The sequence below is a fragment of the Pecten maximus genome, chromosome 18 (genome assembly GCF_902652985.1).
Source record: "Pecten maximus chromosome 18, xPecMax1.1, whole genome shotgun sequence".
Taxonomy (NCBI): domain Eukaryota; kingdom Metazoa; phylum Mollusca; class Bivalvia; order Pectinida; family Pectinidae; genus Pecten; species Pecten maximus.
In genome coordinates, this window is record NC_047032.1 from 2,407,847 (window position 1) to 2,479,935 (window position 72,089).

A 72,089-nucleotide genomic window follows, 5' to 3' on the forward strand; every position below is an offset into this window, starting at 1 on the left:
CTAAGGCTCGGGGACAAGCCAGTTTTAGTTTAACAACAATTACACCAAGGCTCGGGGACAAGCCAGTTTTAGTTTAACAACAGTTACACCAAGGCTCGGGGACAGGTCAGTTTTAGTTTAACAACAGTTACACCAAGGCTCGGGGACAGGTCAGTTTTAGTTTAACAACAGTTACACCACGGCTCAGGGACAGGTCAGTTTTAGTTTAACAACAGTTACACCAAGGCTCGGGGACAGGTCAGTTTTAGTCTAACAACAGTTACACTAAGGCTCAGGGACAGGTCAGATTTAGTTTAACAACAGTTACACCAAGGCTCGGGGACAGGTCAGTTTTAGTTTAACAACAGTTACACTAAGGCTCGGGGACAGGTCAATTTTAGTTTAACAACAATTACACCAAGGCTCGGGGACAGGTCAGATTTAGTTTAACAACAGTTACACCAAGGCTCGGGGACAGGTCAGATTTAGTTTAACAACAGTTACACCAAGGCTCGGGGACAGGTCAGTTTTAGTTTAACAACAGTTACACCAAGGCTCGGGGACAGGTCAGATTTAGTTTAACAACAGTTACACCAAGGCTCGGGGACAGGTCAGATTTAGTTTAACAACAGTTACACCAAGGCTCGGAGACAGGCCGGTTTTAGTTTAACAACAGTTACACCAAGGCTCGGGGACAAGTCAGTTTTAGTTTAACAACAGTTACACCAAGTCTCGGAGACAAGTCAGTTTTAGACAGTTACACCAAGGCTCGGGGACAGGCCAGTTTTAGTTTAACAATAGTTACACCAAGGCTCGGGGACAGGTCAGTTTTAGTTTAACAACAGTTACACCAAGGCTCGGGGACAGGTCAGATTTAGTTTAACAACAGTTACACCAAGGCTCGGGGACAGGTCAGTTTTAGTTTAACAACAATTACACCAAGGCTCGGAGACAGATCAGTTTTAGTTTAACAACAGTTACACCAAGGCTCGGGGACAGGTCAGTTTAAGTTTAACAACAGTTACACCAAGGCTCGGGGACAGGCCAGTTTTAGTTTAACAACAGTTACACCAAGGCTCAGGGACAGGCCGGTTTTATTTTAATAAAAGTTACACCAAGGCTCGGGGACAAGTCAGTTTTAGTTTAACAACAGTTACACCAAGGCTCGGGGACAGGCCGGTTTTAGTTTAACAACAGTTACACCAAGGCTCGGGGACAGGTCAGTTTTAGTTTAACAACAGTTACACCAAGGCTCGGGGACAGGCCAGTTTTAGTTTAACAACAGTTACACCAAGGCTCGGGGACAGGCCAGTTTTAGTTTAACAACAGTTACACCAAGGCTCGGGGACAGGTCAGTTTTAGTTTAACAACAGTTACACCAAGGCTCGGAGACAGGCCAGTTTTAGTTTAACAACAGTTACACCAAGGCTCGGAGACAGGCCAGTTTTAGTTTAACAAAAGTTACACCAAGGCTCGGGGACAGGCCAGTTTTAGTTTAACAACAGTTACACCAAGGCTCGGGGACAGGTCAGTTTTAGTTTAACAACAATTACACCAAGGCTCGGGGACAAGCCAGTTTTAGTTTAACAACAGTTACACCAAGGCTCGGGGACAGGTCAGTTTTAGTTTAACAACAGTTACACCAAGGCTCGGGGACAGGTCAGTTTTAGTTTAACAACAGTTACACCAAGGCTCGGGGACAAGCCAGTTTTAGTTTAACAACAATTACACCAAGGCTCGGGGACAGGTCAGTTTTAGTTTAACAACCATTACACCAAGGCTCGGGGACAAGCCAGTTTTAGTTTAACAACAGTTACACCAAGGCTCGGGGACAAGTCAGTTTTAGTTTAACAACAGTTACACCAAGGCTCGGAGACAAGTCAGCTTTATTGTAACAAATCCTGCTAATCATTTGAATTCTAATTCTAGATTATCTCCACTAGTTTGAAACTTCTAAAACCAGACATAGGTTAAGTGGGACCTTCATTTCTCTTCAGGTAATCCCATATTTCAAAGACTGAGGGAGCATTTATAATATATTTGGTCTTTTTAATGACCTACATATTTTCCCTAAGTAAGTTATAATCTTTTCACTAAAGCTTCGAAACAATTCTTGGAACCGTCTAATTCCAACCACAGGAAATAACACAAAATTATTTACGAGCTCTTATCATCTAAAACATGATATCGGTAACCACGGAGATAGTGACGTTCACCACAAATAACTCGATACCTTTGATATCGGTAACCACGGAGATAGTGACGACACAACAAATAACTTGATACCTTTATCAGGGACGATCCCTATCTTCGTAATTGCTTGTATTTTTTCATGGTTGTACTTCTTCATACTTTGTCCGCGTTTTATTTCTGATTTTGAGATTGAATTACAGATTTGCTTGTTTGTTGATGGTTCTTGTTATTTCTACCAATCTTGATGGGAAATCATTTCAGTCCCAAATAAAGGCATCAGCATGATCTATAATTTACTGTTCGTCGGAAGACGAACACCATCATATTCAAATGGCCAATGTCAAGGTTACAAACAGACGAATCGTCCCTGATCAAGGTAAAGAGTTATTTGTTGTGACGTCAATATCGCCATGGTTATATCGATAACATATTTTAGTTGATAAGGGCTCGTTTTAGGGGAAAATATAATCTCCAAAAATAATTAATTAACCTTAATCAAAAAGATTAATAGTGAATACTAGTGTACAACATTGAGAATTTTACAAGTGACAAAGGATGGCCTTACTATTCACAGACAGTATTGGGAATCTCTCTAGTGACAAAGGATGACCTTCCTATCACAGACAGTATCGGGAATCTCTCTAGTGACAAAGGATGACCTTACTATCACAGACAGTATCGGGAATCTCTCTAGTGACAAAGGGTGACCTTACTATCACAGACAGTATTGGGTATATCTCTAGTGACAAAGGATGGCCTTACTATCACAGACAGTATTGGGAATCTCTCTAGAGACAAAGGATGACCTTACTATCACAGACAGTATCGGGAATCTCTCTAGTGACAAAGGGTGACCTTACTATCACAGACAGTATTGGGAATCTCTCTAGTGACAAAGGGTGACCTTACTATCACAGACAGTATTGGGAATCTCTCTAGTGACAAAGGGTGACCTTACTATCACAGACAGTATCGGGAATCTCTCTAGTGACAAAGGGTGGCTGTACTATCACAGACAGTATCGGGAATCTCTCTAGTGACAAAGGGTGACCTTCCTATCACAGACAGTATCGGGAATCTCTCTAGTGACAAAGGGTGACCTTACTATCACAGACAGTTCGGGAATTCCACTAGTGACAAATGATGACCTTATTGCGAACATGAATCCCTCCAACCGTGACCTCGTCATCAATCATTGACCACCATAGCCGTAACGCGACTCGTGCCTGGACGTCCTTCAGATATTTGTCGATCAGACCTTACCATACTGGTCGAGGGCGTGGGTTCCCTGACTGTGGATACCCTATAACCGTGAATATAAGTTTAGATTGTCCAGGTGTGATGGTCTTCAGGCCGGAATAATATCTAAATACAGACAAAGTCCAAGAAGAACACCTTCGCAATAGTATGGTCTGGAAAATAATCCATGAAATTCTTCAAAAAGAATAACTGGTTTGCACGACGAGTCAATAGGTTTTCCAATATAATTGATATATTAAACACCCAAGGTTCAAATCCATATAAAATTATTGGCATTCTTGGAGAGACTCCAAAACGAAAAGAGGCACAGGGACCGATCCACTAGGTAAACTTGACAACCGTAGCCATGCCAATGAATCTTCTCCCGTTACGCCTGACAACAGGGAAAGGCAGGATTCCATACCATAACGTTTTCCCCAACTCCCGTCAAACTGTCTTGTATCGACATTCCTGTACACCATTACCATACCAGATGATGATCTGCAGCAGTTGTTACTATTTTCAGGGCAACGACACGTACAAAGCAGTTAATTAATGGCTTGTGTCCTCAATTATTGACTTGTTTCCTCAATTATTGACTTGTTTCCTCAATTATTGACTTGTGTCCTCAATTATTGACTTTTGTCCTCAATTATTGACTTTTGTCCTCAATAATTGGCTTGTTTTCTCAATAACCGACGTATTTCCTCAATTTTTGACTTGTGTCCTCAATTATTTACGTGTCCTCAATTTTTGACTTGTGTCCTCAATTATTGACTTGTTTCCTCAATTGCTGACCTGTTTCCTCAATTACCGGAGTACTAGGGGGCCAATCTAAGTGGTCTAATATATCGTGTTTCTCTTATCTACATTTTTTTCTGGGTTAGCGTGCGAATATACTCTCCCGAGTCCTAAGAATTGTGCCTACTGCTCTAATTGCGTGATCGTAAGAGGCGACCAAATTTGGTGCTTTATCGTTTCTCGAGTCTCACCCGACACTGTTTTTTTGGCATTGAGCTGATCATTGGAGGAAGGTGTCTGGATCTATCCCCTGGCCGAGACAGACAAAAATGTAGTTTCTACGCCTGATTATCACCCAGCACTTTAGGTAGTGGGACGGCTTGTTCGCCCGTCACTGGTATGATGTGACCGGGTGGGATGTCCTGTAGGATATCTTTGGCAGTATGCTGCAGTGAGGTAGCACTATAAAATCGACATCAGTTTCGCCCTATAAAAAACCCCAAATAAACCCCCCAAAAACAGCAACATTTCGCAGCATCTTAAGGAGCATAACTACACCCATGTATCTCTTATACGGGGAGCCGTCTTTAAATGAACACAGCTGTTGATAGGACGTCAAACAATACTAAATCTGATTCAGAAACGACTCCCAGTGGTGTTTTAAACCATTCCGTATCACATGATTTGCTGTTTCGGTGACGTTTTGTTTCAACGTCTGCACAGTTCCATTTATTTCCTTGTTTTTGTACATGTGTCGAGTTTACCTGTTACGTTTAGGTCTCTGGTATTTTTTTTTTTTTTTTCTATTTTGTCTGATAGCCACGAGGTACACAGGCAATATTCCTTCACGTGAAATTCATGTGGATTTTTTCATATGAAATTCAAATGAATTTCACGGGAAAAGGGCAAAAAAGTGAAATTCCCATGAATTTTTTCATGCGTGAATTTCACATGAAAAATTTCATGTGAATTTCATTTTTTTGCCCTTTTCACGTGAATTTCATCTGAATTTCACGTAAAGGAATATTGCCTGCGTGGAAATCTCGAGGAGAGAAGAGTTCCTTCTGTAGCCTTGCTATGTAGTTCATTATTATGACGAATATGTGTATAGCGATCGTCATAGTAATAAATTTACTGTAAACGTAGGTATTTTAGCGGATGTCTTATTTCCGCGGTTATCTCATTTTTGCGCTTTCGGCTATTAAAACATTGCGCTAAATTATGATTGCACCGATAACATTTTCTGTTTTTTCCTACAGAGAATATGGCCATGCGCTAATCCTTTATTGTGCTTATTTGCTATAATTTCGAAAAAAGTTTTGAGTGTGCCAACATTTATACGTTTACAGCAAATAGTGTTGAAATGAAATCTATCCAGATTACAGATGTTTACCGTTTAGAAAACAAGATGTTGCGACCGACGAATCTCTCCATTTGATAAAGGCTTCAGCGACTGGTTAGCCATATTTTTGAATAACATCATAAAATGATTTTCAAAATCAAACAAAATATGGGTCCTTCATATTTGGAATCCATCTGTCCACTTCTTTGTCATCGCACACAAAATTACAACTTCAGAAACTCAAACACACTTCTACCTATTCCTTCCAGAAAGTCGTTCTATCACCAATTTTTCTTTCCCAGAACTATAAGAGACTGGAACAACCTACCTGAACATATTCGGAACAAACCAACGCTTGAATCTTTTTCACAAGCCCTATCACAACTCTCTACTCCAGTTTCAAATGATTTTTATATTTATGGCCATGGGAAAGGAAAAATCAATCATTGTAGACTAAGAATGGGTCTTAGCGCCCTGAACAAACAAAGATTCTTATACCGATTAACACCCAATAAATATTGTGACGACTGTACAGATTCCCCCGAAGACGAAAAACGTTTCTTTTTGACCTGTCCAAAATTTAACAACTTGCGTATGAAATTGTTAAGAAAAACTTGCAACGAATTGGCTCCAAATGTAAATCCAGATCTCATTGTAAATCTTATGCCTGATCTCCTTTTAAACATTATATTGCATGGCTCCGACAACAATACCGATTCCTCAAACAAAAACATTTTTGACTTTGTATTTGATTATATTGTTGATTCAAAAAGGTTCTAATTTCATCTTATGACCCCCCCCCCCCCCCCCCTTCACTTTCTTTGCTTTACCACTTTCCCTCTATCCTCATCCTTCCTCTCCACCTCATCTTCTTTATGTTATGGAATGTATGTGTGAGTGAGAGAGCGTGTGTTATGATTAAGTCTTGTACATACTGTATTGTTTTATGTGTTGAGGAGAGCATCTCTTAGCCCTAGGGCTGTTTGTGATCCTCATTAAATAAAGAATTAGAATAGTACATACTATGCAATAAGTAACACGTAAGTCGGCTGATTTATTGATATTAAATTTAATGACAATTTCAAGTGGTGGGATTATGTCATGTGATTGAATAATTTACTTATTTTCATATTGAACTATGTACAAAATAATTGTTTACCGTAAACAAAATGGAACACACAAGTAGACAAGTTATCAAGCAGTATGCAACCGTATCAAAAATACAATATATACAAAACACACACTCCCAGGGTTCTCACAAAACTTTGGTTGGCTTAGTGCAATTTTTTAAGGAAATATAAAAGGAGACATTTTCACTTTTGTTTCAGCAGGTTTTCTGCTGTTAATAGGCATCGCGATATTTATATTTCGATTAAACACATCCATCAAATAGGAAAACGTATGTATTATCATTTGTGACAATTTCATTTATAGTAAGTACTATGTTTCTCCTTTGTTCAAGACGTTCACTGTCTGTAAAATTATACTAATATTTCACGGTGAGGGAGTATATTAATTACCCTTCCCTACGTAAAGTTGAAACACGAGTTTAGTCACATGAAACAAATAAAAACACACTCCGTATATACAGTATACAGTGGATGTGATTCGAGAATTTACAGTGTAAATTTCTACCTCTAAAACAATATTTCATACTAATGTTTATAATTGCATTTTTTCATCATAATAGGTTTTGATGAAGAGCATCCTCATCTTATTACGTAATCTTTAAAACAAAAAAGAAAAAAAAAGTAAAAAAGAGCACCTGCAAAGTTATTTTCTTTATATATATATATATATAAATACTACCTGTAGATAAGATATACCATGCGGTTTTATTAGCTTCCTTACTCTTGGAGTGTTAATGGCACCGTTCCTCTACAAATTAACCGCCCAAAACTTACTCGAGGCTGAACAGAACGGCCCAAACGTTACCAGGTTACTAGTATTGAAGGCCAGAGAAGCTACACGAGTTAGACATATAATAACGCGCTCAAGAGTCAATAATTCGGATACATTTTCTATCTCTTGTTTATAGGAGTGTCCAGATCATAAACCAAATCACAACTCCTTCCCAACTAGCCAGAAAAAGTATAGATCCAATGAGTTTATAAAAAGCTGAGGCGACCAAACGTCATGGCCACAGAAGTGCAGGCGACCAAGCGTCAGGGCCACAGAAATGCAGGCGACCAAACGTCATGGCCACAGAAGTGTAGGCGACCAAACGTCACGGCCACAGAAGTGCAGACGACCAAACGTCATGGCCATAGAAGTGCAGGCGACCAAACGTCATGGCGACAGAAGTGCAGGCGACCAAACGTCACGGCCACAGACGTGCAGGCGACCAAACGTCATGGCCACATAAGTGCAGGCGACCAAACGTCACGGCCACAGAAGTGCAGGCGACCCAACGTCACGGCCACAAAAGTGCAGGCGACCAAACGGCATGGCCATAGAAGTGCAGGCGACCAAACGGCATGGCCATGGCCATAGAAGTGCAGGCGACCAAACGTCATGGCCATAGAAGTGCTGGCGACCAAACGTCATGGCCATAGAAGTGCAGTGTGATGACGAGGGGTCGGAGACCATAAAGATGTTCAAGGTACCTCGCTAATTCCAATTAAACAATCTATAAATTACTGTACGAAAACGTTCCTTTTCGCAACAAGTGCACATGTACATGTGTTTGTATAGACGACACGTGCAGATAACAGCAGCCAAATTATTGTGTTACTCACGTGAATAATGTCACACGTGAGCTCGTCAAGTGAAAACAATTTTGTTTAATTCGTACCGATAAATCATAGGAGCACTCAGTAATGTCTTCAAGGGAAACATCGATGCATCACCTTAAAACCACGAATCGGACAAGGAAGTAGAAATTTTAAATAATTTACGTAACATATTCATCGAATGTAATCCATCACCCGAGATATCTGCCTCGAATCCTCCTAATCTGTCACAACCTGAAGGATATGAATAAAATTAGACATAAAAATACACGTAAACATCGCAAAGAAAATATTTTACGTGTTCCTGGACAATCAATTGTCTGGCATTCGAAAAATGGCTGGATGAATCACACATTTCATGGATAACATTACTAAGTAAATATTGTGTGTGTTCAACTGTCTGTCATTACAAAGATGCCCGGATATTGAATTAAATATTTCATGGACAACGTCAACAACATGAAATAACATGTGAAATTAATTAATGAGCTTACATTTGTTTCGTCGTGACGTCAGTTCCGGTTATTCGTCGTGACGTCAGTTCCGGTTAAAGTAATTAATAACTTATTCGTTTGCTAGGTGATCGCTTGTTCCCTGCCAGAAAGGTGAATATCGTTTCAAACATAACCTAGATATTATGGGTTATCGACAGAAGTTCCGTAGGGGAGGTACATTTTAATTAGCTGTACATAGTACTGAAGAATGGTGATTTGCACGTGTTAACACATGTGGATGTCAAGTATCGGAAACCTTCAAAATAACATGATCAATTAAAAGATAGGAAATTAAAAAGCCTGTTTTGATTGCTACGCAAAATGATTAAGTGTTTAAAATGAACCTATTTACAAAATGTACATGACATGTATATACATATGCTAATCCATCTTCGCTAGACAAGGCTTCTGAAAATGTTACACTCCCTGAACGTTAAATGTAACGTAATCAGAAACCTTGGCTAGTGAAGATGATGCTAATCATATACAATCAATCAATGTCTCACTGTCGAAACAATGTCCGGTTTGGAACATGTACATGGAAAACTGCTGTGCAATATCCGTTAGAGGCGTTCAGCTGAAGGATAACAAGCTAAAGGGAACATGTGTATTACATTGTATTTATATAATTACATGTGTATTACATTGTATTTATATAATTACATGTACATTACATTGTATTTATATAATTACATGTGCATTACATTGTATTTATATAATTACATGTGTATTACATTGTATTTATATAATTACATGTGTATTACATTGTATTATATAATTACATGTGTATTACATTGTATTTATATAATTACATGTGTATTACATGTACATTGTATTTATATAATTATAGTGTACTGATACAGATCGATAGTGTACTGGTACAGATCGATAGTGTACTGGTACAGATCGATAGTGTACTGGTACAGATCGATAGTGTAGTGGTACAGATCGATGTGTACTGGTACAGATCGATAGTGTACTGGTACAGATCGATAGTGTACTGATACAGATCGATAGTGTATTGGTACAGATCGATAGTGTACTGGTACAGATCGATAGTGTACTGGTTTAGATCGATAATGTTCTGGTACAGATCGATAGTGTACTGATACAGATCGATAGTGTACAGGTACAGATCGATAGTGTACTGATACAGATCGATAGTGTACTGATACAGATCGATAGTGTACTGATACAGATCGATAGTGTACTGGTACAGATCGATAGTGTACTGGTACAGATCGATAGTGTACTGATTGATGTGTACTGGTACAGATCGATAGTGTACTGGTACAGATCGATAGTGTACTGATACAGATCGATAGTGTATTGGTACAGATCGATAGTGTACTGAAACAGATCGATAGTGTACTGGTACAGATCGATAGTGTACTGGTACAGATCGATAGTGTACTGATTGATGTGTACTGGTACAGATCGATAGTGTACTGGTACAGATCGATAGTGTATTGGTACAGATCGATAGTGTACTGAAACAGATCGATAGTGTATACTGATACAGATCGATAGTGTACTGGTACAGATCGATAGTGTACTGGTACAGATCGATAGTGTACTGATACAGATCGATAGTGTACTGGTACAGATCGATAGTGTACAGGTACAGATCGATAGTGTACTGGTACAGATCGATAGTGTACTGGTTTAGATCGATAATGTTCTGGTACAGATCGATAGTGTACTGGTACAGATCGATAGTGTACTGATACAGATCGATAGTGTACTGATACAGATCGATAGTGTACAGGTACAGATCGATAGTGTACTGATACAGATCGATAGTGTACTGATACAGATCGATAGTGTGCTGGTACAGATCGATAGTGTGCTGGTACAGATCGATAGTGTACTGGTACAGATCGATAGTGTACTGGTACAGATCGATAGTGTACTGGTACAGATCGATAGTGTACTGGTTCAGATCGATAGTGTACTGGTTCAGATCGATAGTGTACTGATAGAGATCGATAGTGTACTGGTTTAAAATTAGATCGATAGTGTACTGGTATAGATCGATAGTGTACTGATATACAGATCGATAGTGTACTGGTATAGATTGATAGTGTACTGGTTCTATACAGATTTATATAAAAGACTCGGCTAACATATTGCATATCAGTGCCATATGTCTTAGGAAAACAAATAAATAATACACGTCCCTTAATCTACACATACAACTCCTATAATCATATATATCAATTTACCAATCACACATTTCATTAAGATAAAAAATGACACAATTTTACATTCATTAGGAAGAGAGACATACAGTTTATAATGTGTATAAGATTTTATATCGGTAATTAAAACACATGTTAAAATAAACAGATCGTCAAAATTAAAATCCCTCTGAAAAAACAAGATATTATCCTCAAAATTAGAATCCACTGTATAATTTGTTTCTACTTTCATCAATACATTTTTGATATTTAACTACATTGGCTAGAGAAATTTCAGAAGATACAAGCATCATCTAATACACAAAGCAATTAATAGATCACTTTTCAAAGCAAATGTCAAACGTAAAAACCGGCCGTGACAAAATCAGCAAATATATCGGTAATTAAGAATATTGCATTGCATAGATTTTGGGCTGTGTTTTTTTATTATATATATCTTCACAGAAAACTTCTGTCATCAATTAAACATGCAAACACACACGAACACACACACTCACACACACAAACAAATTTTAAACCTAGTTCTGATTGTACGCCGCAAATTAATGAAATGAAAATGTTGATTGCAATGAATGATTTTGACCTGATCAGCTTTTTTTTATTTTTCATTTTCATGTCTTTTGAAATTTCTTCAAATTAAAGCTAACCTCAAAATATTTCAATTATTTTTGACTTGGTTTACATATATATAGAAAACTGAAAAACAAATTGTTATGATTTAGCTTACAATAAATATGTTAACTTCTAATTAAAATGTGGAAACGATGGCAACCGTTTTAAAAGCATGCATATATATATATATTCTTGCTTCCCTTTGAGAAAGTGTACATTGATAGATGATATGCTGAAATAAACTGAAAGTGTACTTTGATAGATGATATGCTGATATAAACTGATGTAATTAAATGGTTTTGGTCCTTACTTGGTGTCTATACAGTGAAACCTGTCTAATCTGACACTGGACTTTTCTGACATCCCGTCAAATCTGACACTGTACCGTATTTCCGTGATGCCAAGTGTAGTCAACAACAAATACCTGACTTTTGTGACACCCTGTCTAATCCGACCAAAAGTGTCACTCCCAAATAGTGTCGGATTAGACAGGTTTCACTATATATAGCTTTCTATCTTTTCATTCATTCACAGTATGATAATCTTTTCATTTGAACAAACTTGGGTGAATAATATTTTATATACACAAATGTATATGTCGACTATTATTTTAGTCAACGCATAATGTCACAGATATATACATCAGACTTTTTAACATGGATCATCATAATTATGACAAGTTTCAAAGTCGAGAATGTAATTATTTACAGTACGATTGCTCAGTCAAACAGTTTAACTTAAATTTAAAACAACCAGGGCTCAAAGTAGCGCCTATTTCAGTGGCCATGGCACCTTAAATTCACCACTGACGACCAGTTATTGACCTATAAGGCGCCTGCATGGCCACTAAAAAATTGTGTAAATTTGTGATTTGGTCAATCTTTCAAAGTTGCAGTCAATGCTAAAATGATATGTTCACAATTGAAAAAGTTGCAGAGATATTATACTGATCTGAAGAATTAAAAGATCTTTTTTTTTCTAACTTAAAACAACAAGGCCAGGCGACTAACTTTTCCAATTGGCGCCTATATAGATTTTATGACCTGGTAGCCAAATATAGGTCACCTTGTAAAAATATCCACTTTGAGCCCTGACAAGGCAGTTATAGTCTATATAAACATGGCAGAGAGACTAGAAACGAAAAACAAGCTGTATAGTAAAACAGGAATTACGATCTTCTATATTATAAAATAAAAATTTGATTGCTTTCTTATCTAGGGATCTATATTACAAAATCAATGATAAAAAATCAAATCCAACATGAAATGGAACTCCATAGAGAAGTCATCGAATCACAAATTTGACCTTGTGAAGAGTTATGGATAATTAAATATAAGGATTGTTAGAAAATTTAAAGCACACGAAAATTTTTTTTTTTTATCATATTAAGGGTAGTATCCACATATCATATTTAAATCGTTTCCTTCTCATTTTAAAACATTCTCGATGAAGTGGATGAATTGGTGTAAATTGTATATAAGGCGATTTTTCATCCAAGACATTAATGTATATATATTCGTCTGATTTTCATCTGTAATGTAATGTGAATTCAGTGAATTAATGGTCTTTTCTCAGCATCGATACTTTGTCACACATTACACACAGTATCGATTATAATCCGATCCCATGTCTATCCTCATCAGAGGGTAATATATATATTAACAATGGATTGATTCCCAACAACCACTCAAAATTCCAAGAAATTTCCTTTCAACAACGATCCAACCAAATTGTCGAAAGTCCTTGTTAAAAAATATCACCCGGAATTCACAACATCCATGGAGATGTCTATACATAATGTCGCAGACCACGATTCACACTACCTTCACTTCTACATGCATAGTAGATCCGTTTTTTAAACTTGTTCCATCCTCACAATCCAGTAATACATTCACATTTCATGGAACTCGTTCCTTCCTCAGAATCCAGTAATAGATTCACATTTCATGGAACTCGTTCCTTCCTCAGAATCCAGTAATAGATTCACATTTCATGGAACTCGTTCCTTCCTCACAATCCAGTAATAGATTCACATTTCATGGAACTCGTTCCTTCCTCAGAATCCAGTAATACATTCACATTTCCAAGGAACTCGTTCCATCCTCACAATCCAGTAATAGATTCACATTTCCAAGGAACTTATTCCATCCTCACAATCCAGTAATAGATTCACATTTCCAAGGAACTCGTTCCATCCTCACTAATCCAGTAATAGATTCACATTTCCAAGGAACTCGTTCCATCCTCATAATCCAGTAATAGATTCACATTTCCAAGGAACTCGTTCCATCCTCATAATCCAGTAATAGATTCACATTTCCAAGGAACTCGTTCCATCCTCATAATCCAGTAGTAGATTCACATTTCCAAGGAACTCGTTCCATCCTCACAATCCAGTAGTAGATTCACATTTCCAAGGAACTCGTTCCATCCTCATAATCCAGTAATAGATTCACATTTCCAAGGAACTCCTTCCATCCTCTCAACAAAGTTATATAGATTCACATTTTTCAAGTTGTAAAATTAAAGCAGTATATAATTTATACATGACACACCTTCTTTTTGGTGCAGAAATGTGTTTAAACAGCATTTTCCATTGTACAAAAATATACCACTTCATAACTGAACAGTCCATGTCTGCAGCCTTTTGATTATATCTAAATGAATAATTATATACTTTCAGTCCAGTCCAGGCAGGCAAGCTCAAGACAAGTCTTTACGAAGGTCCCATCACTTGCCCAGTGGCGACACCTGGTGTCAATATTGTCAGTTAAACTGTCTTGTGATATGAGATATGGTGAAGACTGACCAGCCTTGACCAACACTACTCTACGTTTTTTCAGCCATACACCTAAATGTATACATTGCCCCGTGGCCAGATTGCATGTCCACCCATTCAAAGCCTTCTCGAACCTTCTTCAGGTATCCACGTTTTCCTTCATGGTATCCACATGTGGCATTCGTCACCTACAAAAACAAGATATTATTATTATATTACTGTAGACTTGAACATGAAAACGATCTGACAATACAGTATTTTAATATGCATACTTTTCTATACATATATTACAATTATACCAAATTACTCACGTTATAATTCTAGACATCACCTCATTAGCCTTGAGAGCTACCAACACCACCAAGTGTGACAAATACTTTCGGGAGATATAGTTGAAATCAAATTTCATAGAGACCAGTGGTATAACCAACAAATTGACCAAATTAAAGTGAATCGTTTGTTTTATTTAACGTCCTATTAACGGCCCGGGTCATTTAAGGATGTGCCAGGTTTTGGAGGTGGAGGAAAGCTGGAGTACCCAGGGAAAAACCACCGACCACTGACAGTCAGTACCAGGAATCTGCCCCACTTGGGTTTCGAACTCGCGGCCCAGTGGTGGAGGGCTAGTGATAAAGTGTCGGGACACCTTAACCACTCGGCCACCGCAGCACAAGTGAACCGTATCAATCTTAATATAGTAACAGATACTGTACATGTTGATAAATAAAGAACAGTTGATAAATAAACAATATTGTCTTCAAATATAAATATAAAGATGTAGATAAAGGGCCCAGAGTGTGGAGTCCCAATCAGGAGACAAAACTGCTGAAAGCATAAAGTGGAGCTTTGGGAATACCTTTATATAGTTCTCTTACTCTATAGTTATTACAACACAACAAAGAGTGTCCCCAATATTGTGACAATAAAGCTGTATATCTATAAACCAGTTTACATTATGTACCAGGCTACGACCCTATAAAACAGCTTGTTGAAAAGAAACTTATAGTTTCAATTTCTTTTATAATTTGAGAAACTGAGCTATAAACACAGCGCTATAAAACCCAGTCTCCCAGCATCCCTAATATACACTGGACCATAAATCCTGGAGGATATTCCATCATGGAACTCCATGGGCATGTTGAGATGTTCACCTCTATATGTTGAGATGTACGTCTGCTATGTAACCTAAAACTAACATTTTTTTGTTAATGGACTTGTACATTTTGAGCAACGATCTAATTAAACGAATCTAATTTAACGCAAAACTTCAAAGTGAAATGTTGGTGAAGATACCATCGCTGGAAAAGCAACACAAACTTTGAAGTGAAATTTCAACCAGTCAAAGCTAGTAATTCAAAGGTGATCACATGCACAACAAGAACTCTACTTCCAGCTAGTTTATATATAACAAGGATACATTTTTACAACAGGAAATCGGGCAAAACCCAACTTGCATTGCATTTATTTGCCTAGATTGGTGACAGATAACAGTCTCCATTTCCTGATCACGTCTCAGAACGAGTGGGTTTCAGGGACATTTGTTATGGTCTAAACTGTCTCTGTAGCTTTGAAGGGAATATTAGCCGAGACGCCATTATACTCAGATATCCCCCTGATATTTCAACCCTAATATAGATGAAGATTCAGCATGATTCCTTGTGGAAGGCAAGCCTCTGAAGCAGCTGTATGAAATGTCAATGAAATGCTGGTGTAAGTGGATGGTCAAATATCAATTCTAGTCACAGTGGACCGAACTGGTCAAACAGCATCAGCTATATAAGTCGGCTGAACATCCCCTTCAATCATTTGATCTGCATTTTAAAAGTTGATATGAAATCCCGTTTTATTTAATGCTTCTGTCACATCAAACTACTGTACTGTGAGTTACCCACATTGATAAAACATTAAAAAAAATTTAACAATAAATCAGATCATTCCTATAATCACTGATATGCAAAAGCGAGTCATATCTAATAATGGTTTGTTGGTTCAGTTTTTTTCAAAGTTGATGAAAATGGTAAAAAAATGAAAATATAAGTATTGAACAGCGGTTTTAATGTTGTTATAGTCAATATGGCAGGTCATTTTTATCTTGCTGCCATATCGACTATAACAACATTAAAACCGCTGTTCATTGCTTAAATGTGTTGCAGCAGAACTTGGTCTGAAGAAGGCTTGAAATTGAAGCACATTTAACAACTATGGGATTTTGACCTGTCATGGTATGTAGTGGTATATCATTTTGCTATTATTAAGTGCATATAAGGCATTAGTTTACCTGGGTAATGAAGTCGAGAAATATTTCTGACAAAACCTAATTAGCAGTCCATAAAAACTTAAGTAAATATCAACATAAATAGAATACATGTATATTCCAAACCTATAATAAGATAACATCAGGCAAAGGTACATTGTATGCTGGAGGCTATACAGATGATATGATGTATGTTACCGCTATTTACAGCTCGTGGGTGATAAATATGTATATTGTATATTATATACAACACATCATTCAACAGGTGCTAGCTATATAGTAGTAACCAATATCATATCCATGAATGGACCTACGTATATGGTATCATGTCGATATACATGTCCCAGCTTGCTTCCTTAATGAGGCCAATGACTGGATCAACACTAATATTATTATCCTCAACTAAAACTTGTGTTCCATTTGATCTATTTAATCGGATCAACACTAATATTGCTATCCTCAACTAAAACTTGTGTTCCACTTGATCTATTTGATCAGAGTACCTGACAATTCATCCCTACTGGTTACAATTTGATCTATTTGATCAGAGTACCTGACAATTTATCCCTACTGGTTCCACTTGATCTATTTGATCAGAGTACCTGACAATTTATCCCTACTGGTTACAATTGATGACTATTTTTTATTGTAACAATTTTAGAGCTAACAATTTTGTTTCCGGCTGGTAAACCAGACTATTATCTGTTAAATGACAAGTTTGCTAAGAGTTTTAATTACCTACTTAAGATGAAATTATTTATTTGTATACACACTTTGTTTACATATAAACTTGACTACTTTGAAAAAGAAAAAGAAAATACACTCGAGTTAACACAGCACATAATTAAATAACAAGAGGCCCAGGGGCCTTAACGGTCATCTGACTCTAAATTAAAAACCTTATATTATTGTAGTATGTATTCTCTGTAGCAAGTATATAGTGGCACTGTTGGCCATGGTGGCCATCTTGGATTTCTGACCGACCCAATAAATAACAACACTCGGCCAGAACCATCTCAGGATCATTTCTGGTAAGTTACAGCTGAATCCCACTGGTGGAATTTGAGAAGGAGTTTGAAATAGGTGTTGTTCAGGAAAACCATGATTGCGCAATCATGTTACAAAATGGCCGCCGTGGCTACCATGTCGAAGTTTTTACGAAGCCAAAAAATAACAACACTTTGTTGGCTCTCCTTCCTTAACATCCTCACCAATATCCAGCTCAATCGCACCAGTGGAACTGGAGAAGAAGTTTAAAATGTGTTTTTCAAGATGGTTGCCATGGCGGCCATCTTGGATTTCTGACCGACTTGAAAAATAACAACACTTGGTCAGGACCATCACAGAATCATTTCTGGTAAGTAAGAGCTCAATCCCACTGGTGGAATTTGAGAAGAAGTTTGATATAGGTGTTGTTTAGAAGAACCATGATTGCGCAATCATTTTACAAAATGGCTGCCGTGGCTGCAATGTCAAAGTTTTTACGAGGCCGAAAAAATAACAACACTTTATTGGCTCTCCTTCCTTCAAACATCCTCACCAATTTCAAGCTCAATCGCACCAGTGGAACAGGAGAAGAAGTTTAAAATGTGTTTTTCAAGATGGTTGCCATGGCGGCCATCTTGGATTTCTCACCGACTTGAAAAATAACAACACTTGGTCAAGACCATCTCAGGATCATTTCTGGTTAGTTAGAGCTGAATCCCACTGGTGGAATTTGAGAAGAAGTTTGAAATAGGTGTGGTTCAGAAGAACAATGATTGCGCAATCATGTTACAAATGGCTGCCATGTCAAAGTTTTTACGAAGCCGAAAAATAACAACACTTTGTTGCCTCTCCTTCCTTAACATCCTCACCAATTTCCAGCTCAATCGCACCAGTGGAACTGGAGAAGAAGTTTAAAATGTGTTTTTCAAGATGGTTGCCATGGCGGCCATCTTGGATTTCTGACCGACTTGAAAAATAACAACACTTGGTCAAGACCATCTCAGGATCATTTCTGGTTAGTTAGAGCTGAATTCCACTGATGGAATTTGAGAAGAAGTTTGAAATAGGTGTTGTTCAGAAGAACCATGATTGCGCAATCATGTTACAAAATGGCTGCCGTGGCTGCCATGTCAAAGTTTTTACGAAGCCGAAAAATAACAACACTTTTTTGGCTCTACTTCCTTAACATCCTCACCAATTTCCAGCTCAATCGCACCAGTGGAACTGGAGAAGAAGTTTAAAATGTGTTTTTCAAGATGGTTGCCATGGCGGCCATCTTGGATTTCTGACCGACCTGAAAAATAACAACACTTCCTCAGGACCATCCCAGGATCATTTCAGGCAAGTTTCAGCTCAATCTCACCAGTGGAACTTGAGAAGAAGTTTCAAATGTGTTTTCAAAATGGCGGCAATTGCGGCCATCTTGGATTTCGGACTGACCCGAAAATTAACAACACTTGGTCAGGACCATCCCAGCATCATTTCAGGCAAGTTTCAGCTCAATCCCACTGGTGGAACTTGAGAAGCACGGCAGACGGCGCACGGCGCACGACGACGGACGAAGCATGATGACTATAGGTCATCCTGACCCTTCGGGTCAGATGACCTAAAAATTCTAGCTTTGAGGGATGATGGATATGTTGTAAGCCTCATATTGAAGGATCCCGGAGGTACTTATACAATGATGTTCTTTTTTAGTCCCACTATTCTCTGACTATATAGAACCGAGTACCCAAGGACTGGTCTCATTTGGTTAGTTTATATCGACGAGGTAGTACTCTAAAGTAAACAAGACAGGCGGCTTTTGCAAGATGGACAAAATCGGTTAAAGAGCAGTGATCCAATATTTGCATAAAAAAGGTTTAACACCTAAGGATATCCATAAAGATATGATAGCAACACTAGGGAAAGATGCCCCTTCATATGCTACAGTGAAAAAGTGGGTGGCAGAATTCAAGTTCGGCCGACAGAGCCTTAATTGAGGATGACCCGCGTCCTGGAAGTCCTTTCAATGTTGCAACCACAGCAATAGTCAATAAAGATCATTTTATGATATGATTTTTTTGTGACTGACAGACGAGTTAAAGAAAGATATATAGCCAGTAGAGTTGGCATTTCACCGGAAAGAGTAAACATGCCATTCTGACCAAGGATCTTGCAATCATCGAAAGCTTTTGGACCGATGGGTACCTGAAGACTTCTGACAGTAGATCAGATGCATTGTCACCAGGCACACATTATCGCTTGCTAATCTTAACCTTTTTGAGGAAGATCCTGCCAGCTTTCTTCAGAGATTTATCAATATGGATGGAATATGGGTCCATCATTTTACTCCAGAGGTCAAACAACAATCGAAACAATGGAAGCACCCTGGCTCTTCCTCAGAAGGCAAAGACTATTCCATCAGCTGGGAAGGTTATGGCCTCGGTTTCCTGGGACGCAGATGATATTATTCTGCTAATAGATTATCTCCAAAAGGGACAAACAATCAATGACACATATTGCTTAATGATGCTTCACTTCTGAGGCAGTTACGAGAAAATATTAAACTTAAGTGCTGTGGAAAGTTCACTAAAGGTGTGTTATTCCATCAGGACAATGCTCCTGTTCACAAGTCTGTCATTGCCATAGCTGCCATTCACGATTGTAGCTTTAAATTGATTGAGCATCCGCCTTATTCACCTGATCTTGCTCCATCAGACTTTCATCTATTTCCAAAACTGAAAACATGCAGCTATTTCAAGGACCCACTTCAATTCCGATGATGACGTCATACATGCAGTGGATGACTTTCTGAACATCCAAGAAAAGGAGGTCTATAAAAGTGGCATTGAGGCCCTGATACTGAAGGGGATTATGTTGAAAAATAATATGATATGCCTGGCAAAATTCAAATCCTTCAATATGTCAGGCTAGCTCACAACATATCAATCAGCCCTCGTATATAATTAATTTCATGATCCTGTAATGAGTTGGTTCACACCTGTCTGTATATAAAACTGCCACATGTAATATACATTGAGGACTTGTGTTATTTCACACCTGTTTGTATCAAACTATCAATTACAATTATTAATTAATAAAAATGATTCCTATCATTAGAAAACCTGTTTTTCTAATATTAATACTAAAAATCAATTTCCTATTCATAAGAAAATCTTGTACTGTACTACGTATACCAGACTCTTAATTAATGTTAATTTATTTCCTTTCCAGACATTATATAAAGAACCTAGAGTTTATTATAACTGTTTCATCCCTTCTACATCCATCATTGTCTTATTCTTTAGTAAAAATCTAAAAGATATATATAGCTGTCTTATAAAATCGTGCAAGTTTGTATCTTCACTATCTGTAGAGTGATGTGTCTGTATGTAATTTAGCTCCAATACAAAGCTCATACATGTATATCAGCTGTGTGTGTATTCGGAACACGAGCTGTGATAATTTAGAATAGTGATATATCAAACAGGCTATACTGATCGATCCTTATACTTAATTTAAATCAGATTCTTCTGGTATATTATGGTTTACTTTAATCCAAACCCAGATATTCAATTCTATATTAATCTAAACACAGGTGTTTATGTCTATATTAATCCAAACCCAGGTATTTAAATCTATATTAATCCAAACCCAGGTATTCAATTCTATATTAATCCAAGCCCAGATATTTAAATCTATATTAATCCAAACCCAGATATTTAAATCTATAATAACTTTAATCCAAGCCCAGATATTTAATTAAAAGTCTATATTAATTTTCACAGTGTTAAGAAATAATTTTTCATTTTCATTTATTATTTATAATTAGGAATTTAATCTAACTTGATTGCAAGACAGAGCATACCTACAGAAATGCTTTGATTTGATTAGATTTAATTCAATAAAAGTGAAATGGCAATGCCAGCGATCCCTTGATGATGATTAAAGTGCAGGAATCTAAACCAAGAATCGTTTCTTAATTATAAAGATTTTAGAACAAATGCTTCATTCGCTTCTGTCTTTGAGGTAATTTTATTGTTTAACAACACCAGATAGGACTTCAAATTTTTGGAATATGATCTTCACATTTCATTTTGAGGAGATTGATTCCCTGCAGATAGACTCGGATCTAGAGGAAAGGTGCTCTTACAATCTCCGCAAACATAGAAAAAAACTGTAGTGTTCTCGCTACATGATTTTGCTTGCATAAAATGCCATGTGCCAATTAATCAGCATGGCACCAATCCTAAAGTTAATTTCATTGCTCATTTCAAACATGGAAAACACATCATTTTTAACAACACATTATACTGTAGCTTTAATTTGCCAATCCTTTATTTTTAAAACAGTTTTGATCTTTTTGTGAATTACAGTTTCCTTGGAAGTATTTCACACAACTTTTTTATCGGAGCTACATTTCTTTTCCGTGAAGCCAGGTCACAGAGAGAGAAGACCTGTCCGTTTTAACTCTGCATCTGAATGAATCTGATTATTTCTGCAGATGTCATAGAAATCAGAACACTCTATTCCCAATTAATGATAGGACCACTTAACGTTATTTATACGAAAGCTCAAATTCACCAATATTTCATTTTACATTATCTCAACAATTAACTTCTCTTCAGACTTTGGAATTTTTTACAACTGACACTGTGACCTAATTAGAGGATAATCTGTCATCTAGTGACCTAATTAAGACAATTAAACAGAGGATCATAATCTTGTGACCAAATTAGAGAATAAACTTGTAATCTAATTAGAGGATCGTGACCTTATTAGAGGATAAGCTTGTGACCTAATTACAGAATCTTGTGATCTAATCAGAGGATAAGCATGTGACCTAATTAGAGGATAAGCATGTGACCTAATTAGAGGATAAGCATGTGACCTAATTACAGAAGCTTGTGACCTAATTAGAGGATAAGCATGTGACCTAATTACAGAAGCTTGTGACCTTATTAGAGGATAAGCATGTGACTTAATTACAGAAGCTTGTGACCTAATTAGAGGATAAGCATGTGACCTAATTAGAGAAGCTTGTGACCTAATTAGAGGATAAGCATGTGACCTAATTAGAGAAGCTTGTGACCTAATTAGAGGATAAGCATGTGACCTAATTAGAGAAGCTTGTGACCTAATTAGAGGATAAGCATGTGACCTACTTACAGAAGCTTGTGACCTAATTAGAGGATAAGCATGTGACCTAATTAGAGAACAATCTTGTGACCTTAATGTGTCAGCATACAGAATTAAGTCAACATGCAGACAAGCCAGCTTCAGGTGTCACACCCTCATCCTGTGAACCCTGTGCTTAAATATATATATACTGAAACGAAAAAGAAACGCAACATGGAAAATTGTGATTAATTTTGTATTAAATATACATATCTGTATAAAAATCGCGGAAATAAACATGCACCCTGCCTAACACCCATACCAATCTTCAAAATCACCCAAGTGTGACTAGAGACCTATGCACTTCCGGCGCGGTAAAAACATCAAAAACCGTGCCTGTACAAACATATGCGTTCTTTTTTCATTCAAACCAGTATCAATTCATCACTAACATTGAGCCACATCATCGCCAATACTTTTGCAAACAATAATTCCTTTTACAATTATGCCACGGTTATCAAAGGTTGATAGAGGACGTGCTATAGCGATGCTTCTGGCAGGGAACACGCAACTTCACGTCGCTCGACAATTCAGAGTTCACAAATCGACTATTAGTCGATTAGTTTCACGTCTTAACGCAACAGGAAGAGTCGATGACCAGCCGAGATCAGGACGTCCACGCGTAACGTCGCGACGTCAAGACCGGGTTCTTAGGTTGGCACACCTGCGTAACAGGAGATTAACGGCCGCTGAAACGGCAAGGAATACGATTGGTAATCATAACCGTCGAATTCATCCCCAAACAGTGATCAACAGACTGCGTGAGGCTAATTTGCGTGCAAGGCGACAGTACGTTGGTTTACTACTAACACCGCAACGTCGAGCACGTCGTATGCAATGGGCAACGGCACATATGCCCAGACGTTTTCCTATGAGACGGAGGTCTATGCTCTTCACCGATGAATCTCGATTCACGTTATTTCGAGCAGATGGCCGTCAACGTGTGTACCGGCGTCGAGGCGAACGTTTTGCTGACGCCTGTGTTTTGGAACACGACCGATTTGGGGGTGGATCAGTTATGGTTTGGGCGGGAATCTCCCATGGTTTGAAGAGGCCTTTGGTGATAGTCAATGGGAATTTAACGGCCGTACGCTATCGGGATGAGATCCTTAGGCCCCATGTTGTGCCGTTTGTTAGGCAGCATCATCTAACCTTTCTAACCAACTTGGATTCACGTAGGGTACTACCAATCATGACCTTCTAGCAAAGTGACCTGTTCTTAAAAATCTCTAAACATTTAAAGGATGTTACATCAATATTCAATATTAACTATTACATATGAAATTTAAACATAATGCTCACAAGTATTATTTTATTAAACCTACAATTTGAAGTTGCGTTTCTTTTTCGTTTCAGTATATATATATGAATTTCTGTAAAAACCGTGTCATTTACAACACTGCCCTCTGCAAATATCGTCATTTCTGCCAGGTTTAATTTCACAATTTTGATAGCTTTGAAATTTTAAGCTTGGTTTATCGATATTTTTTTTTTCTCTTTTTCCGTCTTTTCCATAAATCATAAAATAATACGGGTGATTTTCACAACCGGCTTTTGTAACATAAGCGTAAATTTCTACGTTTACAGCATTACTTCATGATAAATGAGTGGACTTCCTGTTCAGCGAATCTCAAACATCAACAACTAAAATCAATATTATCAAGCTGTAGGTGTTTCTCAGTCCTAAATATCAGCCATGCAGGTGCTGTAGGTCAATAGAGAGTTCTGTGGAATATCAAGTCATCTCAACACTGCCTTGCAAGGCATGCATGACTACTGGCATCTATTGTAAACCAAGTCTAAAATGAGTAATAGTTTACTGAATGTGTAAATCACATTTAACATTAATGTTGAGTATTTTTAACGAAGAATTCCCAAATTCTTAAAATCAAAATTATTAATAGATAAGTAACAAAAACATCTCTTTTTTGCCTACTCTTTATTCTACGCTCTTTTTGGCCTATTCTTTACTATACACTCTTTTTGGCCTATTCTTTATTCGACGCTCTTTTTGGCCTATTCTTTAGTCTATGCTTTTTTTGGCCTATTCTTTATTCTACGCTCTTTTTTGACTATTCTTTAGTCTATGCTTTTTTTGGCCTATTCTTTATTCTACGCTCTTTTTGGCCTATTCTTTATTCTACGTTTTTTTGGGCCTCCTCTTTAGTATACTCTCTTTTTGGCCTACTCTTTATTCTACGCTCTTTTTGGCCTATTCTTTAGTCTATGCTTTTTTTGGCCTATTCTTTATTCTACGCTCTTTTTTGCCTATTCTTTAGTCCATGCTTTTTTTGGCCTATTCTTTATTCTACGCTCTTTTTTGACTATTCTTTAGTCTATGCTTTTTTTGGCCTATTCTTTATTCTACGCTCTTTTTGGCCTATTCTTTATTCTACGTTTTTTTGGGCCTCCTCTTTAGTATACTCTCTTTTTGGCCTACTCTTTATTCTACGCTCTTTTTGGCCTATTCTTTAGTCTATGCTTTTTTGGGCCTATTCTTTATTCTACGCTCTTTTTTGCCTATTCTTTAGTCCATGCTTTTTTTGGCCTATTCTTTATTCTACGCTCTTTTTTGCCTATTCTTTATTCTACGTTTTTTTGGGCCTCCTCTTTAGTATACTCTCTTTTTGGCCTACTCTTTATTCTACGCTCTTTTTGGCCTATTCTTTAGTCTATGCTTTTTTTGGCCTATTCTTTATTCTATGCTCTTTTTGGCCTACTCTTTATTCTACGCTCTTTTTGGCCTATTCTTTAGTCTATGCTTTTTTTGGCCTATTCTATATTCTACGCTCTTTTTGGCCTACTCTTTATTCTACGCTCTTTTTGGCCTATTCCTTATTCTACGCTCTTTTTGTCCTATTCTTTATTCTACGTTCTTTTTGGCCTATTCTTTATTCTACGTTCTTTTTTGCCTGTTCTTTATTCTAGTAACACTGTTTTTGGCCTTCATTTTACTATACACTCTATTTGGCCTATTTTTTATTCTACGCTCTTTTTGGCCAATTCTTTATTCTACGTTCTTTTTGGCCTATTCTTTACTATACGCTCTTTTGGGCCTACTCTTTATTCTACATTCTTTTTGGACTATTCTTTATTCTACGTTCTTTTTGGTCCATTTTTTATTCTATGCTCTTTTTGGTCTATTCTTTATTCTACGCTCTTTTTGGTCTATTTTTTATTCTATGTTCTTTTTTGCCTATTGTTTATTCTGGGTTTTTTTACCTATTCTTTATATATTTAATACTTTATACACTTCCTGAGAAACTGAGTTAAACATACCTTTGACAAAGCTGGTGTTTAATTTTCTGTTTTCTGTGTGTAGTAACAAAACATTTTAAGCCTGATAAATCAATAGGGGCCACGTACAATAGCTCAGTCAGATAGAGCACCATGGGCCATGAAACCTCAGGTGAAATTCTGAGATATGTGGTGCCACACTCCCTACCCGCATCAGTTTTACTGTGTTTCTTCGGAAGCTGAGAAATGGGTCTGTCTGTGATGGTCTTGATTGTGCCCTTGGGCAAGGGCGCTTTCCCCTAATTGCTCTGGATGGCATGTGAATCGCCTCCCGTATGTTGTTCAGTGAGGTAGTCACCAACTACTACAATGTGACTCAGCCTCAAAATGACCCTGGTTGTTCACGGGGTGATAAATCTAACAATCTAACAAACAAACATGATTTAAACAGCAGCGTGACTTCATATATCACTAATTAATTAACATCAAAATATACTTAGTTTTAACAAGATTTTTTATATTAGTACCAATAATTCCTCTGTAACAAGTCTGACCATCGTACTAACAACTAACCAGGGATATTGTTAGAAGTCATGGTTCAATCTAGCCCCATTTCTTCACCATTTATGGGAAAAATTTTCCAGCAGAATTAGCCTTTAAAATTTTCCCTCAAATCAAATAAAGATTCCACAAATGACATGGTTCACATATCATATATAAATTTTTTCAACAACGAAAATGTTGACTAAATAAATACCAAATCATCAAGTTACATAAGCATTAATACATACCTGGAACACACTTTTGAAAAACTCTTAGAATCTGTTTCTACTGCCCATGGCCTGAACCATGGTGCCACACTGGACTTTAATTAATGCATCATTCGGCCCCGGCCCGGTGATGCATTAATGCATCATCCGGACTTAAAGGGTTAACCTATTGTGCTGTGGTCTCTAGAAACCACAGATCTTTCTCTGCGATAATAAAAAGGGAATATTCCCCAATATCCTGTCTTGATCCCTCCGAGTACATAACAAGTTTTAATTGAGTTTGGTTTATTTTGTTTAACGTCCTATTAAACATCCAGGGTCATTTAAGGACACGCTTGGTTTTGGAGGCGGAGGAAAGCCGGAGTACCCGGTGAAAAACCACCAGTCTACGGTCAGTACCTGGAAACTGCCCCACGTACTGGTTTCGAACTCGCAACCCAGAGGTGGGATTCACTTCCCGGGCAGAGCAACTTAACAGAGGGTTGGGATTGAGCAACTTAACATATATAAGAATTACTAGCTACCATGATGTGTTGTTTGATACTTACAAGAGCGGCCCAGAGAGGTTTGTGAACATCCATTTCTCGCATCATGGCCAAGCAGACCTCTGCCAGTTCATCCAGTCCCCTGGTCTCAACACACTTCCTGTCCACTCCGATGTCAGCGTAGAGACTGTAGGCAAGATGGTACCCGTCCACTCTGTAATAATTACACACACACATCAGCTATAGATAGTATCCGTCCACTCTGTAATAATTACACACGAATACCAGCTATAGATGGTATCCGTCCACTCTGTAATATTTACACACCCACATCAGCTAACTACACAATGTTTTATTTGGTGTTTAAATTTTTTTCAACATTCATCTCACCATGATATGTTTAGTTAATGGGCTCAGACAAGAGTGATATGCCAATTCAGTTTGAATCATTATCTTACGTATGTTTAAAATATTGTATTGCCTGTGCATGTGATTGAGGAATTCCTAGATTGGGAGTTTGGGAAGCCCTGGACATGGGATTGTCTCCCCTAGTGCATGTGATTGAGGAATTCCTACATTGGGAGTTGTGGGACCCCTGGATTGTCTCCCCTTGTGCATGTGATTGAGGAATTTCTAGATTGGGAGTTTGGGAAGCCCTGGACATGGGATTGTCTCCCCTTGTGCATGTGATTGAGGAATTCCTACATTGGGAGTTTGGGGAGCCCTGGGTTGTCTCTCCTTCATGTAAATGTGATTGAGGAATTCCTAGATTGGGAGTTTGGGGAACCCTGGGTTGTCTCCCCTTGTGTATGTGATTGAGGAATTCCTAGATTGGGAGTTTGGGGAGCCCTGGATTGTCTCCCCTTGTGCATGTGATTGAGGAATTCCTAGATTGGGAGTTTGGGGAGCCCTGGGTTGTCTCCCCTTGTGTATGTGATTGAGGAATTCCTAGATTGGGAGTTTGGGGAACCCTGGGTTGTCTCCCCTTGTGTATGTGATTGAGGAATTCCTAGATTGGGAGTTTGGGGAGCCCTGGATTGTCTCCCCTTGTGCATGTGATTGAGGAATTCCTAGATTGGGAGTTTGGGGAACCCTGGGTTGTCTCCCCTTGTGTATGTGATTGAGGAATTCCTAGATTGGGAGTTTGGGGAGCCCTGGTTTGTCTCCTCTTAACAAACGGTATCTCACCCAGGTCAAGATAACCAACTCTTTTAACTTTCTTTTCATTGCCTTTCCATTTAATCAGATGATCTTATTCATCATCTCAGTAATACATACACTAGTACATCAGCGACACAAATTAATTTGAACTCGGAGAAATTAAATTACTACTTCTTTGGCCGTTATATTAGGGACACTACACGAGGAAACAGACAGATGTTTGACTATGGACGATGAAACAGATGTTTGAAGATGGACAATGAAACAGATGTTTGACTATGGACGATGAAACAGATGTTTGACTATGGACGATGAAACAGATGTTTGACTATGGACGAGAAAACAGACAGATGTTTGACTATGGACGAGAAAACAGATGTTTGACTATGGACGAGAAAACAGATGTTTGACTATGGGCGATGAAACAGATGTTTGCCTATGGACGATGAAACAGACAGATGTTTGACAATAGACGATGAAACAGACAGATGTTTGACTACACTGTATGGACGATGAAACAGACAGATGTTTGACTATTGGCGATGAAACAGACAGATGTTTGACTATAGACGATGAAACAGACAGATGTTTGACTATGGACGATGAAACAGACAGATGTTTGACTATAGACGATGAAACAGACAGATGTTTGACTACACTGTATGGACGATGAAATAGATAGATGTTTGACTACACTGTATGGACGATGAAACAAGACAGATGTTTGACTACACTGTATGGACGATGAAATAGACAGATCTTTGACTATGGGCGATGAAATAGACTTTCAAGGTTGGCCATCAAAACTATAAAGTCCATTGTTAACCTGTAAGTCATTCACAGGTGACCAGCTGGAGGATTTTTTGTGAAATTGTTTAAAATCATCTTCCCATATAACGGCTTATCTTTCAGCCAGACAATACATTAACAATAATTAAGATTCATTGCCGTCAGTAAACGGTTACGTAATCTCTGGACTTTTATGTATCCTCCAGACAGAAGCTGTCGCGATTAGCTTGTATGGATGGGACTTTCCATTATATTGCGGAAGGATATAACAATGATATACAGACATTTTCAACCCTTTCACATAGAAAAAGAAGAACTACGAGAAATCATGGAGTTTATCATCATCAACTCCAGGACATCGACTACCAGGTTGATACAGATTTATGTTAGCCCTACTGAGTGTGGTCAGTGGCCGAGACTGATGATGGCTTATAGACAAGAAGGGCCTGGTTCAATGGGTTGGTTTAACCAATAGGCATGCTAGCGGAGTCTATATACATAGTTCTTATATTATTGGTTTGGTTTGTTTTTGTTTAACGTCCCCAATATCCTAGCTGTCTTGATCCCTCCAAGAACATAACAACAAGTTTTAATTGAGTTTGGTTGGTTTGGTTTGTTTTTGTTTAACGTCCTATTAACAGCCAGGGTCATTTAAGGACGTGCCAGGTTTTGGAGGTGAAGGAAAGCCGGAGTACCCGGAGAAAAACCACCGGCCTGCAGTCAGTACCTGGCAACTGCCCCACGTAGGTTTCGAACTCGCAACCCAGAGGTGGAGGGCTGGTGATAAAGTGTCGGGACACCTTAACCACTCGGCCACCGCGGCCCCTGTTCTTATATCAAGTCTGTGCCAAGATAGGATCACCATACATGCAGGTCAGGTTCAATTGTGCCCAACTTTAAAATTTCAAAACTTTTAAAACTAGAAAATGTCTGTAATTAAAAAGACATTGATAAATGCTATTTCATGGCGGGGGCATTGAAATATCACATCTACACAGATTAATTCGCTAATCTTGTTCTATTGTTATACCATTCAATATGAAGTTATATTAAAACTATAAACCATTCTATACAACACATGGACTGCCAGCGGACAATGGACACCCGACCACCAGCATTAGCTCTATAATTTGCCCTTGGGGCAGGTGATTTAAATATATAGCTGAAATGCTTTTAGTGAGATACAGGATGAGGAGAATTTATATACTCTCGCACCTTCTCAAAATTAAGGATCCTAGAAAATGAAGGTAAATCAGCTGCAAGATTAAACCAGGAAAATGGACTAAACTTCATTACAGTATAGTGTACGACTCTAGCATAGACACTGTCTACACTGCTCTCTGGCAAGTCAGATGACAACCACCTGTCAGAAATTGTCCGTCCCTCTGGAACAAGTCAGACGACAAATGCAACCACCTGTCAGAAATTGTCCGTCTCTTGTCCAGAGCTACATAACTCTGTAACAAGTCAGACGACAACCACCTGTCAGAAATTGTCCGCCCCTACTCTGTAACAAGCTTTAGTCAAACGACAACCACCTGTCAGAAATTGTCTGTCCCTCCTCCAGAGCTACATAACTCTGTAACAAGTCAGACGACAACCACCTGTCAGAAATTGTCCGTCCCTCTGTAACAAGTCAGACGACAACCTTCTGTCAGAAATTGTCCGTCCCTCTGTAACAAGTCAGATGACAACCACCTGTCAGAAATTGTCCGTCCCTCATCCAGAGCTACATAACTGTAACTCTATAGCACAGTAATAAAGGTCCATTGTTTTGATGTAGATTCTAGATGTTGTCTGTAATGTTTGTTTGCTAAGCTTGATTAACTCTCTTCCTGCTGGCAAAGCAGAGTATCCTATCTGATTGGATCAAGTTCTAACACACATTATTACCCACAATTCCCCTGGTCCTGTAGAAGATCCTGGCAATCACACCACCGTTACACATGGCCTGGTGCATGCCTCCTGTTTTAGAGATTTCCTTGGTTATATATACATCTGTCATGAACCTTGATTGATATCACATGGCATTGCTGTGTTACTCAGACATGGATTTTTTGTTTTGACTGGGAAATTTGAATCAACCTTATATACAGGCGCGGATCCAGGAATTTGAAAAGGGGGCTCCAGTAATTTTGGGAAAATGAAATGATTATAGCAAATTTTGCAATATTTTGGGGGTAAGATTTTCAATAAGCGGGGAGAGGTTGGCGTAGGCATTTTTATTTTAAGGCTATAAAATTTTTTTTTCCTCATCCTGGATCCGCTAGTGATATATCTGTCTGATAAAACTATGACTACCATCTACAGCTTAGGCAGTGACTACAAAAATCTGTCCATCATGTACAAAAAAAAAGAAGATTTTGGGGCCATAAAAACGATGGATAACTGAAACATCGATATCCCCCATACACACACTACACAGTACACACAGACATTTGGCCTTGTGACTGAACATTTCATTCTACATGTTGTGCCTGCAGACTCCTTCATAAATGCCCATCATCCATCTATGTAACAGTAGAAATGGACTGAGACTAAATGGGCTTAGTGACCTCCAGATCTTGGCAATCTCTCAAACTCATTCAGTTGGTACCAGAAGTACCTCACATGTGTTGAGAAACGCAGCCACTTATCACAAGGTGTACCACACGTTTTTTTCACTCCAAACTGACGTTTTTTCGTAATTTCCTTAATATCTTGATACATGTAATTTGTCTTGTGGCAGTGAAGCAAGTTAAGATATGGCTGAAGTTATATCCACTCCGGTTAATTAGAAGGAGGAGAGAAAGAGCAAGCTGGTGGGAACTTCAGACACCTGAGCAATATGTTCCAATGACTCCCACGATGTCTACTGGCTATATAAAGTACCATATCAATGAATGTAAGCTGTATATAAATAGTACAGACATGTAGGTATGGCAGTAACTCCCCCGTAGCCGGTCCCAAGCCCGGGTTGAGAAAGGAGGAGGGGAACACCAACTGACAACACCTAACAGTCGACCACGGACTAATGTTCTAACCTAGAGTCGCGAGTAGAGGTTGTAATCTAAATCGAGACTTTAAACCAGCAACATCAACATCATCAAGGTATGGCAGTCTACAGGTGTGACCTGTCTGAGGGAGACTACAGGTGTGACCTGTCTGAAGTGTGACCTGTCTGAGGTGTGACCTGTCTAAGGGTGACTACAGGTGTAACCTGTCTGAGGTGTGACCTGTCTGAGGGTGACTACAGGTGTAACCTGTCTGAGGTGTGACCTGTCTGAGGGTGACTACAGGTGTAACCTGTCTGAGGTGTGACCTGTCTGAGGGGGACTACAGGTGTGACCTGTCTGAGAGGGACTACAGGTGTGACCTGTCTGAGGGGAACTACAGATGTGACCTGTCTGAGGGGAACTACAGGTGTGACATGTCTGAGGGGGACTACAGGTGTGACCTGTCTGACGGGGGACTACAGGTGTGACCTGTGTGAGGGGGACTACAGGTGTGACCTGTGTGAGGGGGACTACAGGTGTGACCTGTCTGAGAGGGACTACAGGTGTGACCTGTCTGAGGGGGACAACAGGTGTGACCTGTCTGAGGGGGACTACAGGTGTGACCTGTCTGAGGCAGACTGTAAAAATTATGTACATCAAGAAATTTTTTATTTTATTTATAAAACTACAAAGGTAAAAAACAGTTAATTAAAATCATATCTTACACTATTAATAGTCTATTATATTACATGTATGTATAAACCAGCACACTAACTTGAAAAGACATGAATCTCAAGTGTATTTAAGCATACAGAATGTTACTCTTAAACATCTATATTGATGTTTTATTACATATTTGAAACTTGTTTCCATATATAGTCAATTGAGATGCTCATCATGGCCAACAGTAAGCAGCTTTAATTTACACATACTGAATATGCATACATGCCATATTCATCCCAGGGGAGAAAAAGTGCAGGAAAATGAAACATCTTTGGTTAGCCGAATTTTTACATACATGCGGGTATAGAGTGATGGTGATTGAGTAGGATAATTACAGCCATGTGATTCATCTTTTCTAAGATTAACAGCAGGCAGATCCCTCCAGGTACAGAACCAGATATGTAGTTGATCGATCCTGACCTCCACAATTACAAAATAACAATGGCCTCAATAGTGACCTGTCAGCCTCTGAAACAGCCTCTAGTGGCTTTGACTGTCAATATGTAAACATCAGGCTAATGGATTGACTGTCATCAAGTCATTAATTGCTGGCTCTAATTACAGCCGTGTTTGTGTAAACATGTCACACAATAGGCTGGCATTATTTAATACTATCTCCCCAGATGTTCAACTGTTACGCTGTGATCACTTGTTGGTCATGTTTAATTATCTAAACTCACTCTCAATAGACAGGTCGGTAATCTGGAAACAGGGTGACAATCGCCGATCAAGGTATATATAAGGTTGGACACACGCAGAAATAGCCCACATGGTCGGACAAACTTAGAGAATTTACCCATTAGATTAGACACATCCAGAAATAGCCTGATATGTTGTAAATACCCAAAGAAATTCCCTCTAAATTGGACATGAATTCAGAGAAAACCCACAAGGTCGGACAAACTTAGAGAAAATTTACCCATTAGATCGGACACACCCAGAGAAAAACCTACTAGGTATGTATATGTAGGTCACACACAGAAAATTCCACAAGGAACACAATGAGAGATTTAACCCACTAGGTCGGACACATCCAGACATAAACCCACAAGGTCGGACACATCCAGATATAAACCCACAAGGTCGGACACATTCAGACATAAACTCAATATGTCTGACACGTCCAGACATAAACCCACAAGGTCGGACACATCCAGACATAAACCCACTAGGTTGGACACGTCCAGACATAAACCCACAAGTTCAGACATGTCCAGACATAAACCCACTAGGTTGGACACACTCTATGAAATCTGGGCAATAGGTTGAAAAGACTACAGGTGAACACACAAGATTGAACAGATTATGAGAAAAATCACAAGGTTGATATAAATACAGACCCATGAAGAGAAACCCCACAAGGTTGATGTACAGACCCATGAAGAGAAACCCCACAAGGTTGATATACAGACCCATGTAGATAAACCTCAAAAGGTTGATATACAGACCCATGTAGAGAAACCCCACAAGGTTGATGGACAGACCCGGGCCCATGTAGAGAAACCCCACAAGGTTGATGTACAAACCCATGTAGAGAAACCCCACAAGGTTGATATACAGACCCATGTAGAGAAACCCCACAAGGTTGATGGACAGACCCATGTAGAGAAACCTCACAAGGTTGATGTACAGACCCATGTAGAGAAACCCCACAAGGTTGATGTACAGACCCATGTAGGGAAACCCCACAAGGTTGATGGACAGACCCATGTAGAGAAACCCCACAAGGTTGATATACAGACCCATGTAGAGAAACCTCACAAGGTTGATGTACAAACCCATGCAGAGAAACCCCACAAAGTTGATGTACAGACCCATGTAGGGAAACCCCACAAGGTTGATGGACAGACCCATGTAGAGAAACCCCACAAGGTTGATATACAGACCCATGTAGAGAAACCCCACAAGGTTGATATACAGACCCATGTAGAGAAACCCCACAAGGTTGATGGACAGTCCCATGTAGAAAAAACCCACAAGGCTGATGTACAGACCCATGTAGAGAAACCCCACAAGGTTGATGGGCAGACCCATGTAGAGAAATCTCACAAGGTTGATGTACAGACCCATGTAGGGAAACCCCACAAGGTTGATGGACAGACCCATGTAGAATAACCCCACAAGGCTCATGTACAGACCCATGTAGAGAAACTCCACAAGGTTGATATACAGACCCGGGCCCATGTAGAGAAACCCCACAAGGTTGATGGACAGACCCGGGCCCATGTAGAGAAACCCCACAAGGTTGATGGACAGACCCATGTAGAGAAACCTCACAAGGTTGAATTGATGTACAGACCCATGTAGGGAAACCCCACAAGGTTGATATACAGACCCATGTAGAGAAACCCCACAAGGTTGATGGACAGTCCCATGTAGAAAAAACCCACAAGGCTGATGTACAGACCCATGTAGAGAAACCCCACAAGGTTGATGGATAGACCCATGTAGAAAAAACCCACAAGGCTGATGTACAGACCCATGTAGAGAAACCCCACAAGGTTGATGGACAGACCCATGTAGAATAACCCCACAAGGCTGATGTACAGACCCATGTAGAGAAACTCCACAAGGTTGATATACAGACCTACATGTATGTAGAGACATTAACCCCACAAGGTTGATGGACAGACCCATGTAGAGAAACCCCACAAGATTGATATACAGACCCATGTAGAGAAATTAACCCCACAAGCTTAAGGTTGATGAACAGAAAATTTGATTTAGAGAAAACCCAAACTGGTATGAATGAGTGATACTCATTGCCCAGAGAAATTTACCTATTGGGTCAGCTTCAGAGCCATGAAGGGCATTGCAGACAGAGAAACCCCTAGCTATAGGCTGGGCAAAGCCTATACAGTACTTCTTCCAGGCCACCCAACTTTTCTATAAGTACAATATATATATATATATTAGTTAATCAAAATATGGTTTTCTTGCATTTCTGAGAAGAAAATTAAATCTGTTTGAATCTACTCTTGTGATAAAGACAGAGATCCCGATGCTGCATTTGATATAGATTTATAAATGACACAAAATAAAATAAAACATCATTTGACTGAGTGAATGAGGTTTACAACCCATGGCCACTTCAGCTTGCTGGCTGAGCTCCAAACATAATTTTACAACAACACGATTAATCTTCCTGAGAGATGCTGGATCTGACATGGTGAGGATATGGAAAAGAACAATATATTCACAGATCTGCCAGCCACTCAGGTCAACAACAGTGTCTGACAATCACTTGGAATCAAATCTATTGCTTGATTTCAAATCAACTGGCACTGCTTTGGTGAAAGGAAATCATTCGAGCGTAATGTTATCGAGAAAAGATTAGGTGACAATCTCTGTATAGTCAGTATATACGAGATGGCTGTAATAGTTGGGAAAACTAATGTAAAAGTTGTGACTTTATTTGATTTACGCGAGAAAACTGTTATGGTATTGATGAAAGTGTATTTCATCGGGAAATTTCTGTTTAAGGGAAATTTTAAGAATACATCAAACTATGTTTAATAAAAATGTTGTCATAGAAAATAAAGAATTAAAAAAATGTATTCTGGGATTTAGATAAAGAAGTTTTGAATTGATAAAGTGTTGTAGGATTGAAAACGCCCAGGAAGAAACCCTTTTTATAATAATCATCATGATCAACTGTCTCATAGTTTTATAAAACTGCATGGTTAGGGTGGAACACTCCTTCACGATGTGTTGTGATTTAGTTAGGCCAATTTTCAGACTGTATCTATATAAATGTATATAATTTAGCTAGATCTTAACTCAGAGGGTGGTTTGTTTTTGTATTGTTTTAAACGTTCTATTTACAGCTCTCAGTTCATTCAAAGTCTCTTTATTTGTATGTCTTTGAAGCAAATAAATTATTATGGATATTTATTACAACAATATGATAAATCACAACAATTTGTTGAATGAAGAATATACCCTAATGATGATATAATATGTGAGAATCGATCAATTATAGTTTTCCATTATTACAATCAAAACTGGGAAACTACCGATTGATAACGAGGAATCTCTAATGCGGTGATCCACTCTCTATATGTAAATATCGAGCTACAGAAAATATGACATACGTCACATCACAGGGATTCTCCTACAAGTTTTCAACTTGGTTCAGGGTCCATTGAATTGGGAATTTCTACGCGACAAAATGTGACATTGGGAAAAACAAAAAATAAGTGAAATTCATATAAATTTCAGTTTTTCTTTGATGAATATTGCCTTTGTACTATTTTTTATTTCATTTTGTTATCTTTAGATGTTTTTTTTAATTTTTTTTCAAAATTACCTTAATATAGGTCTTTGTTTATAAAACATACTTAATCATTCAAAGTGACTTCAAATTTTGAAATTTTTTAGTGGCAAATTGGGAATTTTTTACAAGATTTTTTTTGGGGAATAGGTCCTTTTAACGGACCCTGTTTCTATTGTTGGAAAATCTCTGCATTATGCATGCGCAAACTGGTTTGTTTTGAAGTGTGGTGGTCTGGCGTTCCAAGCCCAGCAAACTGGTTTGTTTTGAAGTGTGGTGGTCTGGCGTTCCAAGCCCAGCAAACTGGTTTGTTTTGAAGTGTGGTGGTCTGGCGTTCCAAGCCCAGCATCAGAAGCCAAAAGTTTATCAGTACATGTACATGTAGCAGGTTTCTGTCATGAAGGAAAATAAAAAGGAGTGGGTAAAATTTAGTCACAACATCTGATCTAGTACAGCTAACAGAATCCATGGGTTTGCCAGACAAAATATATTGATAAATAAATTTAGATTGCAATTTTGAAAAATATTTTTTTTTTTCATTATTCGATCACAAACCGGTATATATATATATATATGTCTGGTGGTTCTAGGGTTGACAAATTTGGGCACTTATAATATTAATTCATTTACATATAAAAGGAAAAACACTCTAAGGCCTCCTCTGTTTCATTACAGAGTACAGTATATATATATATATATATATACTGGTATATTTTTGTGTTTTATTCAAATCTCTGAATCGGAGTCGACTCATGCATGCATTTGCTCTATAACTACATTTGGTTGATAAAATCTATGAAATGTATAATTTACAATGAAAGAACTATATGTCTGTTGTTAACATTACATCAATTTCATTTTTTATGAAAAACAAATGGAACATTATTCTTAAAAGGTGTATAAAGACATGGGAGAGTGGCTCAGAGATCTGACAACTTCAAGGGTTTGATTTTATCTGCAGTGTGACTCCAGCTTTATCACTATTTATTGTTTTTAGAGACCATTTAGCTACAAAATGTATCTGTGTGACCTTGAATTGATCTGCAGGCAGATAGAGCTGAAACAGGTTTACAACTTCGCATGCCTGCATTTGGAACTTCTCAAACACCTATACATGTACGACTCACAATCTTACAACATACATACAATGTACTATACACTTTTATATTTTTCAGCATAGCATTTTAATATTCTTTTGGCCCCGGAAATGACGCGACAGGTGGCGTTACTGGTCAAGATGAAGTATGTGATTGGTCAATGTAGCGGTAAATGTAAAATGCAGATATGCAGTTAAAAATGAAACAAAGTTAAGATTGAATGCAAGCTAAATAAGTGGATGTATCTTTTCAAATGACACATTAATACAATTATATTCCTGATTAAAATGCAGTCCTTATAATTATCACCAAACAATTATTCAAACTGATATAAGTTTGTTATCCGTGCTGAAACACATTAGTTCGTTAATTTATTTCACCATCAGTTTTACATTATAACCAACAGCATTCAAACTATGCCGTTTATCTTTTTTAAAGATATTTCTAGTTTATTCAAATGTGATTTCCAACTCAAAGGGGAGACAACTTCAATGAGTGTGAATTATTTATATGTGTTGTACATGTAGGTATGTTTTGCTTATATTTTTGAGTTTTATACACATTTATATTATATAATTCTCAAATTAAATCTTTCCCTCTTGAATTCTCGCAAATTTTAAAGAGCAAGATTTTCAACAAATAATCATTGGAATTTTTTTTTTTAATTATTAATGATTAAATCATTGATTTGAAGGTAAACTAAAACCAAATTTTGCTATCTATATTTCCAATTGAGAATATACTTTCACAGTATACTTGAAGAGAAGTATTAAAGTTAACCAATCATAATACAAACGAGAATTTCAAATTATATGATCATTATAGAAATAACATCTGCTGTTGTATATACATGTAAGAGCCATTATTGTGCTATAAAATCATCCCACAACGGTTCGGCATACTGGTTATAATGTTATTTTGATGAAGACTTTAATCCTGCCTCACTCCTTGAATACCTGGAAGGTGTTATTGTGGTCTATTGAACACAGCAGTAGATATCTCATTATAAACCTCAGCTGATACGCCTCTCTCACTGTAGGATCTCTGGATCAACACATATTTTAACAAACTTGGAACAAGACTCCAGTTCAGACCCCATGTGACCCAGCTGATGGTCATCTGAGGGTTTATTGAGAGGTTTCAGTGAAATTGAAAAATATATCATTTCAAATTTTCATGTAAACAAGTACACGTATACTGTAGTAGCAATGCTCAACCATTTTTTTCCTTAATATGTGTTTATATAATGTATAAACTGTATTTTCATTTGTTTATCTATGTTTTCTCATTACAAAACAGAAAACAGATTGAAAATCGGTTGAAAAACAAATTTTCTACACGATTTAAAAAAACGAAAATCCACTGTCCTAAAATGGCATTTTTTTCAAACATACAAAAAACGTGTACTCCATGCATCTTGATAAGTTGAATATGATTTTGTTTGTATAAATGGTGTAAGAATTGGCCAATTGTAATATTCAAACTAAAAACAGAACAAATTCTTCTATTTTTATGTAAGATAGTGTAGGTAAAATGTTCCATTATGACCATTTTAAGTGGAAGTTACTCCCCTTCTTAAATTTTTAACAAGTGAAACTGAAAGTATATAGATTCAAATATCTTAACGAGGTAGTAATAACACCTCAGTGTAGCTATAACACGATTTAATTAATTGTGTTTTATATATAAACAAATGATAGTAATGTTGGTATATGTGATAAACTGCAGTCGACATAAAAAATAAGTCTGTAAATGCGTACATTCAAAACTAGGTTAAGTTGACTTCAATATGACGTTGAGTCTTCGTCAATGAAATGGTGTGTTCATCTGTTGTTGTAAACGTTTCATTTGTTTAATATTGATGCTTAAATTGATTTGATTGTTTGCTGTGTAATTCAAACTAATGGATTCCATACAAAACTAGAGAGAAAATGTGTATTGTGTACCGCCTAGATCCGGGTCTCTCGGCGCTTCTTTCGACCGCCATCTTTAATTTTACGATGTTGTTCAGTGACCCCCGTCTCGAATAAATGACATTTTCATGTGTTTCCCGGATTGTCATGCATATTATTATATACACAAAAAATCAGAAATGCCTAAGTAACACAGCCAGTATATGGTCAAGGCGTTTGACTCGGCCGGAATCACGGTAATATTCATAATTCAGTTTTTCAAAAAATCGGCATTCCTTACCCTTTTGCCATTTTTAACATACGAAACATAGTTAAATCAATAGGATTCCTTATGGATATTTTACGGTAATTTATGCATTTGTATAGAATGAAAAAGACAGTTAAATCCTCCGGATACTAAACCCTATAATTGGGGTTCGTGTTTTAAAGCGTTTCTAGGATATTGATACGAGTTACCTGCCCTTGCTTGAGGATTTAATATTGCTAACTGTACATGTAGTACCATTTGTAGAAATGTCCTGAATCATTATAGAACAACATATGGTACATACATCGCTATAAATGACTTAATCAAAATTATTTGATTACTTAATCAGTCGCAGTACCTGCTAATCTGTCAAAATCCATTTCTGTATTTTGTGTTGTTAAGCCTATTGATTAACTGAATAGAGAAACAGTCCCAACAGATGAATAACATTGACAGTCATGTTTTTTTTTTTTTTTTTTTTTGTATTTCACCTTAAAAGATCGAGACAGTTATAATATAATTATAAGCACCAGAAATTGAATCGGTCAACTGGGTGTTTGATCAAAATCATCATGAAGCTAAATTAGTAAAGCTATGAATGTCACTCTGAGCTGTCCGGCAGAGGTCGATCCCCATTGATCGTGGATAGGTCATGCCGATCGTATTGTCAGCATGGCCTACGTACTTTCTTATCCTGCATGGATTCACCATCATACATGTACATTTATGTATACTGTGGTATATGTATACTGTGGTATACATAAATGTACATGTATGATATGGAAGTTAAACATTTTGTTTGGGATATGAAATCTAATGAAGCATAATAGTGTCGTTTGTAATTTTGACAATGGTAAATGCCGACAAGAAACAGTAATTTGACCAAATCCATATAAATCGTCTTAAGACTGGATAAGTATATACGTATAACTGTAGAAGATCTACATAATCCTAACATAGCCTTACATAAACAGGCATACTGATGGCACTTAATTCAAGGTGATTTATTAAACAGACAAAGCTAAAATTGAAAACATTATAGGAAATTTGTTGTCTTTTTGGTTTAAAAACATTTTCTCAAACTTGAGCTGTACGATTTCATGTTTCACCTGGCTGAATGAATTGAACTATAGTCTGATACAAATATACCAACTTGAAGATACAGTATAATATTGTAGGCTCATATATAGAGGAATCTGCTTAATTGTATATATATATCAGTTATTGGCATACAATTTTAAGGTCATGTACGTCATTTTCCCCTTCCTTCCTTTTCTTTGTATTTTAACTCAGAAAATCATTAACGTTCTGAAAATATCTACCAGTGTATATATATATTTGGGGGTACTTTTCACAAAATGTATACGTACCAATTCAATCAATGTTTTAATTAATCAAATGTGCTTTCATTTTAAAACCGCCCATTAATCAAATTTGATCATGTTTCGTTTGACTGGTTTAGTCGGCATGTACATAAACAGATATCAGAAGCCAAGGATCCCTATTACAGATTATCAACCAATTGGCAAATTTAATTTTTACTAATTTATACAAAAATTAAGAACAGATATTATTTCTCTAAACCATATCATTAAGTTAAATTCAGATATTTCATGATCATGAGTTTTTTTTTTTTTTTATATACAGCCTTAATGTGAAAAGGAATATTGACTGTTAATTTATCTACAAAAGTTCACAAAATCTATCTGTTGTGTTCATCATATATTTATTGCAATGAACTTGAATCTCTTTCAATTGTTTTTCTCTCATATCTCTCTGACATATCGAAATACCCACATAAATATTTACCTTGATTAAAGTCTTGATGCAAATTATAAAGAAAACACTGCATTCTCTTAAAGAATATAATGCACTTTGAAGAAATATGTCAGATCGTTGATGTTACGATCGATCCTCATTATGATAAAAATGAAGTTAATCCAGCCCTAAGTCAAATATTGTAAACCAAGAATCCGGGAGAACAAATTTCCATTTCATGAGCTTGTATTTACCGAGAGTGTGAAGAACATCACTTGTTTGTGAATCCTTACCTAACACCATCAGCATTCAGCAGCTATGTGATGATTTTTATCTGATTAACATGAATATGTTTTGTTATGTTATAGAGCCAATTTAACACAAACAAGACTTAATTGTTAGGTGACAACAAAGCCTGAACGCCTAGTTAGTTGAAATTAGGAATTATTGTTTTAAATGTAGGTCAAAGGTCACAGTCAAGGTCAGCCTGCAAGTCTGCAAATGTAGTATGTATGTATGTACAGTGCAACTTTCGAAAACCGAACCTTCTAAAAACCGAACACCTCTGAATACCGAACGAATTGACATTGTACGGAATTGGTCCTTCTTAAATATAGTATTAAAAAACTTCCAAATACCGATCCCTCTGAATTCCGAACACCGGACTGATTTTGTGTCTGGTTCCTGTTAAAATATACCAAAAATTACTTCTGAAAACCGGCCTTACCTGAGCGATTATGACACGAGGTCAGGCCAGTCAACCGTGAAACAACAACTGTGACGGGTATCGCGTGAAGCCTTATTGTCTCGGGACCTACGTAGGTGATTTGTACAGGTATCCAATATATATCCCAAGGGGGCATTATGACGGATGGCCTAGTGTATAATCAACACGACAATTATGAAACAATGTCACACTTCATTGAAGCGCGTCGGTTCGTTTATCTTCTCAATGCAAGTAGAGCTAGAAGCCTGAGTTTCGCATTTAATTTAAATGAGGCCCAAAGGGGGTTGTTTTCGTAAATGAAGCCTGTGATGTTTTTTTAGACAACAGCTATGTGGGAAATACGACCAGTATCATCTGATCAATTGTAATTGATATTGAAAAAAACATCTTCACACCCTTTAATATTAGTCGATATGTAAAATATTCCGTATTGGACTATCGGCCCCATCCACATGACGGAAGCTTCACCGGATGTAACAAAATGTAGGTCGATCGTAAAGTGTAGTTGTACATGTGAAAATACTGTTTAAAACTATAGTTATAGTCATTTGCCTTTCTTATATATTCTGCAATATATACATTGATTAACTTTCATAATATGCATATTATTCAGACAAACCAAATATTGTCTACGTGTGTACGTGCCGGTTTGTAATCGGGTGCATTCTAATCAAACATCGTCCGACCAATTATATCCGGAATTCGACGGTCATTTTTCGATCAACTTCTCCAAACCGAACCCTCTGTAAACCGAACAAATAGTCATGTCCCATGCATGTTCGGTTTATAGAGGTTCCACTGTACCATAAAGTATTGTGAGAAGGAACACATATATCAAATATGAAAGCCTAATTATCTTACAGTTAATTAGATACTGAAGCCAATTGCAATTAAAGATCAAAGGTTTTTTTAAAAAGGTCAAAGGTCATGGGTCAGCATGTCCACAAAGGTAACTAACTACCAATGCATGAGAGTCACATATAACCCAAACAATTGTCAGAAGACTAATTATGTATAATAGCTCATCAAGTTACGGTAGTTGAAATTCACAATCATTTTCTGAAAACTGCAAAAGTTTTAAGTGAATATTTTTAATCCATATAAAACTGAGAGAAAATCAATTTTGTGATGTTTCTATATTGCTTAATTATTAACTGATCGCAGTTTTTTACAGCTTAAGTTACTGCATATAAACTCACCTAGCGTCGGCACACGTCCAGGTTTGGGAAGGGAACTTGAGGCCAGGTTTGATGGTACCACACGTAACATTTTTGTTGTGCACCATGGTCCAAGATGGGAATGAATGATCTGTAATAAATACAATCAATATTTAGACATCAACAAATATTTAAATGAGGACACAATATTTGCCAAACTGTACTGATTATTACATTCAGAATCAGGGGTCTCCTTGACTTATGATCAAACTGTACTGATTATTACATTCAGAATCAGGGGTCTCCTTGACTTATGATCAAACTGTACTGATTATTACATTCAGAATCAGGGGTCTCCTATAATTGACTTATGATCAAACTGTACTGATTATTACATTCAGAATCAGGGGTCTCCTTGACTTATGATCAAATTTTCAAAATTATGAAGATCGTATGATTATACTTATCAAACAATTTTTAATTAAATATTTTGAACTTTGATAACTTGTAGATAAATCCTGTGTAAGTTGAAGTAATAATTCAGTTCCAACATTAAAATTCTATATGAAATATGCTCGGTTAGCTATCTTGAATACTCAGAATATCTCTGACGGACTTCAGGATAACAAGCTTAAGGTTTGACAGTATATGAACACAGTGTACAGGGCTTTATCAGGGGCTTTTGGGAAATGGACCCTGGGGTCAAATTGGGAAAAATTGATCGACAAAACAGCTGTTTTGGGAAATTTAGACAAATGCCATTGTATCAACTAAACACATCATTTCTTGTCTGCATATATATATAATATGGTAGCTAGGGTTTATAAGTAATGTATATATAAGTATCATATAACTCTTTTATATAGAATTTTTTTAAAGAGAAGATCATTCTGCTCCAACTATTTTCAGGGTAGATATTTGAAGTAGGAGGGTGGTTTACATAATACTTTGAAACTTTAATCAGAAAAAAAGTTCAACTTTTACATATTGATTACTTTATTTAATATTTTAAACAAAAAATCAACCTAACTTACCAACATTGTCTATGATTATTAAAATATTATTCTATGAATAGATTGGAAATCAAAGAATTTTTTGTTTCAACATAATGTATTTGTTCATACATTTGAATTGGGAATTTTCAAGTAGAAAATTGGGAAAAATCACACTTTTTTGTCATTGGGAATGGGTCCGTTTAACGGACCCAAATAGATGGGTGATAAAGCCCTGGTGTATAATGACAATCTAGTTGATTCTTAATCAGAATGATACAAAAACAACAAAAAATACTAGCAAAAAACAAAACCATAATTCAAATACAAAATTGTTTAAATGAGGGCAATATATAGACAAGAAGATTTTCATGCAGATCGAGTCCTTAAAAGGAAAAGGAGAATAAGACAAGGTGATCCGGAAGAGAATTGAAATTGTCTTCTGCTTCACCGACGACACCCGTTATACAAATCTAGGTCACAACGACACCCATTATACAAATCTAGGTCACGCCGACACCCGTTATACAAATCTAGATCACGACGACATGAACACCTGTTATACAAATCTAGGTCACGCCGACACTTGTTATACAAATCTAGGTCAAATTGAGGTTAAGTCACAATCTCAAATGAGAGTTGGGATGGTGACAATGGAACCAATAACTATATCAACAACTATCAAACACGTCTGACTCCATATCACCCAAGTGTAAGGAAATTGGATATATCCTTACGAAGATCGTGGCGTCGAACATAAAACATTCTCATGACCTTCATCAACCTGCATCACGAAACCATGTGCTGTTCATTTCTCTGTCGACAGTCGTCATCTGTCTCAGAAACTGTAATTCCACACTGTTATATATACAGTCCATGCAGAGACATATATATATATATATCCGCTGTGTGGCAGTGATCATTTCATGGACCAACAGAAGGAGACTCGGGCCATATCAAAATCACATACCATGGTTTCTTCTGATATGCAGCATGTTAAAATCACACTTATAGGTGCTGGAGGTAGCTATTTAAACAAGAGATCCCAGAGGGATCTTGGCGCCCACCATTGAATGTTCTTCATAGGTTCCATGTCAGATTGATCTTTTCTCTACTTTTCTCTTCTTCTAAGTCTTACTAATCTGTGTAAATACAGAAGAAACCTCTAGTACTTTTCAAACAAGGGAAACCTATATATAAAATTTAAGATTTAGGCACCAAGGGGAACCGATATATGGAATTTGAGAAAGATTCCTTCAGTACTTTCTGAGAAATAGCGATAACAAACTTCAATTGTCGAAATCCAAGATGGCTGCCTGTCGGCCATGTTGTTTTCCGATTGGTCTCAAAATGCAATATGCATAACTAGGCACCAAGGGGAACCTACATATGAAATTTCAGGAAGATCTCTTTAGTGCTTTTTGAGAATTAGCGATAACAAACTTCAATGGTCAAAATCCAAGATGGCTGCCTGTCGGCCATGTTGTTTTTTGATTGGTCTCAAAATGCAATATGCATAACTAGGCACCAAGGGGAACCTACATATGAAATTTGAGAATGATCCCTTCTGTACTTTTTCAGAAATAGCGATAACAAACTTCAATTGTCAAAATCCAAGATGGCTGCCTGACGGCCATCTTGTTTTCCGATTGGTCCCAAAATGCAATATGCATAATAAGGCACCAAGGGGAACCTACATATGAAATTTGAGAATGATCCCTTCAGCACTTTCTCAGAAATAGCAATAACAAACTTCAATGGTCAAAATCCAAGATGGCTGCCTGTCGGCCATGTTGTTTTCCGATCAATCCCAAAATGCAATGTGCATAACTAGGCACCAAGGGAAACCAACATATGAAATTTGAGAAAGATCCCTTCAGTACTTTCTCAGAAATAGCGATAACAAACTTCGATGGTCAAAATACAAGATGGCTGCCTATCGGCCATGTTGTTTCCCGATCGGTCCCAAAATGCAATATGCATAACGAGGCACCAAGAGGAACCTACATATGAAATTTGAGAAAGATCCCTTCAGTACTTTCTCAGAAATAGCGATAACAAACTTCAATAGTCAAAATCCAATGATGGCTGCCTGTCGGCCATGTTGTTTTCCGATCGGTCCCAAAATGCAATATGCATAAAACTAGGCACCAAGGGGAACCTACATATGAAATTTGAGAAAGATCCCTTCAGTACTTTCTCAGAAATAGCGATAACAAACTTCAATGGTCAAAATCCTAGATGGCTGCCTGTCGGCCATGTTGTTTCCGATCGGTCCCAAAATGCAATATGCATAACTAGGTACCAAGGGGAACCTACATATGAAATTTGAGAAAGATCCCTTCAGTACTTTCTGAGGATTAGCGATAACAAGAATTGTTTATGGACGGACGGACGGACGGACTGACGGAGGGACGGACCACGGACCACGGACCACAGACGCAGGGCGATTTGAATATATATAGCCCACCATCTGATGATGGTGGGCTAAAAACATATAGGACAAATAAAAAAAAAATCACATTAAAATAAGACCATAAAACCTGGACTCATCTACATAAATTGTTTCTTTACAGAACACTTAAAACTGAAACAGGGACAGGGACAATTAATGTATTTAATTGTCAACAATACAAACTTTAATTATTATATATATATTCATGAGGTAGGTCATGGATCAGAGTACAGGATCACGAGAGTCAATCAGAGCAAACATACATGTTTTCTGCACTAGCTGGCCAGATTAAGGTGTAGCATGAACTTGACAAAGAACGCTGTTCATGATTTAATAACTTCGGTCATGAATGTGACCTAAGGGATCATTCAACGCTCACAAACTGCAAAAAGTAATCAATCTTACATCTATTTACTAAAGCTAGCTAACGTGGATTTTGTGAAGGCCGTGATGGCCGGGAGGAGGCAGACAATAGATCTAGCCCTGTCAGATTTTCTATAATGTAGAGGAAATAATATAAGAAATCAACCAACAAAAGTCAAACACTTTATGGGGATCAAGATCAACATGACACCTCGAGGAGCAGGGAGTGAGCTCGAGGTTAGCCAGCAGGCCGGATAGGCAATAATTCAATTAGAAACCATTTAGACATCTCTTTAATCTTTTGCTTTATTACCATTTGTTTTTTCCTAAAGAAAATTTACAGTTTGATGTTGATATCAAGCTTAATGAATGACAACAAAATAGAAAGATCTGAAGGTACGAATCAATCTCAATCGTTTTATATCTCGTTTTATATCTCGGGGAAACTCTTCTACATTTGTATTAATTTTTTTTGTGTAGAGCTCTTTTTAACTCATTAAGGGTACGTGTATAAGCTAAGTCTTTTTGTCTCACTTTTGTAGGAAAACTAATGTGAATTCGATATTTTGAAGGTAATTTTCAGGAGAGATCTGAATATTTTAGGAATCTGATGATCAGCTATCATTAGAAATTGGGGTGGACATACACATATGGCTATGGCTCCAAAAGTCTGGGAACAAATACTAGGACACGACCATCTCCAGAGTAATTATATATATATATATATAAGGGCCCTGTCTCTAGACCCTGTCTCTTGACCCTGTCTCTAGCTCCTATCTCTAGACCCTGTCTCTAGACCCTATCTCTAGACCCTGTCTCTAGACCCTGTCTCTGGGACCCTGTCTCTTAACCCTATATCTAGACCCTGTCTCTAGGACCTTGTCTCTAGGACCCTGTCTCTAGACCCTATCTCTAGACCCTGTCTCTAGACCCTGTCCCTAGACCCTATCTCTAGACCCTGTCTCTAGACCCTATCTCTAGACCCTGTCTCTAGACCCTGTCCCTAGACCCTGTCTCTAGACCCTGTCTCTGGGACCCTGTCTCTAAACCCTATATCTAGACCCTGTCTCTAGACCCTGTCTCTAAACCCTGTCTCTAAACCCTGTCTCTAGACCCTGTCTCTGGGACCGCTGTCTCTAGACCCTGTCTCTAGGACCCTATCTCTAGACCCTATATCTAGACCCTGTCTCTAGGACCCTGTCTCTAGACCCTGTCTCTAGACCCTATCTCTAGACCCTGTCTCTAGACCCTATCTCTAGACCCTGTCTCTAGACCCTGTCTCTAGACCCTGTCTCAAACACCGGGTACCTTATTAGGAGCCGGTATAGACCATGCTCCTAGGAGTAGGTCGAATTCCCCTGCGGTGTATATAGACACTTTATATATATATTCAGATATTAATGTTATTCAACTAGATGTCCATGCCAGGCGTGATAAAAATGAACCAGCTGTATGATAATTTTTTTTATCATTATCTATACTTTTACATGGATACATATGTGGTCTAACTAATTCATATCTGAACGTTCAAAGGTGTTATTTTGCATGTTTGCATTAAAACATGTCAGCTGTACGTGATCAATGACAAGCTAAAGCGAGGTCTATAATTAGAGACAACAGCTGTGTTCAGCATAAATGTTAATAAGTTAAACAGTATGGGATCAATATAGGTAATTTGTACAATTTGTAAAAGGTTTGCATGAAGTCCATGCTTAGCATGATTTAATAACGAACTTGTATACTCACTGTACAGGTATATTTCAGAGACTTCGAGTTAATTTCCTAATCCTGTTTTACACCTTCAGGTTAAACATTGATAATTTTTTCTAATAACTAAATGACTAGCTAGATTAAATTGAAGATTTATTAATATTACTTTTATTATTTCATCATGTTTTAGCCCCGACAGTGAGTGGGCCTATACGAATGAAGGATGATTTGAATAGCCAACCATCTCAAGATCTGATAATACCCTAGCTAGGCTAAGATTGAAATTGAAATACCACATGTACATGGCTTATAATTATCTACTGAAAAATAAATTATCAAATAAAATTTGCAACGGCAGAACTATTTAAATACTTTTTATTCCAAAAGTTTACAAATTTGTTTTGGAACCTTGAGCAGTATAATTGTCCATCTATATTAGTATTATAATATAAAATTGCTTATAGAATAGAATTCCAAATAGTTCAAAATAAGCACTGCATGCATGCTAGACTAGTAATTGCGTGTAAAGCTGGGTTGTTTTTTTTTGCTGCAAAAGCAACATGCACTCATATCACACAAGTCAATTTGATATACAATTGCCTGATCAAATTTCATTTGCGATGGAACAGTAATTATCTTGCGAAAGAAGAAATCGATCAGCAGAATGCTTCCAGAATGCAGCTCTCGTGGTAAACCTGGGCTGATTACTTCTGATTTAAAGTTTAAAACTGATCACGAGATATTGATTCCGTCAAATCAATAAATATTCAATTAAGCTTCAATTTAACCAATGACTTTGAGGCTACAGCTACAGATAAGAAATGATGAAAACAGGCCCAGAGAATGACTGAACGTATTATCAAAAGATCCAGAGATTATCTTAGAAAAAGTGATTAAACAAGAATGTTAATTTATATTCTAATTAAAAGGAGTTAGTCCGACAGATAGAAAGGCAGGCCATCATATGATTGCGGGCTGAAAATATGAATTCTGCGTTACATCTTCATTATTTCAACTGTTATTACATGTAGTTTAAATTAAACCATTAAAATTTGTTAAGTATATTTATATTAATTAGCACACTTCAAGAAGAGATATATATATATCTATCACCATGAGAAAGAATCATGCAGGGCCCGATTAAAGTACTCATCCGCTCGTCTTGGCCAGCAGATTTCGCAGAATTGAGTGATTTTTATTCTGCCGGACGAGTTTTCATGTTAATCCATGTATCTTAAAATAAAACTCTCTACCTATAAATTGGCTGTTACAGAATCCTTTTTTTATAAGAAAAATGGTAAAATATTAGCGCATACATTGTATCAGCGGGTTATATTACTTTGAGCTAACAAGATTAAAAGTTGCATGAACATGCACTGCGAAAGAAGCAATTTGTCACAAAATTCAGCGTATTTTATGATGATCACATCTAACTCAGATCATTGGACGTTTTTTATATCTTGATTATATAGTTTAAGTTAGGAACGAATGCTACAGAGCATGCCAGACAAACATGAGTCCACTTGCTGTTGGTACTTATAAGATTTTAATAGATTTAATTCGAACATTAGAAAAAACACTTAAGTTTTTAAAATTTTCCCAATAAGTTAACTTTTGATTTGGACGAGTACTTTTTAATTTTTACCAAGCCATATATATATAGGTAGCTATATAGTCTGACAGACGAGTGCTTTTAAAAAAAATTTGCTAATTGAGCCCCGATTTTATTAACGCTCATTTCAAATTGACTTGGCCATGGGTTCCCCTTGGTCTCTAGTTTTGAATATTGATATTTGAGATCAGAAATTGCTATATATATCATTTACAGTCCGATCAGCTGTCATATTATAGCTAATCATTATATATGTACCATGTAGTGGGATGTACAGATGTAAATTAGAATATTTTAAAGGATCGTGTCTTGATAATGAATTCAAATATATTTGAATTTTGAGGGTGACATGTTGAAGTTGTTAAGGAAAAACATTATCCTAAAATAATTGGTTTTTGATTGCAAAAAAAAAATCTCATCTCAATGAGATATATTGTTCAATATATGAATATATTAACAGGGCTTTTTCTCACTGGTTTGGGATTCGGCCTTTCTGTCCCATTTTGGGAAGAAAATAGGTGAATTGGGAAAAAAAATTTCAGGAGTAAACTGCAAATTTTGGGAATTTGGCTTTAAAATGAAATAATTCCAATTGGGAATGGGGCCCATTAACAGCCCCCCCAAAAAGCCCTGATTAAATAAATTATCTTATATATTTTGATAGTTTGATTTGTTAAAGTATGAATTAAATACTTTTGTTTAAGAACTAAAACAGTTTTGACTTTCTTTATTATGATATGTAACAAATTACTTTTAAAGATTTGACTATCAAGTATAAAGTCAAATGTCTGGCATCTTGAATAATCCCCCCTAGATTTCATACTGTCCCCCCCCCCCCAAAAAAAAAACACTGCCCTGGTATATATTATATTCTGTCCGACAGAATAAACAACAAATTTCTCTAAAGCATATTCTATACAGCTGCAGCAACATGTCTGTATCAAGTTTTTAGCCCCAGTTATAAATATCAGTGTTAGTGTAGTCTAGCTATTTTTGTAATGTACATGCACAGGGCCACGTCACTGTCACTATCATATCGTTTTGTAAACACTTATATATGTCTACCCTACGACTCATAACCTTTAATTGCGTTTACAAAACGATATGATAGTGACGTGGCCCTGTGGTATATGTGTCTCTCAAGATGATTGCACTCCCTAACCAATTATATTATTGAACATCAATCTTACTGTTATATAAGGCTTTACGATCTTATAACTTGAATAAATCAAAACAATTTCTAATATTTGATTAAATGAAAAAAAAAAATTCAAAACTGATCCGATGTAATATAGTAAAGGGCCGTATCTCAAATTTATCAATTTTTAGATTTTAATAAATAACAACTACGAGGGAGATTTTCTTATAGAATTTGTACATAATATCAATTGAAATAGTCTAATTCTGTTAAAATACTATGTGATTTAATTTAAAATAATTAGACAATTTATTTCCATTGATATAAAGTACACATTCTTTAATTAAGAAAAGCTCAGTCAGAATTGCAATTTATCAAAATCTAAAAATTGATAAATTTGAGATACGACCCTTTACTTCTAGGCACTCCCTGTTGGAGATACGTCCTGGTTCCTCTAAACAATTGGTATACAGTCAAACCTGCTCTAACGACCCCCTGCATATAACGACTGCCTGTCTATAACGACCGGTTTTAAGATTCCCCGTGAGATTTTACTATATAACGACCCTCTGTATAGCGACTACCTGTCTAATGTGGCTAACGACCGGTGATTTCGGAACGGCGGTCGCTAATTTGTTTTCTATAGCGACCGATTTCTGTCAGCCATTTTCTGCTCTCGGCAGTCATCCCTCATAAAATCCCCGGAAAATTCAGACACATCGACCCTGGCTTGATTATACAAACAAAGGAGCACCCCAACCCTGGCCTGAGTATATAAACAAAAGACCCCTACCACCTGTTAGCCTATAATTACTGTAGCTGCCCTGGCCTGGGGCTCAGTAAGAGAGGAGTCGGGTCACCATGCGTGTCGGTATTACAATGCAACTGTGCACAGGTGGCTTCATTTGACACGGTCAGTTAATTTTGTGATTACAACTAGGATACATCACTTCAATAACAAACACTGGTCATATCTGTCAACAAGATTTACTCACATGAAAGGCCAATAATGCCTTTCTTAATCTTAGCTGTCGGTACTAGCGTTTGTACTGCCGCCATCTTTAATTAGTCAATACTAATAAAAAGTCGTAAACTGACACAAATATCCGGATTTCAATTTGGGTCAGAAAAAAAATATTTTGGTTTTAAGAAGTCAGACTATATAACATACAATAATTAGTAGTAACACAAATATAATAATTAATTAATTATTGTGTATTCTTTTTCTTTAATTATGAAAGAAAGGGAGATAATTTGATAGATACATATAGCATTATTTCAGAACAAAATTAAAAAAAAAATCTATAAGACCATTTTGAGTTATATTTTGTGTGTGGGTCCACAAATCATTAAATATTAAAACCTTCATATTTATAAAGTTTATGCATTTATTTAACTTCTGACTGGTCTTCTGAATGCCCTGTTCAATGGCAATTTATTTATGGCAGTTTTAAGTAAATTGGTTGGTGCAATAATTTTGACCTGTCTATAAAGGCAACCTGTCTATAGTGACCGTTTTTCTGCCTCCCCTTGGGCGGTCGCTATAGACAGGTTTGACTGTACATGTATACAGTGTAACAATGAACAATTGTGTCAGGTAGTACATTTCAATTGTAAAGTTAAACTCGCTTAAACTATATTAAAGTACGTACATACGGGAAATTGAGAGTTAATTCGGGTAAATGTTCATGAAAACAAGAACGTTCTAAGATTCTAAGACATTTATTTGGGACTCAGTCCTGTCTTATCTTTCTCAGTAAACCATATCTTGAACAGACCCCATAAAACAGTTGATAGTCTAACACTGTATACGTGTCAACACTACAGGGGGCCCTGGCCAGTTGTGACTGTTCTGATCACGGAAAATACTATTGCACAAAAAGCTGAAATTATGTAGAGTATATATAATATATAATTTAGACAGGCCACCAACCCAAAGTTTTTTTCTGAAGAATCGAAGTACTCAGCTAAATTCTAATACTAAGTACTGATTTTACATTAGATCTTCCGAGTTCGAAAGTGAGGAAGACCACTAAGGCAAAATTATAAAACTCAATTTGATATATACAAAGAACAGCTACTCAACTCATGTTATATTATTAAATTGTTATATATATATGTTGCCATCAAATTAAATATATATAAATATTCTGATGTAATGAGAATTGTGTAATTTTATTATGACATATATTCAATTTAACAAAAATATGAATTCATCCATTTTAATACATATATACAACATGTACATTTAGAACTTTGTGAAAATTAATTAATTTACAATCAAAACATTTCATCTTTAACGTTTCCTGTAAGTTAATTACACCTTATCTATAAATACTGAGGTATAATTTGAACTTTTTACTGAAGTCAATATAAATTAAAGGGGACGTTTGCTCCACCCACATTTTTAAATAACTACCAAAATAAGTTATGGGCTCAGAACACTCCTTCTTCTCTCAGTCATAGTTCATGTCCTTCGAACAAAGAGCTCCACATCATGATCAAAATACAGTGACAAGGGAAAAAACCCCATTTCAAACTGATGAAAAGGTCGGATAAAAGTAGTAAATAACAACAGCTCGTAACCAAGTCCCCTCAAACATATGCATGATAACCTAGCTTTTAAGTGAGCCGTATGTAAACAGCACTAAAAATATATGTAGCTTATAAGTTGATATGAGTTACATGTAACTTGGAAAAAACATTTTCCTTGTTTTATCAGATTGCAAGCACATAAAATTTAAAATATTATCAAATTCTGTTTTCTTCTGAACAATGTTTGATCCATATAATTATAAATCAGCCCAAGTTTCCTCTTGTCCATACAGGTAGACTTGAGACATTCTTACAGATGGCAAATTACCTACTTATACCTATGTATTATCAGTCAGAAGCTTAAGGTCTAAGTCTGGTATCAGTGCCAGAGGAAACTCTGGCTAGTTTCAACACTCACAGATTATCGTACTTACACCAATATATTAACTTGGATATTTCATCTAAATGGGTAAAATTTGTAATTTGGTGGTAAGACTTCTTTTTGCATCCCCCCCCCCCCCCCCCCCCCCAACTTCTGTAGCCATCTACAATAACCTGCATTTCTTACAATATTATATTATCAGTTACAAATAGTTATGGCAGTTAGTTATAATTAGTCGCTGATTTACCACTGACAAGGCTTCATAATCACTTCCCTCTGTAATAGACTGTTTGTCATATAACTTTTGGTGTAGATTTAGAAGACAGTTATTGAGTTAATATATATACATGGTTCTTAATTGACACAGCAAAGGGGTTAAGTGTTCTATTCAATTTGATTATATTTATATTTTTGATGTCCATCTAAATATAAACCCTGCTAATAAATATTTCCTGGGAGTGGCCAATTCCTAACCTCTGGGTCAGGGCGTTATTGTTCCTGCTCTTGACCGAATAACCACATGTACAGCTCTAAGAAGACTTTTGTGCAAGGCCTGACTGACATTTAGGTTAGGCAGTTCGAATTCTCACACAGAAGATGGACTGAATGTTCAAGGTTACATGATAATTGCACCTGTTCTTAAAAAAAAAGTCTGAATCTTTTCGCAAAGATATAACTTATCATTACGTAATATCCTAATTCTGTTTTCCACTCTGTGACATTCACCTTAAGGATCGCTGTTCACTTAATTTCCAACATAATTAGTTGGGGTTTTCATTATATATTTACCTACAAATGTTTACAAGAGTATTGCGTGAAGTTGGTCTACTTTCTAATCAAGCGTTACTCTGTATCCCAGGTCATCCAGTTGACCCGACTTTTTGCAATTTCAGAAGTCAAATCACTATTTCTGAGAATGGTTTGGTTTGTTTTTGTTTAACGTCCTATTAACAGCCTGGGTCATTTAAGGATGTGCCAGGTTTTGGAGGTGGAGGGAAGCCGGAGTACCCGGAGAAAAACCACCGGCCTGCGGTCAGTACCTGGCAACTGCCCCATATTTCTGAGAAATCTGAAGGGTCAAAACATTATGTCAAATAGACATGTACATGTCCCTTCAAACCCAATAGTCAGATCTAAATTTGGGAAGTCAAAAACATACATGTATCAACTGATTACGATCATTGATCATGTTTTGTATAATCCATTAATCGGGTCCCTATGTTTACTAATAATAAGGTACCAATAATTTCACCAAAGGATCTAAAATTCTCCATCAAATATCTCCACAAAAGCAATGCCCATGACAATGACTTGTCAAGTGAATAGTGCCATGAGTACATGACAAAATTTTCGAGAGAGTGGATACAGATGTCACACTCACAGTAGGGTTCACACTTTCCTGCACTGTGCTAATAATATAACGTTATGTAAATACATCTTTACATATTTTTCACCCTATGACAGCTGTATGTGTATATTTTGACAACACCGAATGGACTCCAAAAATGTCCAAATGTTAAATGATTCGTACAGATATTTATAGATAAATAAATCTATGGATTTACCTGGGACATCGGTATCCTCGTCCTCGACTGTAGTCTCTAGAACATCCGATAAACAAAGTGAAAGTGCAAAGAGAAACACACACAAGGTGTACGTAATAAATCCACGATAATCCATGATGTTTGTTGACAACTTTCACATTTCTACGTAGTAACTAAACACTATCCGATGTCGTACGACTCCAGAACACCCATATTTTCAACAAGAATACACTGTTGTGACTAAAATGCGTGTGTATCGGTTTGATGACTAGCCAATTGCGCTGCATATCGAATGACCTTGACATTCCACCCCCTCGACCAATCAAAAGAATCAAAACAAAGGGACGGCGAATGGCTATAGTCTGTTCCAGATAAATACATTGAAGGCTGGCTTATCTAAAGTACATGTAGTGAGACGTATCGATTAGCACATGTAGTGCTACCGCGGTAGATTCAGGGACGGAATCTAATTATGTTATGAATACAAAGTAGATTCTATAACAAATCGTTTTACCTATATGTTTTACGACATAGCTCACCATCTTGTAAATAATTTGCATATTTTTTTTCCAATAGTCTACTGTTAGAATTCGATTTTTTCTTAAAAGTCGTGCAATTTTCTACTTGCCCAATGTGATATATGCCGTTCCCATTTTATTTTCTATTTTTTTTTTCATTCTTGATTTCGTACCATTTCGAATGTTATAGAAATACGAGTCTTTGACATATATTCCCAGTTTTGTTACTTTTGGGTAATATTTGGCGCAAGGCTTCTTATATAGATCTATAAATTTTGTACACTACATTTTCCTCGTATAATTATTAGGATGTCAATAATAATTATTATAATAATACAGACAAACAAGAGATCTGATGGCATTTTATCACAATCTCCATTCTAATAATAGAAATAAGCTAGGAGCCCAATGTTTGGAATGACAAAATCAGTTGGTTTGTTTAACGTCCTATTAACAGCCAGGGTAATTTAAGGACGTGCCAGGTTTTAAAGGTGGAGGAAAGCCGGAGTTCCCGGAAAAAAACACCGGCCAACGGTCAGTACCTGGCAACTGCCCAACGTAGGTTTCGAACTCGCAACCCAGAGGTGGAGGGCTAGTGATAACGTGTCGGGACACCTTAACCACTCGGCCACCGCGTCCCCAGGAACAGTGAAGGTCTACATAATCAAAGAACGAATAGACCTATACATGACACGGTGTTATTTGTGTAGTTTAGTTTAAACAAATTTTATTGACATACAAGAATGACAAAGGTATTAGTCAGTTATTTGTATAGAGAGTTTCAGTGTGTGACACGCTGTATGTGGTCTTCTGTGTCATAATGCTGACTAATTATAATATATACTGGTTATTTCTGTCAACATGTTTTGAATTCATAAACACATGTACATTTCATATATTCCTTCTGTTATGAATTGAATCTCGCCTTAGTGATATAATATATATACATAACACTATTGCATATTTACACATTTTGTATATTTTATCATAAAGGTGGATTTTGAAATTGTCATTATCATTGTCTCTTCTTACGGACATACAAATGTATACATATTTCATCATTTACGTTTTACGGGAAAAGAAGAACATAGTTGTTTAAGTTTGTGCCTGATCCCATTTGTATATTTGCGAATGAAATATGTTGAAATCAAATCTCAGTTACACAACCCTCTTTCGGATTGTGTCCAATGGTCATTAAAAAAGGATGAATCAAGATTGGGATGTGTTAACATTCCTCCTGAAAACTTAAAATATTAATTTCCGAATTGTTACTGTAGAAATAGAAAATGAGATGAATGATACAGCTTATACAGTATAATTTGGCATTTGTTGGTGATTTTGATGCCCTAAAATATCAGTGTAAAGATGAGTTTGTGCATGCTATCTGACAGTATGCATGTATAACAAATTTCACAAATTCGCTTGAGGTGGGGTCGACAAAAAATATATCTGAAAAAGGGAGATAACTCTAATGAAATCTTTGATAATGAAGACTGGCAAAAGCGAAATACCTCTTGTTTTTGCTTAAGTAGCAACATAGCTTCAGGTTTTAACGGAATATTCAATGAACATTTAAAATCCACTGTTAAATATGTCTTTGTATGACATCTGATCTGATACGATAATACAGACTGCATATCTGATTCTTGGAAGATAAGGTTTGTTACTTACCAATGTATAAACAATTCTGCAAGCGTAGATCCATAAGGTACATGTATCAGTCCAGTTTCATGACATGTAAAGTTTTTCCATCATTACTTAACAAAAGATTAAATAAGTCGATTAATAAAATCAATCTTATAACTAGAGCTCAGACTGGCTTCCGGAAAACAATTCTACCACTGATAATATTTTATCATGCACGCTTTACTATAAAAACAGTTTTGTCCATTTTATAGATTTCGGCCATTTGCTTAGGTTTGGAGACTTGGGCTATGGAGAATATTTCAGAAAAGTAATATCTCTGGAAAAATGTTTTTGATTGATATGCGAGCAAAACTTGCGTTAGAAATGGAAACGAAACATTTAAAATGGTCAACTGTAGAAAGCCAGGGGGATTTTTTAATTATTTATTTTTTTGTCATTTATCTAAATATCTAGATGTTCTGCAGAAAATAGCGTTAATTTTTTACAAACAGTAGATGCATGAACTAGAATAAATAAATAAATAAATAAAATAAAACTGTTTATAATTCTCTTTGCAGATGATAACATTTTTATGTCTGAATCGAGGTTATTGAATGGTTTTCTTATTTTTGTGTTTGAATAGGAGTTATTTCAACGCAAAAATGAAATAGCTATGGCAGTCCAGAAAAGTGTTTATCAATAAGTAAAGAGGCAATATTTCACTATCTACAGACCTCCTGTCAGACATGCTTCATTCGCACGCACTATCAATACTTCTCTATTATTTAGTAAAAGTATGAGGTCTTGAAATTTGAAGTGAAACATGAAACATATAGAGTAAAAATAGAGATGTTCAACGTCGAGCAACAAAACAAGTTCCTGGTCTGTCTAATCTGTCATATTCTGAACGTCTGCAAAAACTGTCACTACCAACGTCAGCATATAGACGGTCTCGTGGAGACATGATCGAAGTCTATAAAATCATTTACGGAAAATATGACGGGGAAGTCGCAAAATTGTTTTCCGTAAATGTAGGGCCAATCACTCGCGGACATAACTTTAAAATACATAAAGGATTCTCAAGATTAGATGTCAGAAAATATTCATTCACGCAGAGAATTGTGGATATGTGGAATAGTCTCCCATTTGATGTTGTAAATGCCACATCAATTAAACAATTCGAATATAAACTTGATGAACATTGGAAAAATCAGCCACAAAAGCACTGTTTCAGAGAGAAAATCAAGCTGTGAACTAAACACTTATCTATTATTTCAATAACTTTGTTACGAGCTGTCAATCAAAGGAGGTGAATCCTGTACATATTTTATGTATGCTGTCAGAATAAATGTATGTATCTACATATATGTATGTGATATTTTCGAAAAACTGCATTTTCAATTCTGCAGCCGTAGATAAGGTATTAAATGAATTACACCAGATTATTTTATTGGTTATGGAGAGATCGGGAATAAATTCCCTTTATTTATCGAAGTTAAAAGCAGTATGACTATGTTTTGGTATACACTGACAACAAGTAATATGTCCAATAGTATACATAACTTAATGTATGATATACGAACAATGGAACTTTAAAGAGTCGTCTGCCCGACCACATGGGTTTTCCCCGGGTACCCCGGTTTCTTCTTACAGTAATATATCACGCGCTTCCATCCCAGCTAACAAGAGAGATTATTGTCAGTATATGTATAGAGGTTACGCAACGACTGGTCGTTGTATATTGTGTTTCTTTCACATGAGTTAGTTATTTTTCAAAAGTTTAAAAAACAGAGCTTCAACAAGTGTTTTTTTGTTTTGTAACTTTGGAAAAATAACTAATGACATTGAAAGAAATATCATATATAACAACCACGAGTTTGTGTAACCTGTTTCTACCACATTAGAAAAGCTATTCTGGGGATGAATTGATCTATTTTGTTTCAAGGTGGTGAAAGGATATGACCTGAAGTGAAATTCTGCTAATTATTATGCAAAACTGACAGTTTCGAAAATGTTTGGAAATATAACAACATATTACAAATCATTAGTAATATTAAGCATGTTTATTATGTTCAAAGCAATACATTTACAGAAATTCATATTTATTTTTTGAATATGTCAAAAAGCAACTCCAAACTCTTTCTTGTGCGTTATCATTTCAGAGAGCTCGTGAAGCGGCCTTTCAAGTATTAGCCAATCAAAACATATTGAACCACGTGATTAAAAAAAAGTACCGGTCAAAGGTCACCGCGTCAACAAATCAAAACGCATTTAGTTTATTCCACGTTTATTCCAAAATGTTCATAATACATACATCTCCATAGAAACTGGACTAAATTTAAATGAGAATATCAGACAACTTGACCGTTTACTAGAGATGTTACATAAAAGTTTAGAATACCAAATATGCATTTACACAAGGAAACTGCAAGATAGATAGAAATCCCGAAAGAAAACAGAACGTGTAACCGAAGTATCACTACAACAACCGTTATGCAATGCTGCAATACACTAGGTAATTCATAAGATGTCATGATTTATTAAAACTCTTTAAAAATATAACAATTTTGACATCTCTGTACTTTAGAAAAACTGCACCAAGTATAAGGTGGGTCAAATAGATGTATAAATTGACAAATCATTCCAGCTTGCTCTTCTGCACCTTTTAAGAACCCTTTGTTATGGATTTTCAAAGTCTTACCAGGTTCAATTTGTTTTTCGTGTAGTAAGTTCTGACAAGCTAAGTTGGTAGAAATGTCCCCGGTGAAAATCTATCAAGTATTGCTATCTTTTCCCTTCAATTTTTCTTATGTTTTAAGTGAAACTCAGTGCCTTATATCAGAAATCACTTTGCTGTCGGCAAACTGCCGGGAAATGGGCGATGAATTAAAGAGAAAAGATGTATTTATTTCAGAGAGGAGTACAGAGCATTCACTATTTGCAGGATACTCATTATACGCCAATACACGATATAATTAGAAAGGAGTGTGGCTATAACACATGCAGTTATTTAAACTTTAAATGTAAATCACAGGGTATTGCGATTTAAACAGCAGTTTTGAAGGACAGAATATGTGGTGATTTTCTTCAACTGACAACGATATCAAAGGGTCTTAAGGATAACCTCGAATTTATCTTTACCGCATAAACCAGGACAACACAGACTTATTTTAGTCATATAACTTACACGATGAATACGTTTTGAAATTAGAGGATAATAATTCAAATTTACACTTGCCAGGCTTTTTATCATTCAATAATACCAGATGTACTTGTTTACTATTCTTGCATGGGAACATTGACCTTTGAACTTGTGTATGAACTGTTACTGTACAGGAACTACTTTAGCTAAGCCCGTGGTTTTGTTTATAAACATTTTTAACGCACAAACTTGATGCATTTTTTCTAAAACAGAAAAAAAGATTATATCAAAAAACAAAACCATAAATAAATAAATAAATAAATGAATAAAAATATTTTAAAAAATCGCTATATGTTTTTTCTTATTTATGGTTATTTTATACGTAAAAACAGAACTATATGTTACAGCGTAAGAAAGTGTCAACTTGAAGTGCAAAGTAATCATTGGCTGTTCTTTCTGTTGTAATCCCTCCCACAAGTAAGCGATTTTTATGGGGCTGCAATGTCATGTACAAATTAGGATTGATTTACATAAACATTATAATAGAAAGTCGCGTAAGTGTTAATATGGTGATTGGATGTCATTTTTATGTTTTGCTTTTTTTATGGATTGTTTGTTTGTTTTTGTTTAACGTCCTATTAACAGCCAGGGTCGGAGTACCCGGAGAAAAACCACCGGCCTACGGTCAGTACCTGGCAACTACCCAACGTAGGTTTCGAACTCGCAACCCAGAGGTGGAGGGCTAGTGATAAAGTGTCGGGACACCTTAACCACTCGGCCAGCAATTTCTCTAAGAACATATATTCTAAACGGGTCGCTATCACAACTCGAAGAATATATTCTTAGAGGAATTACTCCATACAAGCGTGGTTAGCATAAAAGAGAAACCCAATCCTTATGTGGAGAGTTGGAGTTTGTAATGAAATGTACATCGAGCATTGCGATTTTAGTTTAAACAATATTTTGTTATTAACATTCAAGTACACACATCACAATACAAATCATATCTACATACTTGCGATTTTATAATGTAATGGTGCGGTTGAGTAATATATAGCGACTGAGAAATGAGCATGGCCGCAACAAAAGGCAATCGAAAGTAATATACTAGTAGATAAAATTGAAATTATAATTACAAGGATACTTTACTCTCGACTGCTAAAATTTCGAGGGTGTTCAATATCCACTGATCTTATTGTTGCACAATACAATTAAAAGTAAACATGACCAGAAATTGACGTGTATAAATAAAAACATAAATTGTCCGTGAACAAACATGATAAGAAGCGTAGTGAAATAAAATAACGAAAACTGTATAATGCGTCAGTGGATAATGAAAACACTCGAGTTTTTAGAAGTCGAGAGTAAAATGTCTTTGCGGTTTTTATTTCAATTTTAGTTACTAATGTAGAGGAACTGGACCGGGTCGATCAGGTGACCAGCTGGTAGCTCAATCGGTAAAGCATCCGGCTAGTGTTTGGAGGTCCCGTGTTAGAACCCCGGCCTGGCCGTGCATTTTCCCACTCCTACTACATTTGGTGTCGTGACCAAACCTTGTTTCAAGTGAGGTGAATACTTGACAAGGGGATACCCAAACCTGGACTGTGAGTTGTGAAGTCTTCGGTGTCGAAGACTTAAAAAAGGGAGGGAAGGGTGTAGCGGAACTGGACCGGGTCGATAATCGGCTACCAGGTAGCTCAATCGGTAGAGCATCCGGCTAGTGTTCGGAGGTCCCGGGTTCGAACCCCGGTCTGGCCGTGCATTTTCCCACTCCTACTAACCTAATATATTACTTACGGTTGTAATTTCGATTGCTTTCATTTCCATGAGTCCATTAAGTGCGGTTAAATCAAAGATATTCTGCTGACTATGTCATTTTGTGATATGGAACACCTATCCATGTTTTATATATGTATCAATCCTGGGAATTACACGGATACCCGTTGTGTTTATTTCTGGTTTTGAAGAGGATTGAAAATACAAACTGAGTGTTGATACCTGAGCAGAGAGAAATATAATTTTAACCTGTTGACGGTTGGAATTAGGATGTAATTATTTTCTCTTTGGTATGAGATACGCAAATAGGTGGCGCTTCCGGTATCTGCACGTGAAAATGGGCTTAGGTGTAACTTATACGTGTCATTCAGGCGACACAGGTAATCGAAAGCGCACGTATTTTTTTTCTATTAATGAGATGAGAATAGGTTAGGTGGGGAATTGGTATGATTTGTGTGAAATATGTATTTTTGTCATAGTTTTTGATATTTATGGTGTTTTCTTAATAAACCCATCAGTCAGTGCCTATGTCGCTGTGAAATACAGTTGTTGTTTTTGTGTTGTTTATCCTATTGGGATATGTAGAAGAGAAACTATTGTTAAAGAGCAACACCAATCAGCAGAAAGCTACGGATAGTTGTTATTAGTTGTTTTTTGAGTTTGGTATTTCATAAATATATTTAATTCGGTAAAGAACTTTTTGCATTTCAATTAATACAACTTGAAAGTGTCACCTTACACTCGATCATGTCTGATCATAATGAGAGTATAGATTACTTTGAACATATGAAGTCGTCTACGGATCTTTTACCAATCAGCCAAGAGGACATGGAATCTCGATGGCAAAACGGTCAACTAAACTGTCAGAATCGCCATGTTGATCTTGATGACAGTTTATTACCCGATTCAACACCAATACATAATCAGATAGCAGCTGTGAGTGCCAACGATGGTGACCAGTCATCAGCGGCTGGCCGAACCAAGCACTATACGGGAGCCTATATGAAACAACTGGAACAGATGAAAGATCGCCCCAAAACAATACTTGTAGATGAGATTCGGCAGATGACACGGGATAGCTGCCCTGCAGGTAGGGCGTAAGAATTGTACCTGCTGCCATCATTGCATGATCGTAAGAGGCGACTAAATTTGGGATATTATCATCTATTCTTTCTGAACAGCTTTCTTCTTCCTAATGTCTCCTTTGACAATGCCTCACGTTTGGACTTTAGTTGAGCGTTCGCCCATGTGAGGAAGGCTTTGGGTTCTGCCCCCTTGCCGAGACATACCAGAGTCTTTAAAAATGGTAGTTGCTACTCCTGCTTAGCACTCAGCATATTGGGATAGCGTCGCGGATATTGAAATTTTGCGCGATGTGTTATTTGCCAAGGCTTGCACTCGAGACGACTTTTTCATGTAAGGAGGGATACCTAAGCTAAGGAAACAGAAAGAGATGAGAACACCAATTGCCCCCTCATCACAGGCAAAGTTGTCCCGAGACTGCTTCGTATTAATTCATGCATATGATGGTGAATGTGTTGACGACTTGTCCGAAGTCGTGCCTACGAGGCAAAAACGAGCTCAACCTCTTTCTGTAAACAATTGCGATGTTAGCGAGACGATGGGATTCGGGGTGTTACAAGGAAGTCTTGCAGTCTTGAAGCGTGACATTCATCTCATGAAAAGTGACCACGATCAGAAAATAGAAACGTTTCAATCAAAAATTGATGGGCTATTAAAAGAGAAAGAATGTGCTAAGAACAGAGTGCTTAAACACAAAGAAGATTTAAAATAGCTACAACATGACATAGAAGAGTGTAAAACTGTCTTAAAAGAACACAGCAATCATGTGAAACATTGCAAAAGTCTGTCAGTGAAATAAAATTGAGGCAAGGTGATACTCGAACAGAAATCGGCTCATTGGAAAATGTCAATACAAAGATTCGAAAGGAAGGTTCTTCAACGGTAAAATATATCGAAGATGAACTACATCAAAATAAGAGTCAACTGGAACAAACTATAAAGCAGATGGTAAAAGTGAAAACTGATATCAAAGAGATGGTAGAAGCAACGACATACATCAAGAACATGGCAACAAGATTTGACAATGAACAACTGAATGGCATGGAAAGAGTGAAAAAGACAATGAAATTAGTGACAGACCGAGTGACAAACTACTCAAAGTCCTATGAATCTGATCTCAGCGAGACAAAGGAATCCATAAAGTGCATCGTCGGTAGTTAGTCTAAAGAAACAGGTAGATAAATTGAAAAAAAAAGGTATACAGAGAAAGAATGACCAAGTTACAACAAAACGTGGTGTTCATTCTGCATATGAGGATCACTCAGAACCGACTGGGAAGACTGTTAACAGGTTCAGCGCGTTAGACGCGGTAGCGAACAGTTCAGAAACCCAGGAAAGAAGCAAAGAGAACGTAGCACCTGTGAACAGTTCTACATCGCCACATAACGATAAACTGATCGAAACACCAAAGGGCTCTACCAAGACTACGACACACAAAAGAAATCTTGGAGCAACACATTTCGGTTAACCAATCCAAAGGAGAAGTTTCCTGGAAGTTTTGAGCCAACACCACACGATGTTGAAACAACAATTCCACACCCAATAAAAGTACATTTTCCCTCGTCTGCATGCAATCCTATGGCAAAGAAATTCGTTTGGTTCCAACAGCTGCATAGGAGGAAAATCAAGCGATTCTACGTCCACGGGATAAATCGACAGATATCTTCAGAAGCTGGGATGCGAAGCTACATCGAGGAAGTAAATGTGCGCGTTACCTTATCAGATATTTTGAGAAGCGATGGAAAAAAACATGGCATCGGCACAGTTGAATGTAGTAGAGGAGGACGCAGGCATTATAAGCGACAATTCGCTCTGGCCTGAGGGAATCCGAATCAGAGAATGGCAGCCGCGTGAGGTTTTCCTGAGTCAACACAGATATGGCTAAAATGTTAATGCTATATGTTGGAACATTCAAGGCATTATATCGGGTACACCTTATCTTATAGACTGCCTTCAAAAATATAACATTAATATTTGTGGTATTTCTGAGCATTGGTTACGTGAATTTAATATGTCCTTTATGGATATATTTAAATCTATTGGGTACGGTGTTATTGCTAAACCTGCCTTTGAATTAGATCCGTTTAAGTACTGATGTAGCATCAGAGGAGGAGTTGCTATGTTATATAAAGAATCCTCTTTCAGAGTCCAAGAGATCGAAGTCGATATCCCTGAGAATAGTAGGGGCCGAGTTCACGTTATGTAATAATATAGTAATTTATTGTTTTGATGCATATATGCCAGCTTCTCCGAGAAGTATTGAATTGGTCATAGAACATGTTGAGCTGCTGTAATGTCTATATATGGTTTACTCTGAAAAGGGAAAGGTTATATTCATGGGAGACATGAACCTTAACATACTTGGTCCTAATTGTATTTTCGTAGAAAACGAAAGATCGGGTATTTTTCAAGTGTCTTTAAACAGGTGTAATCTAATATCAATGAATGTACAGGCTAATTGTATCGGACCAAATAGTACTTTTCTCCCTCAGATTGGCAGATCAACACTTATCGATCATATAATTGTTGATTCAAGTATGGCTGATTTAGTAGGTACTGTGGCTATTTTAGAGGAAAGCGATTTGAATCTTCCTAAGCATGTCCCAGTAATAACTGACATAAATATGTCGGTCAATGTTACATGTAATTATCAATGTACGGGTAATTATACGAGGTTTAATTGGAAGAAAGCAGATCATAGTGCTTATAGAGCAACTTTGAATAAAAACAAATGTCTTGTATTAATGTTAAAGATGCTGAAAGCAATGAATACATAGAGAAATATCAGTGTGAAATTGTATCCGCAATATTGAAATCGGCTATAGAATCTATAGAAATTGTGAAGTACATGTACACAGGTTACTTAAATCCATACTGGAATGACCAGTTATCTGTTTTTCATGGTAATATGAGACTAAGTAGACAGGAATGGATCAGTGAAGGTAGACCAAGAGGTGTGAACTCCGACAGTTTCAAAGAGTACAACTTCATAAAAAACGTTTTCAGGAAAAATCTTAGACAGGCTTTTGATGATTATACAATGTATTTCTAGCCCGTTATCGGAGATCGACCAATCAAGTGAAATAGATCAAAATATGTTTTGGTACCTATTTAGAAATAAGTCGAGAAAGCAGCGAAATTCTCAAACGGAGTTTTAAAATCTTCGAAATGATTTTAGCTAAAAGATTAGAACCAGTTCTCAATATTGTGATAATTTCCCGAATAGACAGCTATCGGCATATCAAAAAGGATTGTGTAGTTTGTTAACTTCATTCAATTTACAAGAATGTATAACTAGAGGAAATGGTTTGTCCCCATACTTAGTGAATTTTTTTCGGGTGTGTGTTCTTCGTTTGGGCGAGATTCATCTAGAATGTGCTCTTGCACTACTCGAGGCAATCGGAACACCTCGCCACCGTCTGCGAAAGTTTCAAAGAAAATGACGAGGGGTTCCGATTGTACTCGAGGGTCAACTTAACGATCGCACCCGAGGACACCCGTAATGCCGGAGAAATGCACTATTCGCAAAATCATCCAGGTTACATAAGATTTATTCCTCTACATTGGGGTAGTCTACCATTTATTTAGATGCAACGACCTACATAACAATCTGGCCTCAACACAAATTTCAATGACTTCGACGCATTTATCATGAACAAGATACGAGAAAGATCAATGATCTCGTATTGGACCAGACGAGTAAACATACCTTTAACACGGAGGGGAATCACGTGATCTGAAGATACGGACCACCAGTGTAGAAAGCATAAAATGAGGTAAGACACTGAAAATACTCATTATATAGGCATTTCATTGTAGCGAGCATATTCTATGATCTAATCTTGACATATCCATACCTCATGTGTTCTGGAACAGTCCGTAGTTTTCCGTAACATTCTGACCAAAATTTTGAATCGAATTCGTCAGTGGAATCCTTTCGATTCGAAATTTTGGTCGGAATGTTACAGATAACTACAAACTGTCCCAGCACACACGAGGTATGGATATGTCGAGATTATAGTATGACATATGCTCGCTACAATAAAAACCCTATGTAATGAGTATTTTCAATATCCTACCTCATTTTATGTTTTCTGCACTAGCGGCCGCCATTTTGAATTCGTATCTTCTGACCACGTGATTCCCTACTGTGTTTATATCTCCTCTCCGGTCTACACGTATCATAAACTCCATCTACCCCCGACACAGGTAAATATTTCTCGCCACCGCCGCCTACATCAGACAGAATCTCATTTTTACGGTAACTTGCTTCTGATTGTCAATAGATTAGCTACGCAGTGGACCGTAGCATTTTATTGATAGCTTTATTGTGACGGGTAAGACGTGTAGTAAGAGAGGGAAATAATGTGCCATGCATCTAGTTATCCAGAATAATGCTATCGCTATGTTAGAATTACGACATAACATTAGGATATTAGATATGGGTATTTGGGTGAAACAAAATCGACTGAATTGGGCAATCAAGTGAAATACGCACTTGATAATGATAGAATTTACTGCAAGGAAATTCAAAATTATTTACACGGGGTTTGACACAGCTGTTAGACTTCATTTAAAGGAGGCCGGAGACAAACACTTACCTTACGGGATCTACAATATCAATAAACCCTTTGATTGCTTTTTCAGTGTTTGGAGATGAGAGCACTGGTGACAAATTGTGTGAGATAATGCTAGAATGTTTTATTAGTTTGGGTAAGGTGACTCTCTCGGCAGCTGACAGTGAAATAATTCAGCATCAGATAGAATCTACTACGATGAAGGAAGATGAAGGCGTAAACTGTGTCCAATATAAAAACGACAACAGACAACAAAGTCAAAAATATGAAAATTGCAAGAAACACTGTGCACTTACTTAATTTGACGCAATCAAATTTTGGCTCAAAATCAAACTAAAACAGATTAATGAAATGGTGAATTAGCGCGCCATCAATGGTTGTCTTGGAAAATATAAAGGTAATAGGATGACGTTGTAGGTACCGTACATGCCTTTCGCCTCACAACATTAAAGAAACATTAAACGAAGACGTTGTGCTGTAAAAACAATCTACAAAATTTCATTTGGGTATGGAAAGGGATACCGGCGACAATAAAATATGATTTATTTTCCTTGAAGCAAAGAAAGGCTCAGTAAAACTGTACAGATATTTCATTTAGAGGAAATATCTGGAAGACATATTTGACTAATCCTAAGTACTTATTCTCTACCTCGAAACTCTTAATGTGTCAGCGTTCTAGTTCTGTGTAGAATTTGTGTCCAAAACAAAGTCGTGATGGTGATCGTGTTCATCGAAAAACTGTTTCGCCTTTTAAAGAAACCGTTTTCCATAGAACTAGTGGTAAATTAACATGCTTTTGTTCACGTTAAATTTATTACTGTGTCGTTTGTCTATATTTACCATTGTATGGCACTGCCACTATATAACCCTACCAATTCAGTTGCGAGTTCACCAGCTTATGAACTGCCAACTGAAATTTGAATTTGAACATTTAAAAAAAAATCGCACGACAAAGAAAAAATCGCAGATGGTAAATATAAGCATTGAACGGCTTTCAGTTGGCATTCATAGTCAATATGGATGCCAACTGAAAGCCGTTCAATGCTTAAATATGCGACAATTGTTTTAGTGTTACAAGTGTTATTGTTGTGACTGAAAAAAAGACAATAACGACATGGCACAACATCATGGTAAATACATTGTTGTTTATGACCTAGATTTGTATGGCAGGTGTCGTCGTGACCTAGATTTGTATGGCGGGTGTCGTCGTGACCTAGATTTGTACGGCAGGTGTCGTCGTGACCTAGATTTGTATGGCGGTGTCGTCGTGACCTAGATTTGTATGGCAGGTGTCGTCGTGACCTAGATTTGTATGGCGGGTGTCGTCGTGACCTATATTTGTATGGCGGGTGTCGTCGTGACCTAGATTTGTATGGCAGGTGTCGTCGTGACCTAGATTTGTATGGCGGGTGTCGCCGTGGTCTAGATTTGTATGGCGGGTGTCGCCGTGGTCTAGATTTGTATGGCGGGTGTCGTCTTGACCTAGATTTGTATGGCGGGTGTCGTCGTGACCGAGATTTGTATGGCAGGTGTCGTCGTGACCTAGATTTGTATGGCAGGTGTCGTCGTGACCTAGATTTGTATGGCAAGTGTCGTCGTGACCTAGATTTGTATGGCGGGTGTCGTCGTGACCTAGATTTGTATGGCAGGTGTCGTCGTGACCTAGATTTGTATGGCGGGTGTCGTCGTGACCCAGGTTTGTATGGCGGGTGTCGTCGTGACCTACATTTGTATGGCGGGTTTCGTCGTGACCTACATTTGTTTGACGAGTGTTGTCATTACCTAGATTTGTATGGCGGGTGTCGTGGTGACCTAGATTTGTTTGACGGGTGTCGTCGTGACCTAGATTTGTTTGGCGGGTGTCGTCGTGACCTAGATATGTATGGCGGGTGTCGTCAATGACGTAGAGGACGCGTACTCTCCTTGAACACATGGTTCTATTATCTTTTTCCTTTTTTAGAAGTTTTTATGCAAATCAATATTTTGCCCTTGTTTGATAGAGGCTGTGATTGAATTATGACTTCGTTATGATGTCAGTATTCATGTTTACTATGGAGGCTCCTGTCGTCGGCACCAACAGACAGTGTGTCCCAACCTTAACACTTCCTCTAGTCTCTAGTGTTCATCATCTGCCAGACATGACGCCTCAAAGATGTATTTCCAACAATCACAAGTCTAAGTCAGTGCGTGCGGTTGTAGGATTTCGTTCCCCAAGGCTGGAAAGGCTTAGACTCTGGTAATAAGTGAAAATGAGTATTGATTCCTGTGTCCTGGTTCCGCTATCTAAAGTATTATTGCCGGCAGGTCTCAATCTTCCCCGTCCTACAATTTATACTTAGTTCCTATATTGGGGTGTACCGATAGCTCTTCTCATGTGTTCAACGGGGGGCCGCGGTGGCCGAGTGGTTAATGTGTACCGACACTTTAAGACTAGCCCTCCACCTCTGGGTTGCGAGTTCGAAACCTACGTGGGGCAGTTGCCAGGTACTGACCGTAGGCCGGTGGTTTTTCTCCGGGTACTCCGGCTTTCCTCCACCTCCAAAACCTGGCACGTCCCTAAATGACCCTGGCTGTTAATAGGACGTTAAACAAAAACAAACCAAGTGTTCTA

At 37.2% G+C, this 72,089-nt stretch overlaps 1 protein-coding gene across 2 annotated transcripts; it reads right to left on the reverse strand.

Annotated features, from left to right (window-relative positions):
* Window positions 1-10,901: 10,901 nt before the first annotated feature.
* LOC117317163 lies at window positions 10,902-57,034 on the reverse strand. Of its 2 annotated transcripts, XM_033871962.1 has the most exons (4): window positions 56,778-57,034; window positions 44,068-44,176; window positions 27,269-27,419; window positions 10,902-14,500 (listed from the first exon to the last, which is right to left on the reverse strand). In XM_033871962.1, the coding sequence occupies exons 1-4, from the start codon at window positions 56,890-56,892 to the stop codon at window positions 14,363-14,365; spliced, it is 513 nt and encodes a 170-aa protein (XP_033727853.1). In that variant the 5' UTR covers window positions 56,893-57,034; the 3' UTR covers window positions 10,902-14,362. The 2 variants fall into 2 exon arrangements, with proteins under 2 accessions (XP_033727853.1, XP_033727854.1); XM_033871963.1 differs by lacking the exons at window positions 10,902-14,500; window positions 27,269-27,419 and adding an exon at window positions 37,172-37,518.
* Window positions 57,035-72,089: the final 15,055 nt, after the last annotated feature.

What these genes read in the sequence shown, in the direction of transcription:
- LOC117317163 (XM_033871962.1), bottom strand. Translation starts at nt 56,892, where the DNA reads ATGGATTATCGTGGATTTATTACGTACACCTTGTGTGTGTTTCTCTTT. An exon ending in CGAGGATACCGATGTCCCAG is followed by an intron (nt 44,177 to 56,777) that starts GTAAATCCATAG and finishes TATTTATTACAG; the next exon opens with ATCATTCATTCCCATCTTGG. An exon ending in AACCTCTCTGGGCCGCTCTT is followed by an intron (nt 14,501 to 27,268) that starts GTAAGTATCAAA and finishes TTGTTTTTGTAG; the next exon opens with GTGACGAATGCCACATGTGG.